General features: G+C 36.5%; 1 protein-coding gene across 1 annotated transcript; it reads left to right on the top strand.

Moving 5' to 3' along the window:
- Positions 1-17,608: 17,608 nt before the first annotated feature.
- On the top strand, positions 17,609-30,445 carry LOC142150808 (uncharacterized). The gene is made up of 10 exons (XM_075205993.1): positions 17,609-17,678; positions 17,766-18,022; positions 19,975-20,037; positions 21,083-21,139; positions 22,493-22,537; positions 25,119-25,184; positions 26,861-26,893; positions 29,282-29,332; positions 29,440-29,472; positions 30,392-30,445. The coding sequence occupies exons 1-10, from the start codon at positions 17,609-17,611 to the stop codon at positions 30,443-30,445; spliced, it is 729 nt and encodes a 242-aa protein (XP_075062094.1).
- The last annotated feature ends 41,644 nt before the right edge of the window (positions 30,446-72,089 follow it).

Raw genomic sequence — 72,089 nt, forward strand, 5'->3', positions numbered from 1 at the left:
ACCCCTAACCTGCAGTGAGGAGTGCTAGTGGCTCTGGAGGCTATAGGGAAGGACTGACAATCTTTGCAATGTTTGCAACCTTTTGGCAAGCATGACTCTTCCTAGACCTTCACACACTGCCTATTCATTGGTAGATTTGGATCTAGAGGGTATATGACCCTCTTTACCTTCCACTTCCTGCACACATTGACTTCTGGTACTTGGCTGACCTCACACTCACCCCTCTCCACGACTTCCCCCACAATCACATCTGGGTACCCAATCATCTCTGTTGGGCCAGTTTCCTCATTTATATGGGTGGGTCCTCTCAACACAAGAGATCCGAGTCAAAGTTCTGACTGTATTAATTCTCTCAGCCATCTTCACTTGTGCATTCTTCTAGGCAGTATTCCAGTGTTTGCACTTCTGGTCTGAAGGGCTTGCAGCTTCATGTACACATTTTGAGGTGCTTGGTACCAAATCCTAAATGTCCTAATTTGATGCACCTGACATTTTGCCTCAGCCAGAGGGAGTACTGCCACAGCAATAGACAGGCACTGATTTCTGTGAAATTTTTTTATAGTGAGGTTACCCACTCCCTTTACTCAATTGTTTCAATGTATCTTAAGAAATGGATCACACACAAAGTCCTGAAACCCATCCTGGGCCCACCAAACAGGTGAATCTCTCACAATGGTTTCACTCTTTTTTTTCCCTTCTTGGATCCCGAGGATTGGAAGTATTCTCTGCATCTGTAAAACTTTGGGGCTGTCTTTTTTTGTAACTTACTAAGAGGCAATATATGGTCCATACATATCTGCAATGGCTCTTTCTATGACCCCTCCCCTGCACTGAGGAGAGCAACCTAACCAGTATCTGCACACTGAGGTACCCTTTAGCTCAATACACAAAACCCTCTGGGGTCAAAGCAGTTGGGAATGGGGTACACAGAGATTGTCAGACAATGTATTCCCAAAGGTGTTGCCCCAGTGAAGTTGTTGCAGTGCCTGACAGTCCTATTGTATTTGAGTAATGACCCATGTTTAGGATGCAGAGGCCCACAACTTACATCACATTTTGTAGTCACTTTTATAATGGTGTAGGATGTAGGCGCCCTACACTTAATGTCTATGCAGCGCCACATGGCTCTCCCTAGTCTCCCAATCAAATCTTTGGTCTTTTTGTCACCCACAGGTCAGCAGTGCTCTGGTCAACTACTAGGCATCAGAGGTGTAAAAAATCAAAAATAAACAAATCTGCATATATTCATTCATGCACCAATAAGGTACAAAAGCAGAAAAAGAGAAAGGACAACCATCTCACCAGATCATCTGTGCAAAATAGAGTTGCTTCAACCAGAGTGATGGAAAAATCAAAATATGCGTTTAAAAAAGAAAACCCAAAAGACATTGTTTGTGAAAATTCATAGAATAATAAAGTTCACCATCTGGTGAATATAGTGCAATGCATAATCAGCCATGAGTACATTAACTTAGGCTACAAGTTTGGTTAACATTCTATCTCCTAATAAGTAATTGTCACCTTAGATATTTAATAAAAGGGTGCAACAATGTTAAATGAAGTTTATCAAGCTTAACCAAACAAAGTTTTAAGAAACAATACTGCCAATGCATATCTTATTTGTTTTTTAAAAGTATCTCACTTACAGTTTACTCTGTATCAAAGCAATATGATCGCATGAAGTATGAAGGTCAGTCACAAAGTAGGTGTGAGGTGAAAATCTAGAAACAATGACTAACAATGCATTAACAAAAGAAACTCTAACTATAGTAAATGTTGAATTAAGCTAATTCTGATTTTCAGCTTGAAACTTGCTCAAAACCCCAAGTATCACAAACTCATGCTTAGAGATAATCTGGCATAACAGGCGATAGCAACAAAACTTTTGTGTAACAACATCTGATGGAATTTTTTTTATCTGTCAATCTAAAAATGTATGGAAATAGTTTGGGGTGTACTCAGCACCAGGCTATAAACCCCTTATATATCAATTGGTATATTTATTACCCAATGTAACTTAGGGAGGTGCTCCAGTACTGTTTTAGAACATTTATACAAAAAAGAAGAAAGAAAGAATAGTACTAGAAGGAGCACTCTTTTAAACAGATAATTGGATTATATCGATTTTGTACGTTAAAATGAACAACCTGTATTAGTAAGTTTAAAATAAATAAGCGAAATATTAAAATACGAGATTTGGTATGAATTGACCTGATTATTACATCAGTTAAAAGGTAGAAAACTACCACACTGGCCTGATGCTATGTGTAATCCCTCTATTACTAATAGAGAGTGGTCGTGAAATATAATCACTGGGATTGATTATAGAAGGGGCTATGGTGAACCTATTTATTAAATCCACCAGGAGGCAGGCTAGAGTCCCCCTTCTGACTAGAGTTGGCTTGTCCACATATATCGTTGTCACCACTCTCTAATCGTTGTCCTTGTTATAGGAAATGAAATACTGGTAAACCTGATGACTTACTAATAAAGGTTGTTCATTTTAACGTACAAAATCGATATAATCCAATTATCTGTTTAAAAGAGTGCTCCTTCTAGTACTATTCTTTCTTTCTTCTTTTTTGTATAAATAATCTAAAAATGAATGTAACCTCTTATCAAGCAGCGATTTTTAATATTATTGTTCATCACTATTCCTTGCTAGTTTTAACTAACAACCCTGCAGCAAACAGTGAAGAGAAGCCAAGTCTAGCAAGTTCAATTACAGCAGCTTTGAGTAATAAGAATTGATAAGAATGGATGGGTGCTATGGTGTTCCCAGTGGAACCAGGTAGTTTTGGATACACTCGGCCTGATTCATTAGTGCACACATTAAGAAGTGCAACTTGTGCAACGTAATCTGCGCACATGAGCGCAAACATGCGGCCAAATTCATAAAGCAACGGATCTCAAGATACCTAGCAAGATGAACACGGTATCAATTCACTTACGTGATGTAAAAGTGATGTAGCATACACTCTATGTAATGTCAGCAATACCAACAGATCAGTTCCTTCTGTTGAGCTGCCTTGTGTTGAGATGTTTGGAGTTTACTATATATATATATATATATATATATATATATACACACACACACACACACACACACACACACACACACACACATCACCACATGGGGGCGGCACTCCTTGGTCTTCCAAAAAAACCTATACACAAAGTTGTTCTTATTTCAACATTTCAATCATGCTTAATGATTTTCCTCGGGGATAAAACATGATACAAACATTTACCTTAAATAAGCAGCTACACCTTGTGCACATCACCCAGCAACTCCCCCTGGAAAAGGGCTGACAACATCAGAATGCACCACACCCTCTGGTGGGCATCACATCTGAAATAATCACACTCCACCCACAGGCCTATTTGATAATTATAAAACCAATGCAAACACCCTCCACCAATAACAAAACCACAACCATGAGATGGAACTGCGAGGGCTGACATAAACACAATCAAAACAACATATTACATGCTGTACTTGACACTAGGATCCACATAATGCCTATTTCACATGCTTAAATCACAAGTCCAAAAAACAGTTGTATCCAGTGTTGGACTGGGGCATGAAGGGACCACTGGGGGACTGCAACGCTAGGGGCCCACAATAAGGGGTGTGGCCAGCCATCATAGAGGCGAGACCAGACACTAGAGGGGGAGTGTAGTATATAAAGAATGCAGTGTGTATATAAAGAGTACACAGTCTTGACCTGCCCCTTAGATTGGACAGAACAGTCACCAAAAATCGGGATTGTCTCACTAGACCAGGCTTGGCTAACCTGTGGTACTCCAAGTGTTGTGAAACTACAAGCCCCAGCATGCTTTGCCAATCTATAGCAGCTTATTGCTGGAAGGGTATGCTGGGACTTGTAGTTTCCCAACACCTGGAGTGCCACAGGTCAGCCAAGCCTGCACTAGAACATTTGACAGGCTGTCCTACCTGTTCTTGTCACTTTTACCCCCTGTGGCTGCTGGTTTCTTTAGTTGCAGCTTGTCTGGATCCTGGAATGTTTTGGACCTTACTTGGAAAAATAATGGGTACATTTAGAAAATTCCAACCAGCCCCGGCACTAAATCAATAGGACCCACAATTATAACTTAGGCCTTCCTCCAGCCCCAACATTAATGTAATATTCCCACTTAATAAACCTATCTTACTCCCTCCAGACAGGCCCTGAAATAAATTAACCGCATTTACGTATAATAAATATACCTATTTCCTGCAACGGTCACTGCCATTAAATAATTCATATTCACATTTAATAAATAGACCTCATGCTCCTCAAACTCAGCCCCACATTCAATTAATAGCCCCCAAATCACCTCATCTTAAATTAATAGTCACCACTATAAAATTAAATTGCCCACCCTCACCCTACAAACAAAATAGCACCCATTATTTAGCCACCATCTTCACACTCTGGCATGCTGCCTTGGCCACCCTTCAAACTCTGCCATGCTGCTCTGGTCCCCCTTCAAACTCTGCCATGGTGCTCTGGCCACCCTTCCCTCTCTGCCATGCTGCTATGGCCCCCCTTCACACTCTGCCATGCAGCTCTGGCCCCCTTTACATTCTGCCATGCTGTCTTTGCCCCTTTTCATTCTCTGCCATGCTTCCCCTTCACTTTGCACCATTTTCCCCTTTTACTCCGCCCCATGCTCCCTCTTCACTCTGCTGCCATGCTCCCCCTTCACTCTGCTACCATGCTCCCCCTTCACTCTGCTACCATGCTCCCCCTTCACTCTGCTCCCCTCTTTCTTCCGTTTGTTCACTTTCCTTTTCTATCGGCTTCTTTCCTCTCTTCTTTTTTCTCTTCTTCCCAACTCCTGTCTGAGGCGCTCCTCACTGAATGTTGGCCGTGATGACGTCATGCACGACATTCAGTGCGAATGAAGCAGAGTGGAGTCGGGGAGCGCTGCGGTCACGTGATTATTCTTTTTTTTCCCCTCTCCCCCCACCAACTAAGAGGGGTGCAATCAGGGTCGGGGCCTACCGGAGGATAGTTGGTCTTGGTTGTATCCATAAGCTTAAGGCGACAGTGTAGAGTGCCCTGCAAAAAAGGGAATCCAACATCATTAGAAGCCATCATCAATATCATCATCAACATTTATTTATATAGCACCAGCAAATTCCATAGCGCTTTACAATTGGGAAGCCATCACTGAGGATATGAAAATCCTACAACTAGATCCATATAGACACATATAAGTACAAAAATGCCACAAATATTTAGCATTACAATATCTATCAAGCTATACAAAGCTAAAGCACAAAAATATAGATATCAAGTAGGATACCAAGCAGGGCCGGACTGGGACTAAAAATCAGCCCTGACATTTCAAGCATACAGGCCCATCTCTGTTGATGAGCAGCACAAAACTGTGTGCCGCTGCGCAGCAGCGGCGCCACCGGGGGCATAGACACATTATGTTGGGGGCATGGTCAACGTGGGGCATTGATACATACATTATAATAAAACATTACATTTATCAGGCCCTCCCTATCATGCCACCCCCCACCCCAGAAACACATTACAACACCCCCAGCCCACTGCACTTATCTATGCTTCTGATGCTGCTGACATCCATCAGGGTGGGAACTTCCTGTAGAGTGAGCAGTGAAGCTCTTAGTCTCACAAGATTAATAAATCTCATGAGACTTAGAGCTCCTCGACTTGCTCTGCAGGCTGTGTCTTATCCAGGAACTGGGAGTAGCTATCCGCTCCCTCCTGCTAACCAGAGCTGGATTTAGGCTCAGGGGGCCCTAGGCACTTAAGACAGGGGGCTACTATGATGTAATATGGTTATTAGACACATTTTCAACAAATACACAGGCAATACTGTGAGCACTACTATTAGGTGCACACAGTTCTGCCTTCACAAGCAGTACAATGTGAAGCAGTACATACCTCCCAACTGTCCTTGTAGTCAGACCAAATCCTGACTAAGCGGGACATTCACCCACTAAATTCAGGACAGTTGGCAGAATGTCCTGGTCTCTCTTACCTGTCTTGTCATTGTCTCCACTTGTGGCTGCTGGTGTCTTTAGATCAGTTGCTGCTTGTCTGGATCCTGGAATGTTGGCGGCCCTATTTGGGGAAAAAAATGGTTACATGAAATTTAGAAAACTCCAACCAGAAGCGGTGTTAAATCAATATAACACCTATATTTTAAAATTAGGCCTTACTCCAGCCCCAACATTAAAATGATAGTATTCACATTTGATAAATACATCTATTTCCCTCCAACTAGCCCTGACATTAAAAAGTATATACATTTAATAAATAGACCTATTTCCCTACAACCAGCCCCAACATTAAATTAATAGTATTCCCATTTAATAAATAAACTGCTTTCCCTCCCTCCAAACAACCCCAGCAAGAAATTAAATAGCATTTATATTTAATAAAAATAACCATTTCCCACAACCCTCTCAGGCATTAAATAATTCATAATTTCATTTAATAAATATACCTAATTTTCCCCAAACAGCCCCACATTCACTTAATAGCACACATTATAGTCATATACTGTCCCCCACACACATTACAGTCATATACTGTCCCCCACACACATTACAGTCATATACTGTCCCCCACACATACATTACAGTCATATACTGTCCCCCACACATACATTACAGTCATATACTGTCCCCCCACACACATTATAGTCATATACTGTCCACCCACACACATTACAGTCATATACTGTCCACCCACACACATTGGCCATTTTTTATTTTTCCCCTCCTACAGCCATTGCCCCCATGCAGACATTTTCACCCCCAATACCCCCTGCAGACATTGTCACTCACCCCCCCAATCCCCCTGCAGACATTGTCACTCACCCCCCCAATCCCCCTGCAGACATTGTCCCTCACACCCCCCCTGCAGACAATGTCCCTCACACCCCCCTGCAGACATTGTCCCTCACACCCCCCCTGCCCCCTGCAGACATTGTCCCTCACACCCCCCCTGCAGACATTGTCCCTCACACCCCCCCTGCCCCCTGCAGACATTGTCCCTCACACCCCCCCTGCAGACATTGTCCCTCACACCATCCCCTGCCCCCTGCAGACATTGTTACTCACACCCCCCCTGCAGACATTGTCCCTCACACCCCCCCTGCCCCCTGCAGACATTGTCCCTCACACCCCCCCTGCAGACATTGTCTCCCACACCACCCCCTGCCCCCTGCAGACATTGTCCCTCACACCCCCCCTGCAGACATTTTAAATCACTTCTCCCGTACAGTCTCCCGTGCAGTTATTTTTACTCATCCCCCTCCCCTCCCTCCAGTACCTGTCACTATCCCCGGACACACCAACTCACCTCAACACCCCTGCGCGCTCAACAGACCGACGGCTTCTAGACGGCTGCGTGACGTCATGATGTCACATCGCGCGGCCGCGCGGAAGTTAAAAAAAAAAGTGGACTGGAAGCGCAGGGAGTGTGAAGCTGGCTGGTCCCGGAGGAGGGGCCAGCCATCAGCGACTGCACAGTCAGCGACTGCCCCCTTCAGAGGATCTTAGACCTGACATAGAGGGGTTTGTGCCCCCTTCGCATGGTAACGTATGTGCTGCCCGGTGGGGGATAAAAAAGTGCTGCCAGGAGGTGCTGCTGCTTGGGTGGATAGAGCGGCCCATCAAGCCATCGGCCCTTCTGGCATTTGCCAGAAGTGCCCGATGGCCAGTCCGCCCCTGATACCAAGTAAATAACAACTATTAAAAAATTGCAGCTAAAAAAATGTTGCTCCATTATTTCCAAAGACACAAAAAGGATAACAGATTCACACAAAAATTACCTCTATGGCAAAATTTCAAATAAAACAAGAATGTCCTAAATTCTCATTAAGGCCCAATGGAGCCACAATATTAAGATAATGTATCCATCTGGCTTCAAGTTGAAGCAGCCTTCCCTCTCTATCGCCTCCTCTCCTCAATTTAGGAACATGATCAATCAATTTATATTTAATGTGGCCAAAGGGTGAGTAAGTTCTTTAAAGTGACGAGCTACTGGTTGTTCAGCTTCTTTGCCACTTAGTGCCAACCTAATAGAGGATCGATGCTATGCCATCCTCTCTTTAAACATACAAATAGTATTTCCGACATATGTCAGTCCACATGGACAAATAATGATATAAATAACATATCTATTCGTACAAGATAGCACATGTTTGATTGAAATTCTCTTACCAGAATGAGGGTGTACAAAGTCAGGTCCTCTATCTATATATCTGCATGTGGTACATCAAGCACACCCATTGCTTCCCTGGGCTTTAAAAAGGAAGTGTTTGCACCTTTCAGCTACTTTTGTTGTAACATCATTGTGCACCAACCAGTCTTTCAAATTCTTGCTACGTTTATACCACGGCATAATGTTTGTACCTGCCAAAGCAGTGATGTTTATAACCTGACAATAAGCCAATATTGTTTGGCTATTTTGTTGGTTAAATTACTTACTGTGGTATAACGATGTATAAATGGAAATCTATTAGTTGTAGTTTGGCTTTTTTCAGGGCACAAAGTATTTTCTCTTTTAATGGACAGTTTTGGCCAATTGTAACTTACCCTCTGTTGATAAACTTGTGAATTAAATTGTCGATCTGTATATTCGCTTCAGATTCCAAATTGGTGATCCTTCTAAAGCAGAGAAATTGTGAGCATGGAAGGCCTTCTTTCATTGCTATCGGGTGGGGACTAGTGGCATGTAGATAGGTGTTCCAATCCTTTGGCTTACTATACACACAAGTGTTTAAAAATTGCCATTCCTTGAAATGAGCACATTCAGGTAATGTATGGCCTGTGAACTAAACAGTTGAAGGTAAACTTAATGTCCTTATCCATCTGGTTGATCTCAATTATCCTTTTTGTAAATTCTTCTATGGAGCCTCTCCACACCTGTAGAATATCATCAATATAGCGTGTGAAGAAAATCAGACAAGTGGAAAAGATCTCATTCTCCAAAAACAATTTTTTCTCCATTAGGAACATATAAGAGTTAGCAAATAAAGGGGCCACATTAGAACTCATAGTGCAACCTACTAACTGTAGGTAATAGGCCCAATGAAAAAAGAAAGAATTCCTTGTCAAAGTTTTCTCCAATAAGGGTAGAAAAAAACTTTATATCTGGACCTTTATATTGTATGTTGTCCCTTAACAAATGTTCTACCACTTGTAGACTTTCCTGATGGGGAATATTCGTGTATAGATTCACAACATCAATGGAACAGAATTCATATTGTTCTGGAAGATTATTAAAGGAACCCAACTTAAAAGGTCGGTGGTGTCTTTTAAAAAAAGTGGGATCTTTTTGCACAACTAGATAGAATAAGGTAGAAACCCAGGTATTTTGATATTGGATGATACAGTGAATTTCTAGCTGAGATAATTGGCCTTCCAGAAGGACACTCCAGGCTTTTATGCGCCTTCGGCAAGGTATAGAGCAATGGTGTAATGGGATATTTTTGTTGCAGTGCCAGATAGGTGTTCTCAGAAATAATCTGGCATTCTCTGGCTATAGATAGCATCTTGTCTAATTCAGTTTTAAATATATTAGTAGGATTATCCTTAAGTTTTTTTTAAAGACATTAACATCACCTATTTGTCTATAGATTTAATCCTTGTATGGACATAAATCCTGGAGAACAATTGCCCCGCCTTTATCAGCTGGGCGTATGACCAAATTTGGATCATTGCAGAGATTTTTAAGTTCTTTCATTTCGATTGTAGAAAGATTAGGGCTAATCTTCCTCATTTTTTGACCCCTTGACACACTTCTGTATCCAACATACGAGTATAACTCCTAAGTGAGGCATTCAAAGAGGGAGGTTCAAAAGAGGACGTAGGTTTAAATGAATGAGTATCCAAACTGGTTATCACAGCATTGGTTTTTGCAGAAAAAATTCTTTTAGTTTGAGACTACGAGTATGTTTACACAACTCCACTTTCCATTCAAAATCATCAAACTGTACTGTTGGAACAAAGCTCAGATCTTTATTTAGAACTTTACATTACTCTATTGTGAGAATTTTAGAGGACAAATTATGATACAGAAGCTTCCAGTGGTCCTCATCTTGTATGGACGTTTTCCACTTGCACTGACCTCCCCTCCTTGTCCTGAACCTTCTCCGTCTCCCTGCTGTGCGCGGGTCCTTACCCCTAAAGTGGGCTTCTGGGATATAGAAAATTTGTGCTTGTTCTATATTGCTATGTGAGTAACTCGGACCACTGGAAGCTTCTGTCTCATAAGAAGTGTCTGTAAAACGTCTATGGGTAACGGGTCGTGGCTTGCCCAATTGACTCCGCCCTCTCGCCCCATTTAAATTTGTTGCTCCAGATAGTCCCTGTTGACAGTTTTTCTTTTTTAAATCTGATGAGATCACATCTATATGTCTCAATATTACTGTTCAACTTATCCAGCCACTTATTACAGATATCATTACTCAAAAGAGAATTAGGGCTAGATTTACTAAACTGCGGGTTTTAAAAAGTGGAGATGTTGCCTATAACAACCAATCAAATTCTAGCTCTATTTGTTTAGTACATTTCACTAAATGACAGCTAGAGTCTGATTGGTTGCTATAGGCAACATCTCCACTTTTTCAAACCCGCAGTTTAGTAAATATACCCCTTAGATCTGGTTTCCAGGTCTACAATTTTCCTCCTCACTTCTGAAAGCTGCCTAGAGGATTCTTCCAACACTAGGAGAATTAAATCTAAGGAACATTTATTAAGAATTGCAACCCAACGGCAACAAAAATCAACATTATATATCCCAATAGTGGGAATATTCTTAATTCTAAATTCTCTAGGTATTTTACTTTCACAATGTTAGTTAGAAGGTGTGATACTGTGTAGCAAAAAGTCTATCTCCCATTTTTTCAATTTGAGTAATGAGTGATAAATTTCTTCAACTGAATCTGCATCAGCAGCCTCTTGTAAAGTACCCTTAAATAACAGATTCTCGGCATCAGACTCTGAAAAGTTTAATATGATTCCAATAGGTAATGTTAAATAAAAAAAAACGCTCCCCTCATTGCCACCAGGAGGTGCCGACATGCTGTAAAACAGTAAACAATTTGAGTAATGCCCAAAGGTATCCGCAAACAGTTTATAGGATATCTGAAAAGCTCTTTATAAAAAAGGTTGAAACACCGACTATGACAAAAGCAAGCAGTACGAAAACAAATGTGACACTTAAACTAATTGTCCAAAAACACCACTGGACCTGTGTATTACACATTAGCTTGCTGTTTAAATAGGGGGTGCCATACCAGAATGTTGAACCAAGTTAAACATTCAAAATAGTTATACAGCCAGATGGTCGGCAATCCATCCTTCAAATATCTCACTACCTGGGTGCCCTCCCTAAAAAGAAATGTTTTCAAAATGCATCACTACATGGGAGCGGCACTCCTTGGTCTTCCAAAAATGGACAATGCGGGCTGGAATCTGGGACAGGGGGGCAGCAATCCAGGACAGGGAAGGTTGGACTGGGCCGTTGCGCTGTTCAGGCCAAAATATGGTTGACTTCTTGAGCTGTAAAAAAAAAATTGGATTTACAAGTTTTAGGCATTTTTACAACACATACTGCTTCTAGGGGTATATTCCGTTTAGACATTTTCTATGTTTTGCAGAGTTCTGAAGTGTTACATAACTTGAAACTCTCTGCAAAGGGTCATATTATGTGAACACATTAGTAGCTAGAGAACTTTTTGCTTGAACATACAGATATATGTTTTGTGGGGTGCCTGAGGGGTGGGGCAGTTTATTGACATCAAACACAAATACTTATATTCTTCAACATCCTCTTCAACATGGTCCTCCTCCTCCTGGGCCTCCTCCAGGAATTTCACCCACTCCACATCCTGCTCCTCATCGCTGACCTACTCCCGGCCCTCCTCCCAGGCAGAACCTCCTTGCTCCTGGCTCCTGCAACGGTGCAGGCTTAGACTGTCTGTTGAAATAAATATGACATACAAGCCTTTTTAAAAATGTTATCTTTTTCACACTTATATAGAGATAGCCAGAAAATGTTAGGTGACATTGTGAATTATGTATTTCAACACACAGATAATTGAGTGTCTTTAAAAAAAAAATAATATATATGTATATTATATATATATATATATATATATATATATATATATATATATATATATATAAATATATATATATATATACACATATATACACATACACACACGCACCACTTACAGATGACCTTGGCCAATGTGGTTGTACTTGGGTTATGTGAATCAGAATTCGGAGAGTGGATACAGTTAATGAGAGAATAATTGATAGTTAACAGGTAAGACAAACATATTGCATTTAGTATTTGTGTAAGGCCTTGTAATTTGTCAAGTTAAGCCGATTACCAGTTTAAGCATTGCATACTCTAACACTTAAGCTATCAGCTCTAGTTAAACAATCCGATTACTACAGAACTCACTTCTTCTAAACTCAGCCCTGAGATCTTCCAACAGTTGTGGCTGCTGCCTCTGCAAGTCGCTCCAGCGACACTGGAATTGCACAACCGTCCGCGTCCTGTTGTACCTCAGCCTAATATGGCGGCTAACAGCTATATAATTCCTTAGAGTATCTTCTTTTGAGATGTACCGGACCCTAGGCCAGTACAAGTGATCCATGATTGGGGTTAGAATGCGGGGCTTCCAGTGTGCAAATGTCGCAGCTCTAATTTTGGCAAGAGAATGATTCTCCAACGTTCAACTCTGGGATTGGCTCTCAGAGCATGTATGGGCAAGCTCACATCATCTGCTTCAATAAAGAAAGGCAGTTCCAAATCTGGATGCTTAAGAATAGATAGAACAGAGGTTATGTACCGGGGCACTCAGGGATAGTTGGTTAGAATAGGTATAAATAAAATATAAATTTTTATTAATAATAATTTATATTTTATTTATACCTATTCTAACCAACTATCCTTGAGTGCCCCGGTACATAACCTCTGTTCTATCTCCTCTTTCTATGCAACTACTTTATTGTGGTTATATTTATTATAACAGCTATTACGGGATATTTGGTTACAGACCTAGTGCGGTTACACCCCCTTTGCTTAAGAATAGAAGCAGAAGCAAAGGCCTTTTTAAGAGTCTCAAATACTTTAACAGCTTCTAGCGCCCATACAGTTGGATGAGCTCCTTTTTAGTCAATCGACTAATAGGTTTTTACTATCACTGAAAAATTGCGAATGAATCTCCTGTAATAATTAGCAAACCCGGGAAATCCTTGAATGGCTTTAGGTTATTGGGAAGATTACACTCTCTGATGGCTATGACTTTGGTTGGATCCATCGTAAATCCATTGGCAGAAATGAAATATCCCAAAATGCCACAGTGGAGACTTCAAAGTTACATTTCTCTAACTTGCCAGATAGGTGATTCTCTCTGAGTTTCTGTAATACCAAATGGACTTGTTCATGGTGTTGAGACAAAGAGGTAGAGTACTGTATATCAAGATGTCATCCAGGTATACTATGACAAATTTACTCACATAATTGCGTAGTACACCATTGATCAAGTCCTGGAAAATGGCTGGTGCATTAGAAAAACCAAACGGAAAAACACAGTACTCATAATGTCCATAATGAGTATTAAACGCTGTCTTCCATTCATCGCCATTCCAACTGCCTATTAAATTATCCACGTAAATTGATCTTAGAAAAACAGAAGCACTTCTAAATTGGTCAAACTACTGGGATATGTGTTTTTTATGGTGATCCAATTCACACACTTGTAATCAATGCAAGGTCGTAAATCTCCATCTCTCTTTTTGACAAAGAAAAATTTGGCACCAAGGTATGGTTGAGAAGGTCTAATGAACCCTTTCTTCAGGTTCTTTGAAACTTAGACTTACATGGCTTTGGACTCTTCAATAGAAAGAGGATACAACCAAGTATTAGGGAATTTACAACTGGACTGAAGATCAATAGGGAAGTTATATCGGCGATGTGGTGGTAGCAAATCTACAGTTTGTTTGGAGAAAACATTGTTAAAATTTTGAAATTGCAGTAGTAGTGTAGGACCTGATTTGACCGAATTGGTAGCAATCTTAACAGGAAATGCTAAGCATGTCCCCTGACAGTTTTTCCCTCATGCCACCAGTTCTCCTGTGGACCAATTAAGGACAGGATTGTACTTAACAAGCCATGGGTACCCCCGAACCACAGGGTACATTAGTGAATGAATAAGATGGAATGAAATTGATTCTTTATGGAGTGATCTCACTGCCAGGGTAAGGGATCTAGTACTCTCTAGCATGCTTTCGCCCATTAGTAGGTGCCCACCCGAACCCCAAACAAGTACTGGAACTTCTAATTGTTGGGTAGGGACAGCAAACTTCTGAGCCAAAGATATATCTAGAACATTTCCAGCTGCTCCACTGTCCACGAAAGCTAAGAACAGCACATTGCTCTCTCATTGTTTCTCTCTCTAAGCGAGACTCTCTTTCTGTGCTTCCTCCCACCCCATGAGTTCCTGAATCAGGATGTTCAGTACAGCTGCAGCTGCACAACCTTCAGTTTTACTATATACAGACTAATATATATCATACATTTAAGGCAGCTGTTCCCAAAAATGTGCGCGTGGCTCCCTGGGGTGTCACAATGCTGTCACATAGGTGCCGCGGCCAGGACCAAGAAACATAAAAAACTTACCAATTTGGCAGCACCCTGGACCCAGCAACCTCTGCCATCCTCCCTCCTCCCTGTTCCCTCCTCAATGAATGACGTCATCATGCCCGACATTTTCAGTGAGGAGCCGTGCATACGGGAGCTGGAAAAAACAAGACAGAAGAAAAAGAAGAAAGTAGGTAAGTAAGTAAGCAAGCAAGTAAGGTTAGTAAAGGAATGGAGGGGAAATAGTTATAGGAAACAGCAATGGAGGGGAAAAGAAAGAAGGAGGACACAGTGTAATGGTGGAGGGGCAGTGTTAGTGTGAAGGGGCAAAGTGTGATGATTTTTGCACATATTGCTGTTTTACTTTCTTTGACTTTATGTCTTCTAATGATAGCTGTAAATTGTACTTTGACAGAAATATAATTGGAAAAAACTATAAAAATATATTTTCTTTTCCCTTGGATTTAGGTGTATTATTTTTGCAAACAACTTAATAAGTATTTCTGTCCTGACCTAAATATTTATTACGTTATTTTGACCCAATTACTTATAAAAGGGGACTTCTTCAATAATTATTTTGGATCGGTGCCTTGAAATAATTATGGAGACCCTAAGGGTGCCGTGAAAAAGTTTGGGAACCACTGATTTAAGGTATAATCATGAATAGCTGTATATAATTGGTTAATGTATGTATTGAACTGCTTATATGTTAAAGCACCTTATGGTACCTTACAACTATGTTACCATGGCAGGTGTTTTCCATTATGACATCAGACTATTGATTTAAGTAAAACTAGCCGTTAACACTTAATGTACCATAAAGTACAGTATTTCTTGTTTTCCCATCACATAAGGAAATCCAGCAATGCTGAGCCTCAAATTAAGCTGCAATGTTACTGCTGTCTAGCTGCTTTTAAAATGTATCAATATTAAAAAAAAGTTGTTAGTGGCCAATAGTGCTGAGGGCTCTGATCATGAGTTTCTCTTGTACAGGGTGACAAAGTGCAGTTTTGCCTAGCCACCTGCCTGATGGGTTTGGGACCTTATTTGGCCCCACTTGGTGCAGCTTAGAGTCGGATACTACATAAATAGCCCTCGCAATAACGTTGAGGGGACTTCCTGTCCTCATCTATTACTGGGATAATTAATATGAAATGGACCATGCTTTTGGGGAATTTTTTTTAATTTTGGAGCAGAATGGTACACTTAAGAGAAAAAGTCCCCAAATTAATACTGAGTGCCCTACCTGTCCTGGAGGTAGTGGGTGATGGGAAAGTATAATGGCCTCCAACCATAACCCACACTGGTGCTCAATGTGAGACAGTTCAGAATACAAGGCCTACCCACCTCCTCTACTGCTAGGTGAGATTGTGAATATGGATATGGAATTTAATGCCATCTATATTATTCTCTCCATCGCCAATGCTTCTGTTGAATGTATAGGCTTTGGAGACCTGTGGCTCTTTGGCTGTTATAGAACAAGTTATACAACATACTGGGACTTAGATTTATCTGACATTTGAAAAGATGCAAGTGACATAAGTCTAGCTTAAAGTAAATAATAAATAAATGAAGTATTCCAGTAATCAAACAATAATAATCAAAGTCTCCATCCACCCCATGTTCATCAGATATAGTCCACAGTGTATATAAATCAAAGCCCTTAATCTAATTTTGATATGCAAGTAGTTCAATTTAAAAACAAACAAACAGACCACATGGAAGCCTACTAGGCTGGCTGGAAATTGACTGGAAAAGCATCCAGTGAATATTTCCGTATAATATGGCAATGGACATATTAATTGCAGCTGGATTATTGGCAGCCCATATATTCTATTTGGACAACACAAATGCAAATATTGGGCAATTTGGGCATTATTAATGGAGATAATGGAGGTTAATATCAGTTTCTGTTGCTATAAATACCCGTTAGATATATGACACCGTCCAGAGCTTTGGTGTAAGTAGCCACAATAAATTTTATTCCCTAGCAACAAAATTAAATAAAATATAAACAAAAGATCTACCCTGTTTCGCTTCTAGCTAATACGCAGGACACCCCTCACTGAAGTGAAGGACCTAGTGTCTCACACACACATACAAAACAACAGCACCTAGTGGTCATAAATTGCATTGTCTCTCAGCAGGTATTTGCCCGCTCCCCAGATTGTGAGAGACTGAATGGACTGCCTAGCAGTCTTTTAACAGCACCTCAACAGTTGCAACTCCTGACTACCAGCAACTTGCTAGCTGTTTGGAAAACCCGAAATGAGCCTTTTAAATGGAGCCCGTCCTTCTCTCTCCATGCAAACCCCAGGGACATTTATATCAGCTGAAGACAATTTTTGTGTAGTTACTCCCAAACACAACAATTTCCCTGGTGTTGTAAAACATACAAGACTGAGGCCTGTGATATATATATATCTGCTTTTCATAACTTTATCAGTGCTTATGATTATATATATATATATATATATATATATATATATATATATATATATGCGCTTTAATAACTGTTAGAGCATTTATTTAAGCATAAGCCTTTATTTTTAACAGCAGAGAATTTGCCTCTGTATCCTGTTGCCTATTACAGCTGCATCAGTTGATTACTTATTATTGGTCTTGGCTTCTATAAGGATTAATTTTTAATTTTCATGGACTCACCTTCTCAAATCATATAGAAGGACATTGTGCATAACCTCTCTACAACATGTAACACATTCTTTTATCAATGACCTACATGGAAAGAAAAACAAGAAACTTTAAATGGCTGGTCAGGCTTTAATCCACAGAAATGTAAATGATAAAAAAAGATAACAATTTTTTTGCATTATCGTAGTGTTCTTGTCAACCTCACTACTGTATAAAATGCTGAACTTTGGAGAGATAATTTGCACAGCTATTATACTTGGTACTACTGTTCACGGCTTGCTACAAAGAACAACGTCATCATGAAAATCGCTATTGCCTTTCTCCTGGTGTCTCTAAACTGCTGCTTTACTTTACCTGTGGATAAAAAAGGTTGGTAAAATATAATTCTAGATTTTTTTACATAAAAATACTATATGACAAACAAATTGCATTTTAAATATATTTATATACTTTTAGATACACCATCTGCCCCTGTGCCAAAAGTGCCACAACCAGAACCGAAGCCTGAGCCAAAAATCCCAGAATCAGTGCCAAAACCCGTCCCAAAAGAACCACAGCCTGTGCCTAAAGTACCACAGCCAGTTCCTAAAGTACCACAGCCAGCTCCTAAAGTACCACAGCCAGTTCCTAAAGTACCACAGCCAGTTCCTAAAGTACCACAGCCTGCTCCAAAACCAGCTCCAAAAATCGAATGCCTTATCCAACTACTGAAGGTATGCATTTTGTATGGGTGTTGTGTGAATGAACGGCGCTGAATGTCGGCACAGTTTGGAACTACAAAATAACCCTGAGAACAATAATAGCGACAAGATGACAATATGGACCATATAGTAGGCACTCATTATGCCCGGCAGCTTTAATGATGTACACATGGAAATTGTGGCTGTCAAATATTTGCATAAAAAATTCACGTAATTTCTAATAGACACAGTGCAAATGGCGCTTTTAAAGCGGCAGTGGGTGGGCCTGCTGCCTGGATTACATTATACAGGAGGTGGGCCCGCCCATTGCACTGTGTCTATTAGAAATGACATGATTTCTTTATGTAGATATTTATAACAGTCACATTTTCCATGTACATCATTAAGGCTACCGGACATAATGAGTGCCTACTATATGGTAAGTCCATATTGTCATCTTGTTGCTATTATTGTTTTCTGGGCTATTTTGAAATTCTAAACTCTGTCAGCACCGATGACACCACTACCACTGTTTTGTACCTACTCAGGCCTGATGCTAATGTTGGCTGCAATCCTCACACTAAAGACAGCACACTATTCAGTTTCAGAGGAATAAAATAGAGGAAGCTCTACTAAAGACACCAGAAAAGCACTTTTCCATGAAATATGTACTGTTTGTGCATAGATAAATACAATGGGCCTGATTCACTAAGGAAAGTAAGACAAAAAATTGAGTAAGTTTCCTCCTGGACAAAACCATGTTACAATGCAACATAAGATAATACTGGCTGTTTTTCCGTGTAGCACACAAATTCTTGATAGCTTTATTTGTACAATGAAATTTAAAGTTGATCTAGAACATACCCTACCCCATCTACAAATCTGCCATCCCATTTTAAATTTACCTCCCCTCCAATACAACATGGTTTTGCTAAGATGCAAAGTCACTCATTTATTTTGCTTTACTTTCCTCAATGAATCAGGCCAAATCTCTAAGCCTTATAAAATATATGCAGAAGTAGACCAATTATTAAAAAAGTGTCAGCGCCTTTATATTAGGTATCATAATATTAATGTATTCATTTGTAACGAGTACTGAAAAGGTAAGAACAACCTCTTTTAAAATGCAAGTAAGTGCACTAAGTGATTACTTGGCAATATTATATATATATATATATATATATATATATATATGTATGTATATATATATATATATATATATATATATATATATACACACACACACACACACACACACACACACAAATAAATAAAGGACATAGTGGCTTTTATACTATGATTATACATGTTAAATTAAGTTCTTGTGACAAATGGGCTTATTTATGGAATTATTTATCATCTGATTACTAATCAAGCTGATCCAACTTTGCTGTATATGTGACTGATCTAATGATAGTTTATGGGACCAGGCTTAGGTCAGAACACAAAATACAGATCGCTATCAGCATCTGTCTCTTACTATATCTATTCATTCAGGTCAGTTGCCAGTGAGAAATAAGGAAATGGCCTTTTTACCTTTATATGCTTTGTTCCACTTGAATTCCAAGAAATCAGAGCTGTGCAGTTTGGCTCTATATGCCTATTGAAAATGTGCCAGTTGACAATCAAGACAAATTAATATCACTGTCAGTTTGTGGGCAACCAGCATCTTAAACTTCACTGGCAATCATATAAAGAAACAAGACTAAGAAAGCATGATTTCCTTTATGGAACAGGCTCTCAAAGTAACTGTTTCTAGCCACACTGTTGCCTATGTCTATTAAGGAATAGAACATGAAACATCTACAGTATTTTAAAATAAGTTTCTTTTGCCATTGGAAATGTATACAATCTAGATATGTAATAATTACTTTGTGAACCTTTGCAGTATTTGGAAAATGCATACTAGTAAAATGATTGTATAAAAGAAACGTTGGAGTAATTTACAAAGTGTAAACTGAGCATGCACATTTTGTTCCTTACAGAAAGATGCTCCAGCTCTGCTGCAGAACTTAGGAAATCTCCTATGTAATTACAGAGTTGCCCAGGTAAGGATTTACGTTTAAAATTCCTGTGAATAGATTAATGTTACATTACAGTTAATATTTATTATACTATCATTTAGGTGTATAATGAACCAGATTAAAATTGAAAGTAAAGTAATATATTAAATTAAGCGTGAAAGCTTCTTTATTAGATAGAGAGCAGGAAGGCTAATTGTCGATTTTCTATTTAATGAACTTTATTTCTGGCCTTGCTCCTTTTAAGAATTGTAATCATATAGTAACCATTCATTTTATGAATAGAATTCACACAAGCGTATTATTTTGCATATTATTCTACAATATCCATGTCTAGTTACTTATATTACTTTATTTAAATATATATCCTTCACAAGATTAATTAGCGCAGAAGCTATGATTCATTATATATTTATATATCTGCATATAGTTTTACTAGTGATGGGAAATTTAAATATGGCATACCAGTCAAGGCAAATTCAGTACTGAACTCAACTTTTCCATAGCACATACTTTATAAACAGCCCATATTCAGTTTACAAAGGGCTTTGCAATACTATTCCAAGTAGAAATTAATCAATCCTCAAATATACATACATTAATAGTAAATAAACTCAAAACATGGTTTGAATGAACACTATGCTGTTAGTAAGTAAAATGAGCAGATTAGATGGATGATTGTTTTTTTCAGAAACGTTCTAATTTTTCTAAGTTTGCTTCCTCAAAAGTGGATGCAATATAATATGAAAATAGTCATGCCTTTTTTTTTTTTGCTTTGCTAGCAACATAAATGTTCCCATTATGAACTACTACTGCGGCGGAACTACCATTGGTGCAGCAGATGCGGTGCACCGGGGTCCATGGAGATAATGGGATCTGCTGCACGGCAGATGCAGAGGGTCGGAACTAACGAGCTGTGGGCCCCATTTCCCTCCTTTTCTTCTTCCCGCTTCCCTGCACTGGGGCCCACAGCTCGCTAGTTCCTCCTCTGAACTACTAAACAATATCAGAATGAATGTTTAGTACTCACAGTAATAGCAAGTTTAAAGCTTTATATTTTTTTTACTTTCAGAAAGAACAGAATGCTGCTTACTTCATTTCCTTCCTGGAACAAGTGGAAAATGTTCTGGTAAGATTATACTAATTACAAAATGAAATAATCATACTATTCAAGCAAAGTTTAATTTCAGGGAGAGGACTCTGTTGTGGACTAAGACCTGGCCATGGGCATGTTGTTCCCTCTAGCTCTACCTACACCAAAATGTTTACATATGCCCTGAATCACTGTCAGAACCAATGACCAATCACACTCTTCTGTTTTCTTGCCCCTTTCACATCCATTATACTTCTCGCCTGCACTCCTGCTTGCTGGTGTCTGAAATGTACAAGAGGCTGCAGATAGACTGCCTTTAAATGGGATCACTACTTACTTGCCAACTCTCCCGGTATGTCTGGGAGACTCCCAAAATTTGGATCGGTCTCACGGACTCCCGTTGCATTAGATACATTTAGGTGATCACAGAAGAAACATATTCTTCTATATGTTTAGCAACTGAAACTCATAATGTGAAAAGCAGAATGTATAACTACCTCTACAGCACAAAAGTAACATACTTGAATCAGAAGGACTGGCATAAATTTTGCTGTTTGTACTAACTTGCATAAAAACCTCTATAAACATGTTTCACAGAAGAAGCAATAAAAGGTAGTGTATTAAACATGGCTAAAATTTATTAGGAAGTCTACTAAGTGCAATATTTAAAAATAGTGGATCAATGTTGTACTGTCTTGATATATTGCCAATTCTGCTGCCATTGAATTTACTGGTCTTCATTTTTCAAAAATATTTAATAGAAAGAGTATTTGGGCCTACAGTCTCCCAGATAAGGTTCTTTTCCATAAAGGGAACAGGGGCAACTGCAGGCAGCAAAGTTAACTTATATTTTCCCAATGGTAATGTAATTCTAAGCTGTTTTATGAAATGTGACATTTTCCCTTTTCTGAATATGGAGTATAGTGGTTCTTTTATGGCAGTTCATCTGTGCACTAGGGTTTACCAACTTTTCTGTAGGCTAGTCATACCTTATCAAAATAAATTCCAATTGCATCAAATTTGATCACGTATGCAGGAAAAATGAGGAAGCAAGTGATAACTTGATTATTCTTTGATTTCTCCCTTCCCTATCCCATTTAAATTTAAACTTAAAATTAACCACTATGGAACTGAACACTTTCTTTATGGCAATTGATTGGTTAATTACATAGTTAAAGAGGCAATTGAAATACAATGCTAATGTGAAGTTGTTTACATATGACAAAAGCTTATGTTTGCCTCCTCGATACAAGAAAAGCAATTTAAAGTGTACAGTAGACTTACATTTGAACTATTGCTATTGTATTTTTTAAAATCTTAATCGTATCCAATCTGTATTTTGTTGTTTTAAAGTTATGATTTTTTTCATACTTTTTATTTTCATACTAGAAACAAGTTGGCTGCTCCTTGAACAACCTTTTGGGCACAAAAGTGGTAAGAGAATATTTTCTCCATGTGTTGTTAATATTTACACACAGATTAGTAGGCTGAGAAGGCTGCCAAAATGTGTTACAGAATTTTCGCAACATTATCCGTATTTGTATTATCTGTAATTGTATTAATCCTAAAGATAAGGACAATTAAAAGCTGTTAGCTAACTTGTAATGTATACATCTAAATGACATGGGGTGATGAAATGAGTGTTTGTAAGATATTTACCAAGAGAGACATGAAGTCATGAGGATTGTTCAATTAATTTCATCCGCAACACAGTGGATGTTTATTTTGTGCTTGTATATGTTACTAACCAAATTAGAGGTTTGCTGAAATACATTTTTCATTTACTCAAAGAAATTGATATTTACCTTATGAATTTCCAAATATGGCATTTGAAGTTTCAGTGGCCTTTTTAAAGAACTATCTAGGTGTTAATAGAGACAATGAAAATATGATTGAACTAGTGAAGGAAAAAGATTTAAGTAATATATGGTCATATCCAACTGTTGTGGCTGCTGCTATTGAGGAATTCTGAATTCAGTATAAAGTCAGCTACAAATACACTTACACTGTATTCACTTTACTGGTAAGAAGATTATATCAATGGAAATGATATACTTTATATATGGGTGGTTATGCTTTGAGATTACTCTTATTTATTTTCTTATATAGACATCCTACAACTTTTGCTAAATACTTTATTTTTTGTTTTTCTTCTGTGCTTTTAGGGCACATATTTACATAATGAAACATAATTTATTTTGTTGCCTTTGAATATGACACAAGGTTGTTCTCATTTGTATCAAAATGCAGAGGAAATAGAACAGCTATGTTACATCTACTGGTAGTAAAATAAACAAAGCTGCCTAAAACTACTAACTTTGAAGTCTTGATGGCAGCTAAAACCCTATTCCTTAGGAATGGATGGAACATGTGTCACTTTGTTTAAATAGCACATACTTTTCATTGAGATAAGAGGCTTTTAGCAGTCCTTTCTCCTTTCTTGGTGAAATAGCAGCCACATGCTGTAAGTCAAATCTCTGTGATTTTATTGTAAAGTTTCACAACCAGCCCATAAATCATGTAATATAAGATGTAACATATCTATGCTCACTGAGTAAATAAATGCAATATGTGAAGTTGTGTAAGATCATATATGAATGTTAGAAGGAATAAGATCACAATAATGGACTATATAGATTAATTAACTAATTGAAAGCTGTTTGATTCCAATGTGAACAATATTTGTATAAGTACACTGAGATAAGTTTATATTGAGTCTCAGCTATGAAACACTATGGACCTCATTTAGAGTCGGACGCAAAGTCCGTTTTAGGCGCATCTAACTAAAAACCACTACCACGCATGTGCAGAAAGCTCCAAATCCGCCTGCAACTTGGACGCAATTAACACTTGCGACAGCTTGCGACTCACTACGAGAAAATGGGAGGAACGCGGAATTGTGAAGGCGTGACCATGTAAATACATCCTAGTCGCAGTGAGGCGCAGACGCAACACACGTCAAAACAGGGCTAAAGCTGTGCGGCAGGAATTAGGTGGCGCAAGCGTTAGCTAGCTGCAGGAACTGCTCACAGCTTGATAGAGTATTACGAGTGGGACGCAACTGGGGTTTGCTTGCAACTCCTAATACCCTACCAAGCTGCGGCACACTCCCACTTCTATACTCCTTACACAGACTTTGCGTTCGACTCTAAATGAGGTCCTATATGTGAGTTTACCTTTGGCTAGGTATGATTAGTTAGAATCAGTTCATGCTATTTAATGGTTCAAGCTAAAACGTAATGTTAATGCATTGCATCATGTGTGAACCAGCACTAAGATAGAGAATAGGAATCATTGACGCATATGCACAGACAGAAGGCCAGTGTACACAGTTTTAATAAAACACATGAAGGATCAAAAATGTTAAAAAGTTGTACACGCAGTAGTTTTGATCTTTTATGCCTTTTCTTTAAATGTTATTTCTGCAGAGTTTAATATATGGTTAAATACTGTTTGTATACACAGGGTAAGAAAAATGAGTTTATTATCTAGATTTGGTCTATTTATTTAAAAATGTGTTGCTCAAAAATTAAATTTCATTGAGTATGTCATTAGAGGTCAAACCAACAGTTTCCAAATTGAGAACAAAATGTTATTTTTGAACCATAAATTCTATATTAAAAAATCAAATATAACAATTGTAACAAAAGTACAACCTACATTAATTTTATACTCTTATATTATCTCTCAGTTTGAACCGCTAACAAAAATTGTGGCTCAATTGGTCAAAATTATAACTACTTGCAAAAAAATGTGGAATTATCATCTTTATGATTAATAAATTAAAACAATAATTAAATGTGTCTCAATAACACAAAATGAAATAAATTCGAATAGCAAGGAACATTTTATCATTGTGAACATAGTGATTTCATCATAAGTGACAATATTTACTTTTAAAAAGGGAATTTATATACTATATTTATATATTAAATATTTAAATGAATATGTTACATACTGTTTTGTTTTGTTATAAATAAATTGTGCTATGAATTCTGTTAATGTTTTTCTTCAGGTAATTAATGCTCAAAATGCTGAAAATTTGGCTAATAAAGTTGCCGTTATCTTGTTTCAATTTCTGGTAAGAAATACTATGATTATCATTTAATGTGTCAACATCTTCTTTACTTATGAAACCGTCATGCACTAACTTAGACTTTTCGAGAGTGGATTGACTTGTGTTTAGTTTCCTTAGGCATTACATCTATTTTGTCAAATTTCACTTATTTGTCTCTGACAATGCATCATTCCTGAGCAACATACACTTTCTTAAATACAGATGATCAGGTCCAGACCTAGGTATAGAAACAAAGTATAACTGCAGATGGCCATGGTGACAATTATGTAGTATATCTAATGACTGATTTTCTGTTCAATTTTGCAGTTTAATCTCAATGTGTGCTTTGATAGATGAAATAAGTCTGAATTGCAAGTGTCAATAATCTTTTGAAATTAGCCACCAGGGAGAGATAGGCATCTCTGAGGTGTATGAGGCACCAATAGTTGTAAACAATCTAGCCAAGCAGAACGAGTAGAGGTGAGAACTCATGGTCCTGTGAACATTCCTGATCTCAGGACATCCCTAGCTCACTTTGAATGCACTGTGACATTTGGGAGATCAATCTGTCCTTATTGAGAGCTAAACTCCAAAGGTGGGGGGTGAGAGCTATGTGGAAAAGGTTTAAAATCTTCTGCCTTAGAAAATAACATGTGCATTTTCATGATGGGGTCTATCAAGGCTGAAATGTCTCATTTTTATCAATTGTGTTCCCTTACACACCAAGTCTTACCTAGTAAGTTTTATTTCCTATTTTATTTTTGAAACTTATTCGTGCAATTTATTGTATGTCTTGTCATTAACTTTTTTTTGTAACTAAGCCTTGGAAACATTTTTCGGATTAAAATACATTTAATCTAGCATTTTCTCTGTGATTGTTTGTGAACTTATGAAGCACAGGGAGGCTCATGCTACATGTGTATGTGATATAAGTGTGAAACATTAATAAGTGGTTTTGGGGAATGTAAGAACACCATAATAAATCCTTCATGGTGGCATAAAAGGTGCATTGCTAAGTGACTAAGGTGACGCCAGTCACTGGCAGCTGTCCATATTCCTGTATCTGGGACAGGCTGGGCGTTTGTGACAGCCATTTTTTAAAAAGTCCTAAACATAGTTAGAACCACTGCATTCAATGACCCCCAGATTTATGTTCCAGCCTAGGGGTAATGTTGATGAAATCATGGTTAACTGATGCATTGTATGGCACTATTGTCTTTTACTGGAAACATCTTACTGTGTGCCTGTACTTATCACACTGCATATAAATGTTTTTAATACATCATTTTATTGCATAACATGAAACACATTTTTTTTTAATTACAAGTTTATTTATTTACATTTTTCTTACACCTGATTCTTTCCACTTGCCAGTACACAAGTTGACTGTTTTCTAATGGGTCTACTAATGTATTCACCTTGCTTATGTCCCTCTTAATCCTTTCAGTGCTAGATGCAGTAAAACATTTATTAGAAACTACCCTCATAGTGCTTTGCATCTTACTTAATTCAATGTGTTAAAGCAAAGTTTGAACCAGATCTTCTATAGAAAGAAAAGACAAATTCTTCATTTAATTTCTTAGTTATTCGTTTAGATAGTAAGCTATAATTATCATTAGTAAAATAGTGTTTATTTTCTTTATCATAGTTTTCCTCACCTCAACAGAACTTTTAATCTATGTCCATTTTTTTTACTATAGGAAGACATTATTGCAAGAGTTATGAAGATATTGGTAAGAGCAAATCTTTTAAATGTGCAATCCATTCTCCTTCTAACTATGCCAATGGTTACTGATGCTGAAGTAAATGTTTTTTTGCCATTTAACAATCTTAGTTTTAAAATGTAATCTAAGCATGGGGAAAGCATTTTTATTTGTATTCTGCATATACTAAATGGTTTTTAATAACATATCCGTCAATAAAACATCTAGAAAACAAACAATGCAACATTTTCCGCGGGTATAGGAGGCATATGCCTTTTTAAGAGCATATGTAAATATTTAAGCATTGACATATTTGCACGTGTATTAAACATGCTTATTTGGAATTCAGTAGTTGTATCTTACCCTCACATTATTTTTTTTTCTTTATCAAAAGTACATATTACATTTTTTAATCCTGTAGCGTTTTGTTGATTTCCCTAAAACTACATAGTTAAATCTAGTTCTCTAGCTTAATAATTATCCCCTTCATTATAATGTAGCTGACTCCTCAAAACATGGACTGTTGGATTTTTTTTTTTAAATCCAGTATTTTTATTGAAATTTTTTAAGATATAAACATACTAAACAACAAAAAGAAAAGAAAAACAATTGCATACATATCGGAATTTAATGACGGAATTTACAAGATTACATTAATTTGGATTTTAAGTTGGATTTTTTTTAAACGTATCTGTTTTTTTTTAGAATGTTAGACGTGGGAAAAGACTCTCGATCTGCAATTCACCTTTCCTTTTCTCTAAACCATCATATCATCTCTTTTAGCATCTCTCCACCCCTCTAACCTCCTCTAAACCTACTCTCACAGGCACAACCTGGATGCCATTGCTCCTATTACTTTCTCCTCCTCCCTAGTCTCAATTCTCTCCCCGAACACCATCCTTTCTTGCCCCGATCAGGCTGATTTACTTTACAATCACACCCTTACCACTGTCTTTGTCACCCAGTTGTCACTATCAGGCTTTATTGGTCACCGTCTCAACTATGGCTTTCCACATTTACCTGCTCTATTAAACAAGGGTCCCGAACCGCATAAGGGCTCTGGAGGAAGTTATGCTCTCACAATGATTTCCTTAACTTCAAGTTGCTATTCTCACCTCTTATAGTTCTGCCCTATCACTCTCTAAACAGTCCTATTTCAAGGCTCTCATTTTCTCCCAAACCCAAAACCTTGTCACCTCTTTGTATCCATTGTACCGGTAATACGCAAATTATTAAAAATTATATAAAGTGAGAAGAAAGAAAAAGCGTTAGAAAAAAATTAGACCCAGTGGATGGGCTGGTCCTTTATGATCAAAAGCTCATGTAATCTTAAATAGTGGTCTTGTCTGTGATGATAGTTGATTACCAATGGTATGGGGTCAAGTCATAGCGTATAATAATCTCTATTATGATCATAATGAGAAAAATAGTCCTTGTGATAGGCACTTATAGGCAATTATAACTTGGTGCGGAACCATATATTTTTTGTTTAATTTTTTTGTTTCACGTCTTTGTATCCTTCAAATTCCTCCACTCCCCTCCCTCCTATTCCTCACTCTCTGCTCTCAACTTTGCTACCCAGTGCACCTCCAAAATTGAGTACATACATCATGACATCTGCTCTCATCATTCTCATCTTGCCCCACTGTCAAGCCCATCCATACGCACTTTGTCTCCCCTCCCCATTCCCTCTGGGAATGGTATCTCCACACTCCTCCCCACTGCCACCCCCCTTTGTTAGCCCACCCTCTTTCTCCTCTTTCACTCCTGTACCTGTGGATGGGGTCTGTGCCATTCTATCCTCCTCACCCCCTACGTCTGCCCCTTTGATCTGATCCCCTTCATCTATTATGCTCCATCTTTCTCGAGGCCTGCTACCACCTTGACCACCTCCTTAAGCTACCCCTCATTGCCGGTACCTTTCCATCCTCCTAAAATCATGGTTTTGTCTTCCCCATACTGAAAAAAACCCTCCATTGACCCTGCCTCTCTCTATTTACTGCCCTGGAAACTTGATTCTATTTTCTATAAGGAAACACAAACATACTTAATTAAGATTTTTCTTTAAAGTTTGATATGTCAAATACTTATTCTTGTCAAACAGGTGCCTATTGCTCTTTATGATTTAAGCATTTATAACATATATAATTCTATAGCAATATTAAGTATATACTAAAACGGTAATGTTACTATTTGCTGTTATTATGTAAATGTGTTACAATCTTTTTTATCTTTAATATTTAGGAAGAACTTCCAATCATTGGTGACTTTATTGTGAGTTATGGTTTTAAATACATATTTTTTCACAAAGTCAGTATTTAATACACACATATATAGTTTTATATGACTAGTTTAATCATTAACTGAACTCATTAAGTAAACTCATCTTGAGTGAATATTTTCAATATGCTTTTCTAGAATGATGTCCCTCTTACTGAAGACGTCAGAGATCTTACCTGTGGTTTGTTGGTAAGAAAAATAAAGTTTTACTAGCATTAGCTACATTTCAATTAAAAAGGATTCACATATTCCATTACTTTCAATATTCTAATACTTTTTTCTCTTCAACAATACAGGAAAGTGTTCTTGGCAAAATAGCTAGAATTCTGGTAAGGTTATTTCTCTAATGGCATATAACGCATACAGCTAATGTAATCGACTGTGTAATACTAACACTGCCTTTTCTTCTACTGCACTGACCTTGCTCCCTACATGTTCTTTCAGACCATCATTTATACATTTTAAAACATTTAATGAATATAAATCCCTTACTGAGCAGATACTTAGAGGGATCAAAGGATTTTCATACTGAGCATGTTGGGCTCATAGTTTTATTGATTACATTTGTTAAATGACAAATTTAGACATCCCATGCAATGATAAGCAAATATATAATCCACTGTACATGTTTCCATTCTTTAAATTTTGGTTCATGGATATTTATATGCCAATTTTAAAGCTACACAATATTTTAATTCCTGATAATAGTGGGAGTTATTTTGCCAGCTCTATTGAATTGATATCTGGTGAATGTGGAGGCCATTGGAATACACTGAACTCATTCTCATGTTTGTGTAACAAGCTTAAGATGACAAGTGCTTTGTGCTTAGATCACATTGCTTCCCCATGTTGGTGTTTGGTCTGAACAGGAATCGATCCTCTTGAACAATGTCTGCATGCTTTTATGCATTGGCTTGCAGCCACATGATTGGTTAATTAGATATTTGCATTGATGTGCAGGTGTACCTAATATATATATATATATATATATATATATATATATATATACATATATATACATACATACATGTATATGTATGTATATATATATATATATATATATATATATATATATATATATACACATACATACATACATCTATAACACAAATATAAACTAAGTGGGTATCAACAATTGCATTGTGCGAGAATGAAATGTATTGTGTTTTTGTGTGCTTTACTCCAATCTATAATATGACAAAACGATTCAGTATCTTTACTAATTGTGTTTTTGTTTACCTTTTGCAGAGCATTGTGGCTGATGTTACTGGAGGACTCACAAAGATCATTGATGGGCTGTAGAGATACACTAAGCAAATGCAAGCCTAACATTAACTGTAAGTAACAATGTATAGATTATGATACATAGACTGCCCTTACCATGAAGTGTATTACCAAAAATGTATTGAACCATTACTTTACAATTGTTTCTAAACAAATGTGTTAGAAATATATATAGAACAAGAGTAGAAAGTCATTTCCAAAATGTATTACATTTTGTTTTGCCTTTATGACTGTCATGTTGTATTAATTTCTCAAAATTAAATATTAATACACAATAAATGTAGTTAAAAAAATGAAACTATTTATAAAACAAACAAAAAATATTTGAAATCAATGCCCATATTTAAAAGGTTATTATCTATGAAATACTAATATGATGTGAAGTTGCATTCATTGTTTACTATGGATTATATAAATTGTACCTCACTTTTTGTGTTTTGTGAATATTTAACATTTTTACCATTGAGAATAATAAGGCCTAATATGGCAGTTACCACCAAGTTATAAAATGTATTAGCAATTATGTAACTACTTTTTGTTATGTCATCACAGGAAACAGTGATACAATAAATGAATGAACACACACCTTTGATTATAATTACATAGGCTGCTTGTCCTCAGACACATTCTGAGAACATGGGTTCTATAGAGACAAATATTGATTTGTGGCAAGGTGCATGGCCCGAGGCCTAAGGCGGTATAATTTTAGAGTCTATAGACTCTTGTTTTCTTACAGCTTGCCAGCATAAAAATAAATAATTTAAATAACTGGTAGAATTAATTTATTAAATGTATTCACATGGGTTATGTAAGGTGGTGAGATGAGGTGATGAATATTGTTTAGCGAGGAGCATAACAAACATATATTAAATGTATATCTGGGTCTGTAAAGTGGTTAAATCTCTGTACCTGTGACACATTCAGCATTGAGTTTTAGTGCACAAAAAACAAATACAATATTTCCATGTCTCCTATATATACTAATGGGAAAATACAGACATAGACATACTAAATGTTCCATTTATGTTTAATAAAAATGGCAACTGTGGTAAAATTGTGTGTATAAAAACAATGTTCATACATTTTATATTAATTATAGTCTCTTATTTTTCAGGCAGCACTACAGTGGATAGTAATTCCTTTATTGCAAAACCTTTATTCCAATCTGTATTCTTCTCCTTTTTCACAATGTATTATCTCCTGTTTATGAATATTACATAAAGTTTATGCATCTATGGGAATGACTGTTGTGTTTTCTTCTCAGTCTAAAATAAATACATTTCTTGGCAAATATTTGTCTTTAATACTAGAAAAAAAAATCAGAATTTCAATGTGTGTAAGTTATGTATTTATGAGCTATTATTTTGTGATCAAAATGGTCCATAGATTGAATATTTTGTTTAATTTGGAATTTTATATAAATTAATTGAGGGCTTCTTAAGGTAGTTATCCAGTACAACATCACAACAATAAGAGAAAAATATAGAAATTTAATAAGAAAAGTTCATTGCTTTGCTTCACTAGGATTAAAAATGAATTTATTTATCCTTCACTAATGCCCCTATAATTTTTCCTAAATATGTTCTTCCTCAACTAATCATCAAGCTCTTTTCCTTATTATCCAACTTCTTTCCTTCCTTTTTTATATTCTATAATAACTATAATATACCCACCAGTAGTAATTAGAAACAGTTTATACATCTATAAAATGTATACAATTTGCACTATGACTGTGTTAATATTAAAAAAACTCTGAACCATAAAAATGAAATTCAACTATTTCAGCTACTTCCACTACCATTGTGTGTGGATCAACCAATGCCCACAGTGCATTTATGCAAAAAATGCCTGTTAACGTCAGTCACTTGTTGTCTGCTTGAGCAGCACCTCCTAACATAAAAACCTGCTACAATCAGGTGAAAGCCTGCATTGTAAATTAACTTAGTCAAGTAAATAAACACTCAAGTGATTTGAAGAGTATTATTCTGCACAATAAAATACAGCATTTGATATTTATTATTGTTAAAAAGTTGGGCTTTTTTGCTCTTCAATATGAGCAGTTGTAGAATTTAGTTATTGTGTATAATATGGGGATAAAAACATTTCTTTTAAAAAAATGCAATGCTACATAGTAACATAGTAGAACTAGATTTTGTTTTGTAAAGTTTCATCAGGGTTTGTGTACAACTTCATTGCATATTTTGCTGTCTATTAAATGCTCCATTTAGCACTCATGGTAAATCTGTAATTTATCCCTGTCCCAAATAAAGAGTGATATTTGCCCTGGTTACCTTTTCTACTTTGTTGGGTCTTTTGACTTTACCATGGCACCAATTTACGTACCACGTTGTTAATGATGCTTTGATGGTTTTTCAAAAAAAGGATTTAATTTTAATTTACTCTACAGTACACTAACATCTTAAAGAAAATGAATTAAACGGTACAAAATCGTATCCTTCCACAGACTCCAGAAGTCTAATCTTTGCCCTAGACAATCATAAAAGTACAACCATGGAAGTAAAATATATTGTTCAGTGTTTCACTGGCCTTTATAAAGCGATGCGTAACTTGTTAATGCGAAATAAATAAAAGTTAATCATAATAAATATACTAACATTTTTAGATGTCAAACAAAAGTTTATTTGATCCCAAACACTTGTGAACCTCCCTTAATAAAATATGTAATAAATATATGACAAAAATCAATATTTAAGTCTATAATTCTGCAAGTGTTGTACACATTTTTTTAAAAAATTTGTGTTTGTACCTGCTTCCCTGGATAATAAAAAATAATGATTAAATTAATCCTCGTATTTAATTCATTAGTATCTATCCATTTATTTTCAAACAGATCTTCTAGAACGTAATGCTTGTGACTTTACACAGAATATAGGACAGTGTTATCAACTCAGTTTTAATAAATACATGCATGGCAGATCCACTTTGAGTGCATTCCTGAGACTGGAGAGATGGGACAGGGGAGGGAAGGGAAGGGTCAGTCTAATGTAGGCTAAGTGCAGTAAGTGCAGGTTTGCGTAATTGTGAATCACTTTCCTATACTAAAAACTGAAGAGTGCCACTATATTAAGGGTGATGACTCCTTAAAAATAAATATCCAATTGATAACAAACAAAGCAGCACATTATTTCTGTTAAAATCAATCATAGTAAACTGTGTCAAACAGCTCATAACAGTATATCATTATGCATGGTTATTTATATTTAATGTAAAATTTGTTTTCATTTACAAAATAAAGCAATTGCACAAATATGTAAATTTGGAAAATCACAAGATGCATGCAGCTGTGCACCAGTAGCATCTGGATTAGGTTTATGTCATGTATACATCACATACACTTACATACATTGTTTAAGTCTTTGCTTTGATGGAGAAAAGCGCAAACGCTTTTAACTTGGAATACAATTTGAAAAACCACTCAAATACAGTAGGTATAACTTTCATTCTGCTGTGCAAATTAACAAAAAATATAAAACACCTTCTAAAATACACCCACGAAATCATATAATATGTTTATGATCAATGAATAAAGTGCCTATCAGCTTCATAGGTGAATCCACAATCAGTCAATCAGAAGAGGTTAGCTAGCGCTGGCTCATCATCAGCGTGTATTCGCACCTGACCTCAGGCACCTGCAATTGTTACAGCTACTGACAGGTGTGTATGTGTCTCTGTGCAGGTCTATACATGTTCTCAATTGCCAAAAATGCTCTTACTGCACTCAGCCAACATTAGAGTACCCCTTCCCTCCCATGTCCCGCCTCTCCAGTCACAAGCACATGCAAGTGTCAGATGAGAGCAATTCTGCATATGCACATATTCATGCAGCTTGCTTTGTGGGCATGTGCAATACACATTTGCAGATTTTACTCTACACAAATAGGCTTATATTCAGTCAGCATCAGGCCCATAGTATGCAGGTGGCAGGAAAAAGTCGGAAGTCAGAGGGTATGCAGGGCGAGTATTAATGTCAATGTCAGATTTAATTTAAAATGTAAAAATGTGTTTTATGCTAAGAAATTTAAATAATTGGCATAATGTTAATTGTCATTTTTACCAGTCATTTCAATAAAATAACACACCCACAAATAACTCTCTGTGTGCCTGGTGCTACCAAAGATTAGGTTATTCCCCAAAATTCTCCAAAAATATGCATAAGAAAAACTGACATGATGCCAACAATTAACAAATATAATTGATAAAGTCAGTTGTCAAAATCAGGTACAAGCATGAAATTTGTTGACGTTGATATCTGACAATGATGGTTGGTGGTCAAATGTATGGTGGAAAAATACTAGTATTCAATTTTGTAAGTTACCGGAATGACCCGTTATATAAAAGATAATTCAACAAGTATAACAAAATATATATATATTTATTTTGTAGCCATCAAAAATAGTTAGAATAAATATATATTATGTGCCTTGAATATGGATTCTGCCTAGTGTAAAAAAAACAGGAGCTTATATTCATTGGAAGCTATTTGTTTACATACATATTACATATAAGTACAATGCAACATAAACTTCATTGTGAGTTGCATATTTTGTTCTAAAGAACATTTAGGACCCAAAACATTGTTGTGTACATTTACTCATAATATACATCTAGAATGTGTACTCGGACACAAGCTTGTCTTTGTGAATCAAGGTTGGCATTACAGCAAGTTGGTTAAAAGTAGAGATGCTCACTGACCCGCGTGTTTTGGTTTTGTTTTTGGTTTGGATCTGGATTACCATCGTGTTTTGGTTTTGGTTTTGCCAAACCGCCATTGCGTGTTTTGGTTTTGGTTTTGTTTGGGTTTGTTTTGCTATTTTGTTGAAAAATCAATGTTTTGGGGCATAAAGTAACCAAATTTAGTGCTCCGCCTGTTTCTTGGATAAGTAAGGTAATTCTAAAGAAGGAAGAAAACAGTTTAATCCCTGGTAGGCTGTCCGTAATTCTGCACACAAACCTGATTGTCTTCTTCTCCATCTTAGCCTATTGGCAATGCAGCCATCGTCTTTGGGTGTATATTACACCCTACACTTATAGTTAAATATCTAAATAAATGGACAAAGGCAGTTTGGTTTCTGTCTCTATAGCCCCCCCTCCACTTGTAGTTGAATAGAAAAGAAGCAGCCTGCATAGACTGAATAATATAAAAAAATAAATGGACCAAGGTAGTTTGGTGGCTGTCTATGACCCCCCCCCCCCCGCCCTCCACTTGTAGTTGAATAGAAAAGAAGCAGCCTGCATAGACTGTAGAATTAGAATATAAAAATAAATGGACAAAAACAGTTTGGTATCTGTCTGCATCAGCCCCCCCCCCCCCCCATCCACTTGTAGTAAAATAGAAAAGAAGCAGCCTGCATAGACTGTAGAATTAGAATATAAAAAGAAATGGACAAAGGCAGTTTGGTATCTGTCTGCATCAGATCCTCTCTCAACTAGAAGTAAAATAGAAAACTATTCAGCCGTTATATAATCTAGAATATAAACAGATATTGAGAAAGGCAATTTGGCATCTGTCTGCATCATAATCATCAACATCATCATTAGCGCCCTCGTCGCCTACACAAATCTCCCCCTCATCCTCTTCTAATTCCAAAGTGGCATCCTCAATTTGTGTATCGCCGGCTACACCCGGGCTGTTCAGGCACACATCAGCAGAACTGCTGAAAGGGCCCTTCTTTATGGGTACATTATCAGAATGTTCACTATTAGACATATCACTGTTGGATGGACTCTCCACAGGGATTGGCCTTACTGTTTTCTTGCAGCTCGGCTTTCACACGTGACAGTAGTTGTGCACCACTTTTGGAATTCAAATTACTTGGTCTGGCAAATTCTATAGACAAATATGCTTGTCTTCCTCTTCATCAATGACTCTTAGCAATTGAGCACTCGTCTTTGGATGTATATTACAACCAAACCTTATAAGTGTAAATTAGGAAAAATACAGTTTAATCCCTGATAGGCCCTCCACCATCCTTTGCATGTTAATAGTAGGATTGGTTGGAGTTATGGTCAAGGTCAATCATTTTTTTGACAAATCCTTCAAACCAGCCCAGATGTCAAACTGTTGTGGTCTGCCACCTGCGTCATCCCTGCTTGTGTTTTGAAAGTGCAAATTGGTACCAGAACCTCACATGCCAGAACTGCTGCCACTGGTGCCACACTGCTGCCTCTGGTGTAGGACTTACACAATCAACCGCATCATCATCAGCGCCCTCGTCGGCTAGCCAAATCTCACCCTCATCCTCTTCTAATTCCAAAGTGTCATCCTCACTTGGTGTATCACCGGCTACACTCGGGCTCTTCAGGCACACATCAGCAGAACTGCTGAAAGGGCCCTTCTTTATGGGTACATTATCAGAATGCTCACGATTAGACATACCACTGTTGGATGGACTCTCCACAGGGATTGTTGTCATTTCTGATTCAGAGCATACATTATCCTCTAATGCCTTACTGTTTTCTTGCAGCTCGGCTTTGACGCGTAACAGTAGTTGTGCACCACTTTCAGACTCCAAATTACTTGGTCTTGCTTGGTCACGAGTGACCGTACAAGAAGAAGGCTCGGTAACATTTTTGGATCTGCCACTAATAGAGAAAGGCGAAGGCCTCATTCTTTCTTTGCCACTGCGTGTGTAGAATGGCATGTTGGCAATTTTCTTTTCATCGGCACTTAACTTTTCCTCAGTTACACTTCTTTTTCGCTTCAACACAGTAAATTTTCATCATCATCATCAACATTTATTTATATAGCGCCAGCAAATTCCGTAGCGCTTTACAATTGGGAATTTTTTTTTTGGGTGTGTGTTTTTTTTCCCAGATTTAAAAAGACTATGTACTTTTACATCGCCTTTCCCAGATGACGTACTGGGAACACTCCCATCAGGACTGGTGACAGAACCTGGTTGCTGATTCTGCTCATATGTGGACTGCTTTGAATCCATTTTAATGACCCCAAGTCACTTGTAGTGAAAAATATTGTATTAGATAGATATTGCTGACAAAGATGACTTTTTTTGACAGCCAGAAAAATTAGTGTAAAACACTGGGGAATATTGGACACCCCAAATCACTTGTAGTGAAAAATATTGTATTACATAGATATTGCTGACAAAGATGACTTTTTTTGACAGCCAGAAAAATTAGTGTAAAACACTGGGGAATATTGGACACCCCAAAAGCACTTGGAGTGCCCAAAAAAAGAAAAAAAAACCTCCTCTAATAATTGCAAATGGTATTAATATTACAATTGTAGAGATTGGGATAGAAACAGTTATGTGTACACTAATGGCTCTGTCCCTGCACTAATATAGCCTGTGACCTAACCCTGCTCTCTCCCTCTGTCAAATGGTGATGGATTGCTGTGGAGGCTGGTATTTATGCTTTTCAAATCTCACGAGAACCGATCTCAGAAATACGAATACGTCACAATGACGTTTTGCCTCAATTTCGATTCCGAATGGGCGGGAGAGTACCGAGCCTGCTCGGCTCAGTACTCGGATAGGCTAAATTCAGATGGATTCAGATCTCAGGGAACCGAGTCCGACCATCTCTAGTTAAAAGACATGCAATACTGATACTTTTAAAAATATATTTTTAAATTCTTCAATAAGGAATGCAAGAGTAAACATATATGTATTAACCCTTTCAAGTGTAAGCGCAAGTCATAAGCGCAATCATTTGTTTAATATTGCTTTGACTGTAAGGCTTTATTATGACATATGTTGATGTACTCAAATGGACAATGTACATTCTAACAATATTATAAAACAGATGTACTGCACCGATTACAATTATATACCAGTGATCAGCTGTTTCATACTCTTTTGCAAGGCTAATACTGTAAATCTTTAATGAATAGTCTAGAACAGATTTATAAGATTTTATCTATAAAGACCCTTTCACTTTTTCACAATGGTTTCAAACTGCTTCATTGAACTTTAGATAGACTATAAAATTTGAGTGAGATTTGAGTTAAACATAATTTAAACATATTTGATGATTTTCAAGCTGATTCAAACATGTTCAAGCTTGTTCAAATTTAATTACGAAATTATGTACTATTATTAATGTTGTTGATAAACAGTGAATTTCATAGTTGAACACTGTAAGCTCACTGTTTGAGCTCAAACAGACAACATTTTATAGTATGTTACTGTATCGAGGAACCACGAATGTGAACAAAGAGTACAAACTTTAAACTATGAAAGGCTTGTGTGGTCGATGGCGGATGCAACAGTTGAAGCAGAGCAAACCGGCTGATTGTACTGCAAACAAGTTTGAGACCCTTGAAGGGGCCAAATTTGATTGAATTTCAAACCAGTTTGAAATATTTGAGCATCTTTTTTTAAGTGATCAGTAGATTAAGTGCCTCATTTAGAGTCGGGCGCAAAGTCCATTTTAGGCGCATCGTGCACATTTCCGCTGATGGGGCATGCGCAGTAAGCAACAGTTCCCTGCAGTTCCATCTATTTTTCAGACGTAAGTGTACACTGCGACAGCTTGCGTCTCAGTATGAGGGAAAGGGTGGAACTCTGAGTTATGTAGGCATGAACGTGAATAATTCAGATACTATGGGCATCTACCCGCAAAAACTACCCTAGTCGGATCAAGACGCAGGCGGAACAAGTTAAAAAAGACTGAAAAAGTGCGGCAGGAATTAGGTGGCGCAAGTAGTTAGCTAGCTGTGAGATCTGGTCGCAGCTTGGTAGGGTATTACGAGTGGGACGCAACTGGGGTTAATAATAACATAATCATATAATAAACATGTCCAAAATGAAAATTGAACCTTTAAAGGGTAGCCAAAAATCCACCAGCATTACCTTATAGAATCAAAAAGATAAAATAAAAAAGTAGTACAATCATTGTTAGCCCCTGAATGCCATTATCCATTCACTGTTAACTCTTTGCATGTCACAGTTTAGCCAACTCCTCCATATCTATGTGTATGCAAATTTGAACAAACAGGGACTAAATTGACTTGCAGTCAAAATAAGCATTTAAAAGTTGATAATAGCAGAGAATAATTATGAATGTACTTCTACATGTAATGAAGTTCTTACTTCCTATTTTTAAATATATTCAAAAGGATATTTATAATGATTTATATGAAAATATTCTGCAAAAAGAAACTCCTATTTTGTGACAAACAAAATGAAACATTTACACAGTACTAGAAAATGTTTTCATTCTAAAAATATAGTTAAAATAATAGGAAGATGCTATTATGTAATATATAGTTTCATATTTAAATGACATTTAGTGTTTTTACACACATAAAAAAAACATTAAATAAATACATTTCAAATATGCTGCAGTAAGATAACCAACATCAAGTGTATTATAACTAATACATCCTTGAGAAAGCAAAGATTTGCAGATCAATATCAACATAATGGATTCTCCCAACATCTTAACAGCTTTGTTAATTGCAGGACCTGTCTTTATCAAAAGTAAAACACAAGAAAGAGTGTAATACAATACTTGACGTGTTGGCATGATAACAATGCTGATGCCCTTGGTGCCTTAGTTATAAATATAGTGAATGTGCTTTGACTTTACAGATCTTTCAAATAAATCTGGAGTGTGAGACTATTCCATCACTAAAATGAAAATAGCTGTTGTATTTTTACTTGCAGCTCTCTGCAACTCTTTTGGTGAGGAGAATAATTTGATATTTTCTTTTATTAATAAATTATTTAGCATATTTAAAGTAATATTAGCACTGGCTATTACACTTTTTTATTTCATTTAAATGTAACTATTAATTATCTGATATAATGTTATAGCTGCCAAAATAGGCAAAGACAGCTATCCTTAGGAATTGATAAGATGAAATGAAGCTTTAGGTATTTTGGACATAAATGTTATGAAAGTTGACAGTAGTTTTCAAAATATGAAGAAACTATGGAAGCAATAACCAGTCTAAAATATATGATTATATATTAGGGTAGGTTTCTTACAAAAATCTAGGAATTTGTGGGTGGTAGCATTAAAATGTTTGGGAGTAGACACAAAGAAACAAAATTTTATTATTCTGCATTTTGCTGCAACATTTTGCACATTTATCCAAGGGAATCTGGCTTTAAGTGTCCCCCAAATACAAAAGATGACAGGAAAAATTAATCACTGTCATCAAATCCCAGACTACAAATTTTGCAAATTGCAAATTTGCAAATACATTGCAAAATGTCTTTCCACAGAATAGCAAATCAAAAATATAACAAAAATTATGTCAATAGAATTTCACACCCCTGCAAAATGTTCGGCTGAGCTGCAAAATGTTCACAAATTAGCTCATTTTTGTTTCTGAGCTATAGATGTCATTTTAAAAATACAAATGTGTCTAACTTTTTTTGTGATTGAATCTAATGTAGTATTTCTTTCTATATTTTACACAGATGCTGCATCAGTCTCACAACTAAACTGCCTTCAACAGCTATTTAAGGTACCACTAGTATAGAATATTTAATTTTTGCTTAATGGATAAATCACATATGATCTTAAAGTGGTTACTATGTTAATAAGCAATAATGCTCCAATACTGTGAAATATAAATGTAAAAGAAGCCACCCAGAGTTTATAACATGTATAAAAACATCTGTAGTATTATGTGGCACGTCTCTGACTTATTATATTTCACAGTACGACGCATTGTACCATATATTGTTGTAATCAAATGTTTAATGTCTGCGCTTATTATTTTTTAGAATGATGCCCCTCTTCTTCTGCAAAGTTTGGCTACTCTACTTTGTGATTACAAAGTAGCAAAGGTAACAAGATAAAATACAGATTTAATTTCATGACAAAGCAATGAAATTAACAATGAAAATCTGCATAATTAATAAGTGTTGCTTATTTCTCTTAAGTGAACAGTGAATTAATGAATTAGTTAATTAATACATGATTCATTTATATGTATATATATATATATATATATATATATATATATATATATATATATATTAATATCAGAACACTCACATCAACAGTATCACATAGTTCATGGAGAAATTGTTAATAACCTGAATCATTTAGTATTAGTAAGTGATTAGTAATATTATAATTATTCTTATCAATGCTTAATGATATATCCACTTCTAACATTAAAAATGTTCAAGAACCAACTATCAACATATTATTTGAAATAATTTATTATATATACATATTATATATTTCTGGTTTTATTTTGATAGTTTTAAACAAAATTTGATACATCTGTAGCCCATATAATGTATGTTATTTAGCAATATTAGATATCTAATTTTGAGCTTGCACTATGCTTCTAACAGTTCTTAGCTGTATGAGAACTGTTTTGAATGTGTTTGGAGAAAATGGATATATATAAGAAAATTGGGTCTAGAATAGAGGGTTCAATCAAATTAAAGGAAAATGTCAGTGATAGAAAGAAAAAAAACAAATGATATAGTAGACAGACACAAACTTTATTTTTACCTATTAATTTAATCATTGAACTTTATTAACTTTACTGTATTTGCCTTTTTCCCCTATTCCAGGCACAGCAGAATGCTGTCCTATTTGAAGCTTTCCTTCAAAAAGTGAATACACTTCTGGTATGTCAGTAACTTATGTGTCATTTTACTGTCTGAAATGATTATATTCTATGCATATATTCTATGCCAGGAGTGGAAAACCTGTATGTTTCTGGCCTATCCTGGACTACAACTCCCACTATGCACCAAAGGTTTGCATCTTTTGTATGATGACAGCACATGTAATGAGAAAACAGTATTATAGTACATATTACATCAATAATTCAACAAGCTATCCAAACAACATTGAAAATAAAGTCACCTATTGGGTATAAAATAGCTAAAAACTTAATTATTTATTATGGGTGAGGATTCTTCAGCATGTTGGACATTTTTGAAAAAACAAACTTGCTTCTAGACTTAGTATGAAGTTTGGAAGAGACAGTTTTATAAGTTTTGGGAGGATGTGAGTTAGGGAAACTATTTTTACTAGCAGAGGGAGTTCTGATACCTCTGTACATTTAGATTTGAGTATCTGCTGCTGGTAAATTAAGGGACACAAAGTTAGTCATCAGACATTGATTGTGGTAATGTTGTTCTGCTCTCTAGAATGTCTGAGGACATTTCGTTTAAGTTTTTTAAATATATCAATGTTGAGTCTATAATTGTAAAACCTACAATAAAGAAGAGGAACATCACTCTCTACTAAAGGAAGGAACTTTTCTGTGTAATAGACAAAACAATGCTGCATCTTTAATAATGTTGTAATAAGCCACAATAGGTACAACTTGGGAAGACAAAAAAGCATGTACACCATTAATTGATTCTCTTAGTGGACATATGTATGCTGATTTATAGTTGGATTTATTGTTTTTGTTCCATTTACTTACTTACTAGTAGTGGTACACTATATACAGCAACAATGTATTGCTAACCATATGTTTCACAAATTATTCTGGAAGATTTAATGACATTTATCAGAGACTACTCAAAGACAAAAAGAAAATAACTATAAAATGTAACAAAACATGATGGTCCATAAAATTGTCTATACAAACCATAAGGAACATAAGTATCCCACATTGCAAACAAATGCACAGAGTTGAGCCAGCGTAGGAAGGACTGCACAAATAATAGGCCACCATAAAGTTATGTACTACAAAACCTTTGTTCTGTACTGGAGACATAAGCTGCTATAAAGAGGGTTTACTTTTATAAAGAAAAACAAGAAAGCAGTACTTCTATTGCCACCACTTGTGGTTCACTTCAAGCCTCTCTTTCCAGCGAACCTAGCAATTAAATAATTGTAAAACGCATACTTGCCCCATTAATCCAGTTCCGGCCTCTCCTTGCAACTGGTGTCACCAGCACAGGGCATCTGTTACTGCTTAATCCAAGAAATCAAAAAAATGTGCCTAAGGAGGAATAGCTAACAATAGAAAAGACTGTTGGTAAAGATTACATTATTGGACAATTCCTATGGCATATTGTACATCATGGTTGAAACCAGCAGTGGTTTCAATATGTGTTCTATTGCTAAACAGGGATATCATCATCATCAGCCATTTATATAGCGCCACTAATTCTGCAGCGCTGTACTCACTCACATCAGTCCCCATTGGAGCTTACAGTCTTAATTCTCTAACATACACACAGAGAGGGAGACCAGGGTGAATTAGATAGCAGGCCATTAACCTACTAGTATGTTTTTTGTGGAGTGTGGGAGGAAACCGAAGCACCCGGAGGAAACCCACGCAAACACAGGGAGAACATACAAACTCCACACAGATAAGGCCATGATAGAGAAATGAACTCATGACCCCAGTGCTGTGAGGCAGCAGTGCTAACCACTAAGCCACTGTGCTTAATGGTTAGCACATTGTATTTCTTTGTAAATGAATACCAATCCTGTTTTTCTGTCTCTTTGTTAATATTCACAAACTGATTTCTTTTTAACTTTTTTAGGAAAAAGTTGGATGCACCATTGATAACATTCTCGGCACACAAGTGGTAACATTATTATTTTAACATATAATTATTTAAGACTTTTAGGCTTTATAAAAGTAGTACTTTATCATCCTAGGTAGTATAAGTTACAAAAAAGTACATATGTCAACAAAATCTATGTATTTTAATTAAATTATTGTCAAATGTTATTTAACACACAAAAAAAATATTAAAATGTTAATATTTAATCAGGCCCCTAGAAATGCCCCTGAAATTGTGAGGAACTAATATCATATCTCCCCAACTTAGAAATAATTGATAACAATCATTGAAGTAATTTCACTGCACTACTTATAGAATGTCTGCATGTTTTATTTCCCCTTTCAGTACAAAAACAGGCTTTACACTAGAACAGCCCTATGTTTTTCATTTTTCTTACATTTTTCCTTTCTGCCATCATATTCGACTGGATGCATTATATGATTTGGTTAATACAAAGCGCAGTGACTGCAGTTAAACAATTGATTAAAACAACCTTTGCATGGAAAAGGCAATTTAAGAAACTCAGGTAGAGGTCTCAATAATTTTAAATGAGTAAAGTAAATACTTCAACTAATGAAAATATACTGTATATGAGATCACTTGGAAATGTATCTATTTCACGCTTGGTTTGAACTGCCTTACAGACCGTTACCCTTCAAAATGCTGAAAAGATTGGAGATGACGTTGCAAATATCTTGTTTAGCTTTTTGGTAAGAAAACAGATAACTTAGTGATTTATTTTATCCATGTTTAATATTATTTCCTGGAAAACAGAAAAATTAGATATTGCTTAAAACCCTCATGCTAAGGCATACAAAATAAGCATACCTGTCTTTAGAATTCTAAAGAGGCAGATAGAGTCAAATTTTGCAATGAGTCCAACATTTTATTTTTAACATATTATGAAATAAGAATGTCAACTATAAAATCCCACTATCAGGTGTCTTGCAAAAATCTAAAGAAAGGTATGCTATATATATTAAGCCTGATTTAGTGTTTTTTTCCCCAATTGTGATATTAAATGGTGACCAAAGTATTTTTGTCCTGCTGTAATATATCTACGTTGTAGATATACATATATAAATATGCAGAGAGAAAGATAAAGCAGTCTAGCAATTTAAAATAATAATAAGTGATTATACTGCAATGCTATTATTCGTATTCTAATCTTTTTTTTATATTTAACTTGATACCATCTTTTTAAATATGTTAAACTGTGGTAAAAACAACTGTTAGAAATAAAAAAAACTTTGACTCTCATTAGTGACATATGGTAATTAAAGAACAACTTTAAATGAATAAAAGTTTTGAATAATTTCATAACATAGGAAAAAGGTAAAATAAAAATGTAATTAATGATATCTTTATTGTACTTAGGATGGCATTATTGCCAAAGTGATGAAAATTCTGGTAAGTAGAATATATTCACATGATTAAACCTTAATTGTAATCTGTAAATCCATTTTAACATCTCCAGTACCTACGGAATCAGAAATTTTATAACTGAAATGTGTAACAAGTATGAAATATTTTGTGCATATTCTGTATTTTATACTTATAGGGCCTGGGTCATTAAGTAAGTAAGGCAAAAAAAGTAAATGTTACAAGACAAGGGGTGCAAATTAGTTTATTATTGTGTGCCTAAGATAAATACTGGCTGTTTTTTCATCTAGCACACAGATACTTGATAGCTTTATTTTTACACTGAAATTTTAAGTTGATATAAGTCATGCCCTATTCCAACTATACATCTGTTCCCACATTTTAAATTTATCACCCGCTCCAATGCAACATGGTTTTGCCCAGGTGCAAAGTTACTCCTTTTGTATGTTTTGCTCTCCTTAATGACTCAGACCCATATATAAAATATAAGTGTATTATGAACACTAATTTTATCCTTTGTTGTTCAGTGGATGGAATACCCTGAATCAATTTAGAAAATAAAATAGTCACAATTTGTTGTAATCATTATCAGGAAATTAAGAAAATGAAGTTAAAAATTGGAGTTCCCTATCATAAAGCACTTTTTTAAACTTCATGACAATATGTTGTTGTTTAAGCTGGTTATGAAAAGTGTTACAATAACATAAAAAAATTCATGCTGTATGACAATCACCCATTTTCCCTCAATAGTGTTATTTACACAATAATTGTAATTAGCAATCACACCAATGAAAAACAACCACTTAAGCTGCTTACATGTGCAGATCCAGATCTTGTTTTCAACCAAATTGACCAGATGTTGCAGAGGTTTGTTGACCAGCCAAACAATTAAAATACATATTTTCAATGGAAAAGTCAGTTTATCTAATTAATATAGTTCCTGGCCCTCAGCCGATCAATAAAAATAAGTTTAAAGGCTTTCTGTACTATTCTACTGGCATAACTGTGCCAGGCCACATGATTTGGTGCTGAATAGAGACAAGAGCCACTTTTTCCAACCACTGGCTCTAAGGAGGGTATTCAATTGTTAGCGAGACTGCTAAAATACTCACGTTCTAAAAATATTACCGTTAATACTATAATTACTCGCTGGATTTAGTGAGCTGCGAGCTGAAATCCAGCGAGTAAATTACCGTATTAACGGTAATATTTTTAGAGCGCGAGTGTTTTAGCGATCTCGCTAACAATTGAATACCCCCCTAAATGTTGGGTACTACTGCTCATATTTTCTGGCTTTTTAGACAAAAAATGTTACTGTAATTTTGTTGAAAGACAGTTAATATTTATAATATTTACCAGTTTAAATAATTTCATGGGTTGACAACCGTGACCAGGAAGATTCCGGGTGCAGGAAGGGTAATCTCTGATCCAGTCATTTCTATAGGTACTATCCTATAGGTAAAGGCAATCATTATATCTTATGATGACCATATAGGCAATCATTGGTGACAGGATAATCCAGTTAAATATTCTTTGAATCCACCCCTTATAGTATTCGGTATGTCCATTCATAACCTCCATGAACTTCCTTGTTTGTCCATATTGGCTGCAAGTCCAGTTATTCAGTGATTGGGATGAACAACTGGAATATATAGTGTGTGACCACTGTTAAGAATGTTGACCCCCTAATGACGGAAATCGTTACCAATATGTGTGTTCTAGAATCTTGGATTTGAACATTTTACTGTACTGCAGACATTTTAGCAGAAGTGTTCCAACACTTTTTGCAGCCTTCACACTATTATATTACACTGTAAACAGTATTAAACATTACATTGGTGGTCTAATCATGCAATTTATATTAAATAATAATTATAATTATTATTATATCAGATTCTTTTTTGCTCATTATCTGAAAGATTATGAATATAAGCAATGTAATGCTAATATTTCTCCATATTTAGGATGACATTCCTTTCTTGGGTGACATATTGGTAAGTTAAAAACTCATATCTGCTCAGGAAAACAAAAACAGCAATAAAAAAAACATTGCTAGATCAATAAAATAGAGACAAAACAATTGTCAATGTCTATCAATATATACAAGCATTATTTAAATGAGAAAGAGAGAGAAATGATAGAGAGGAGAGAGAGAGAGAGAGAATCACACTAAGCTTATATTGAAGAGCATTACAGAACATTTGTTAGGAAAATAAATAACCTACACTAAAAAAAATATTGTCCAATTTCTTGGGGATTAAATATAAAGGAGTATTCATTGCAAACAGAAAGGCTTCCACTAGCTAAAGCATGACTGTGGGATGTGCTGTAAAAACAAGTTTGATGAGGAGGAGGGGGGAGGGCATTTGGGCTTGTTACAGGGAGGGTCATGAGGCTTTTTGCTTCTGTTATTTATATCATGTTTCTAATGATAGTAATGTAAATAAAACATCTGTGGCTCTTTTATCAAAAGCCAGGCAGTCTCAAGTCTTCATTTCAAGACAGAGATTGGTGGTTTTTGACTAGTGACAATACATATTTAATAAGATAGGTATGGTCACTGTAAATCATTTACTCACTGTTACTTGTTGTAATCTAATAGAATGATAAACCTCTGACTGACGACATCAGGGCTGTTTCATGTGGAGTACTGGTAAGATAAATGGTCTACTGTAATATAATTTTCCAATTTTAAGTAATTATATTATTTTTGTACTAATCAGTCTTTGACGAGTTAATTCAGCATAAAGTGAATATTGTGCTGCTTGCTTCAGAAAACATATTGCCTACAGTACAGGTCATATTGTACCTAATGTAGTCTTCTATAGTGATTCGCCAGCCCACAATCATTTCAGGGAATTGACATAATCAAACCAGAAAGAGCTGGATAGTGCTGAATTGTCAATCTCCATTATTTGATACAATACTTATATACTATTTTATAATTGCCCTGTATATACAACATCCAAAGACATGTTTTTCCTTAAACATACAAATCTCAAATTTCAAAGTCCCATCCCAGTTTATTATAATATATTGGTATCTTGATTAAAATATATATTAGCAACATATAAAACAATTAGAACATACAATGTATTATACTATAGACTGATACCTGTTTTCAAAATATTGTATTATTTTGAATCACACTTAAATAGATGTATTAAGTATGAATCTGATAATCCTTTAGTGTCTCCACATTCACGGTTTATTCTACAAATTACAATAGTTATATTGTATACATAAATTACTTTTTTGTCACTGTCCAAGAATATGCTTTCCAGTCACTAAACATGTATCTGCATTTAAATATATGCATTTTCCCAATAAAAAAGTATAGGATCATGTAGTAGTTACTTTCATGGTATCATAAAAAATGTTGTCATTATTATCCTCAGTTTTGTGTGTATCCTTAACCACTAATGTCATATATTCCCTGGGAAACATTTGTACAACATATCTTGCTCCATTTCCCACGCAGAGAAAATGTAATTGTGTAATTAAAATCTTTTCTATACCTGAAAAAAAATGTTCACTAATCTTAGGTCATTTGAGCTACACCAAAAACACGGCAATACTTTATAGTGGTTTATATTCACATTGGGCTTGTTCTCACTATTTATAGGTAGATGTCATATCAGACCTGGACAAAGTTCTGGTAAGAAAAATGCATGTAGTATTTATTATTGCAGTTGTTCTTTACTTTCCTGTTATGAATATGTAATATCATATTCAGGGGTAGAAGTCACTATCGTCAATTTAATATATTGATCAATGTTAATAGTTGCTATTTTTCATAATTTTCCACCAATATCTGCACTTCAATATACTTTATTGTTGTGTATGCAGTGGAATATTTTGTGACCCTTTGTACTAACAGATTATGCTATTTGTTTTTATAATACTCGCATTAGGTGCCTCCGAAATGGCCATGAGACATCTTGAGTGGATTTTTTTGACAGAAGTAATGCTGATTTTTACTCACGCCCCATAGAGGTGCGAGCAAAACTAGGAGTTACTGTTTACTGCAGTAACAATAAGAAAGCACCTCAGTGATGTTCTTAGGAACATCAGACAATTGAATCTGCCCCTATATGTGGGAAACCTTTGTTCCTGAGCTATTAGGAACATTTATTAAAACTGGTACATTGTAAAAAACAACTATTGTAACAAATCAGACTCTAACTTTCATTTTTCTTTTACAGTTTTTACAATTTAAGCAAATATCAGATTGGTTCTAATAGTTTAGAGACACTTTTTCCTGTGAGGAAGTGAATGTCCCAAATATTTTCAGCTATATGGCAAATACTTCCTTATCTTAATTTAAGTTAAAATTAACAAGTTGCAGTTGATTAATTTATTAAATGTCCTAATATTATGTGTTTCAGAAATTTATTTCAAAAATCGCAGTAAATCTTGCACAGAAAGAATAAATACCATGTTTTGTCAGAGTGAAAACATATCCTGTAAGTAAATTTATATAAACAATAATTTAATTAAATCCTCAATACTGTGACAAATATAACATTTAGGGGTATATTTACTAAACTGCCGGTTTGAAAAAGTGGAGTTATTGCCTAGAGCAACCAATCAGATTCTAGCTATCATTTATTTAGTGCATTCTACAAAATGACAGCTAGAATCTAGTTTGTTGCTATAGGCAACATCTCCACTTATTCAAACTCGCAGTTTAGCAAATATACGCCTTAGTTTATTGGCTAAATTTACTAACAGGCAAAATGTCCACATGGTGTCATTGTAGCAAAATGTGAAGTAAACCCTATTTAAAGTGATTTTTTTTTTTATTTCATTACATTTCTTTATATTTTAAAAAACTAAACAAAGTCAAAAATATGAATTAAATTCTACATTTATTTTGCTAATCTAATGAAAAATTATGCAGTGTCTCCTTTTGATTTAAACTTTCTATTGTTGCAGAAAGAAACCTGATGGCTTGTCATGGAACTGTTGTACATCCATGTAGCTGCAGTTAATTACATATGCCATTCATTTTCATCTATTTTTGTTACTCAGACAATAAATTAAAACCCAGCAAATATGGTGTTGTCTCCTTCTTTAGTAAATTACTTATATGAGAAAGTAAGATGATATGGTTAGTGACATCAACAATATGAATTAATATACCTGACTAAACCAATGACATGTAACACCAAAGTGTGCCTTAAGGTGGAAATTGTGACTCACTGAATAATTATTGCAGATGCCACATTGCTAATTAAAATAACACATAAAAATATACACACAAGATGCATAAAGGAGAATGGAAATTAAAAGTACCCTGAGGAAATTCCTGGTTGTCACCAATGAAATGCAGTCACATGTTATTGTAAAGATCAGGATCTCAGCACTAGCCATTAAATTGAGTATATTCTACAAAATGGCAGCTAAAATTCAATTGATTGCTATAGGCAACTTCTCCATATTTTCAAAACTGCAATTTAGTAATTATACACCTAGGGCCTCATTCATTAAGGATCTTAAATTAAGAAATATCTTATTTGAGTCTCCTGGACAAAACCATGTTACAATTCAAGGGGTGAAAATTAGTTTTCTGTTTTGCACATAAGTTAAATACTGACTGTTTTTTCATGTAGCACACTTATGTGCAAAACAGAAAACTAATTTTCACCCCTTGAATTGTAACATGGTTTTGTCCAGGAGACTTAAATAAGATCTTTCTTAATTTAAGATCCTTAATGAATCAGGCCCCTGGACTCTATGACTCCTGGATCCTCAATGGAATCAAATGTAAGATCTATCTCTCTGAAAATTGACATTTTGTTTCTTTAAACAATATTCAATAAATATATCCTTTATTGAATCCAAACTGTTATCACTTCTTGTAGGTTAGAAACTTTGTCTTCTTGCTTCCCTCTCAACGTACCTTTTTATAATATTCTCACTAGCAATTTATCAGTTTTCGAAAGGAGACTTAGATTGAGAATCTAATCTTGGCCCTCCTTCTGAGGAGGGTTATTTGGAGCTGATAAGAGGCAGATGTGCCCCAGCTTCCATTTCACCGCAAAAGAGGAGACAGCATACAAAATATATTTTTGCTGATACCTTACTCCTGACAAACTCAATAACATGCATATCGATTCTCATCCAGCCTGAAGTAATTGTGGCCACAGGGATGGTTTTACCATATATGGTAGTCATGCCTGAAAATTTCTCTCTTTGAGGATGAAGTACATAATCCCACACTGTTTGCCTCCCCTGTGCACACGCTTTAGTGGTTACCAGCCCAAGGACATTGTTTTAAATTTGAGGGTAGGAGGAAATGCTGTTCTAAAAATGATATATGTACATGTTAAGTCAGACATATGGCATACACTTACACCCTACTTGCACTAATGTTTTCATCCATTTGTTTTATGTGCATCAAACGCATTTGCTATTAGGCAACAATAATCTTCTAAAATCTCTCTAATACAGCAGAAACAAATCCCTGTCTCCTGTGCGGAGAAAAATGTGAACACACACACACAAAAGCAAATATATGCCAAAGTGAGGAAGAAAGCACCAAACGGTCATTGGTGTTATTACAAACAGCCGATCACAAGTGGTTCGCTTGTGCCAGAGACTGTCATGATTATCATCACCCGCTTTTTGTACTTGTTCCCCACCAACTCCTGGACCTGGCTGGTGCTTTTCTAGAGATGGGCATTTAAAAAGCAACATGCCTCCACCCTTGAATGAACAAGGGTTGTTAAGTCCCTGTCCCTTATAACAAAATAGTTTTTTTTTTAAAAAGACACAAATGTAATTTTAAAATACACTTTAATTGAATAAAAGATAAAGAATGTCTATTCTTTTTTCTTGATCCATCATAGTCCAAAGAGGAAAACTGGAAATTCACCATATTAAATTAAATTAAATGATTCATTTACTCACTATGATCGACAGTCTCGAAATGACTATCGTTTTTCCATGCAAACTGCTTGGCTAGTTGTGATTGGCTAGCTGAAGTCCTGGTCAGCTAAGCAAAAGCACTGAAAGGGAGAAAATGATTATGGTTGGCTACGAGATGCAGCGGAGCCCCGGGGACTTGTGACTCACGATTATGGTTATTTCATATTGGTGGTAGTGTGCAGATGGGTTGTTTGTCTATGGAAATTTACTGTCAATTTGGAGTGGGTCTCTCAGATGCCAAAAGAGACAGGCTGATCTGTGGAATGCACAGTGACCGTATTCAAAATATATTATTATGAACTAGAGTTAACATGAGACCATGCAATGTCTATTACAATCTCAATGGAGATAGCAGCAAAGTATGCCTTAGAATTACAACATATACAAGGCATGAATGTATGACACGCAAAATGTCTTTTAAACAGAAAATGTCTTGTTTTTTACATGGGGAGACCTCACATGACCCAGCCACTGTTGGTTTAAAGATAAATAGTGCAGGAAATTTTGCAAGAAAAGCAAATATTGAACGCGTATGCCGGTCAGGAAGAATATACAATGAGGTAAACAGCTAACTCTATGCAAACTAAAGAAACCTTCACAGGTATACAAGGTGATAGAAAATTAGTCAGATTCAATTGACAGTCAGGAAATAGAGAAAAAAGTATCCTGTCTTAATTTGCACAGTATAACAGCAGACTGCCAAGTAATGTGGGTCACCCCTGAAGTGACGGGTATTACGTTAAAAACAGAACTGGACACAGGCAACTGATACATCAAGAAACGCAAAGAAAATGCAATTTTGCATTCTTCTACGCACACGCATATTCAAGTAGAAGCAGAACTGAAGAAATGTTTCCATTTGAATACTGGTACTGCCTAAGGTTGCCTAATGGAAGCGCCGGGCATGCATGATGGAGCGGAAGGAACCTATGATTGGGCCAAAGACAAAGGGATTCCATTGACCCACATCATGATTAGAGACATTGTCCAAAATGTGAATCAACAGCTAAATCACAAAAAAGCTTTGACTGGAGATTTGGGGCCTATTGCCAGAGGAAAACAAGCTGGTCAAGTATGGCAGATGGACTTTATAGGGCCATTACCTACAGGAAAAGGCAAAGTACAATATTGCTGTACAGCAGTAGAAACTCCTGAGTACTGGTGGTGTTACCCACTGCAATCAAGATGCCACTGTAAAGATATTGGAGGACATTGGCACACTTTATGGCACACCTTCTAAAATTCAAAAAGACAATGGATACCATTTCACTGGTGCCAGAATCAGACAGTGGGCCAAATACAAACATGTATATTGGGTGTACGACATTCCCTATTAACCTCAAACAACAGGGTTAAAAGAAAGGATGAATGCATTGTTAAATGAACAATTTAGGATGAGAACTCCCATGCATACATTGAGGGGCAGGGATAGAGTCTATAAGGATGCTGTGTACAATATAAATGAATGTGTGATTGGTGAATGAACTCCCTTCCTGCATTTGCACAGCCACTTGCACCTAGGGCCCCACATGCAATCACATTATGTGCCAAACACTAACTTAAAACAGTTAAATATAGTTTTCCAGTGTTCATTAGAGAAAGTGTGACATTGTTTGAAAGACAAATTTTTGAGCCAGTGGTAGTTCAAGCAGAACTACTAAGAGTACCTAATAGCGTTTTAAAGTGTAAACATGGAGAAGCCATGTATTTTTTTTCCCCGACAGCAGTATCAGGGGTCATTGTACCTGGGCAGATAGACTGCAAACAAGATGAATTAGGATAATACTTTCCAAAGTTCTATTTCCATGATTACTGTGTATTAGAAAAAGGAGATAAGGTGGGAATAGTATACACAATCACGCAACAGGATTATGAGATGACATGCTACGTTTTTCTTTAAAACAATATTTGTTGCATTGTTGATGCTAGTGCTACATTTTGTTGATGCTAAATCTACAAAATGTAGACGTTCAAGAATTTAATATGCAATGTCACCAGCTATATAGTTAAAAGGTCCTTTTTTTTTTGTCTTATGTATGTCCTGTTTTACCTACTGTACAGTGCTGCAGAGCACTGTGGAGCCTTACAAATCTATAATAATAATAATAATAATAATAATACCAGGTGGAAAAGATTGGATATTGCCTCTTACCACCCAGGCAGAAGGCAAAAAAGGGAAAGTAGTGCCCGCAATGCTAGGACAAACATATTATTTGTTGATTAATTGTGAATTTAACCCTATTTATCTTCCTGCTTCTAGGTTGCATCCCAAAGAAGAATAGAACACAGAACATTAAACTTGACAGTGCTTTGTTTGGACCAAGACCTGACTAGAAACTATGGGCTCTATTATACTTACCTGTCGTAATTAGTTCAATATTTTTAATTGTTGAATTGACATCATAATTAATTTCAAGAATGATACTTTGATAAGAAGAACAAGAGAATTGAGACAATTGGATTTAGAGTGGTAAATCCATTAACCAGCATGCATCATCGGCTGATGGAAGATATCAATTTAACTGATTGTTGGATCTGCACACATTCACCAATATCTGCAGAAACTTTTCTTTACATAGCTACACCTGTAAATTGGGATAAATCATCACTATCATTATCTCAGTATGAAAACGGGAAAATTCCAACACACTTGACATCAAAAAGTTTTAATAATACCAAAGTGTCATTATATGTAGTTGGTTGGGCAGCTCCTCTGTGATGGAAAGCAAATAGGGTAGTAATGGCTGATTATCCAGTACAGCATCTTCAGCCAATAAGTGCATACGAGTATATGTTACTGATAAGGGGTTAGGTACTGTAGTGGACCATGTGAATTGTACATTTTATCAGATTAGTAACAACTCTGTTATTTACTTGATGCATATTACCACACAACCAAATTGGCAACAGTTGCTTAATCAAACTGACATAGATGATAATGGTCCATGGTATGGAGGGAATGTAACAGTAGAATGAGGAAGTGCTGAATCTGGGTGGTGCCCATCTAGGAATGTTTCAATGTTATTATGGTATGCACAAGATAAAGTAAATGGTGAACAACATAAGCTACCCAAAGAATTTTACTATGTGTGTGGCTATCGGGCATGCAAATGCTTACCTATAGCAGGTACAGGTACTTCTACTCTAGCTCGACTAGTCCACTGCTACTTGGGTACAAGACTCCAATGACCTAAAAACTGTGCCACACCATATGATGCAGAATAAAAGCTATTGATAGACAATGCAGTCATGAATTAATATATTAACCTTGGTATAGTAAAATGTGATACTCTTTGTCAATATATGGGGGTTCTGTGTAAAATATGCATCAATTAAAAGCTTTTGCTAAGTTATTTGATGTTACTGGTGAGATGTTGGGCATCACACAGTTTCTAAGTGACACTCTGCAATTTCATGCTAAAGTGTTAAACCAGCATAGTTTGATATTGAACTAGTTGACAGCAGGACAAGGGGGTTTAATGTCAAATAGTAGGCACTGCTTTCTGTAATTATATCCTTGATAATTTTACTGATTTAATTGCAAGACATGTACTCAAAGTTAAACATTTAAAATAAGAGAAATTTAATCAACCTTAACAAGGCATAGATGGTGCTATTATTATTATTATTATTATTATTATTATTATTATTATTATTATTATTATCATCAACCTTTATTTATAAGGCACCACAAGGTTATCGTAGCGCAGCACATATTACAAACAATAGACCTTATAGAGTAAATAGCACAGAACAATAAACTACTGTACTAAGACCTACTAAGACTCCAACGGCTCCAAACAAGACCAGTATAAGTGTGGCTGGAGCGGAAGTAATAAGTATTGAGACAGGAGGGAAGAGGACCCTGCTTGTAAGAGCTTGCATACTAAAGGGAGTGCAAACAGACAGCAGGCACACGAGGGAGTCAGTGGAGGGAATCAGGCGCACAAGGGACCCATAAAGGGACAGGGGAAGAGTGGGGTGAGATGAACAAGCATGGAGCGGGTTTGGTGGCTGGCTGGTAGCAGATGAGTTTTAAGTGCCCGTTTGAAGGTGCACAGTCTAGGGGACAGTCGGATAGAGTGATGGAGGTTGTTCCAGTGGAGGACACCAGCCTGAGAGAAATCTTCAATTCTGGCATGGGATGAGATGATCAGAGTGGAAAAGAGGCGACGGTCATTGGCTGATCACAGGGAACAGGTGGGAGTGTGAATAGAGAGGAGATTAGGGATATAAGGGGCAGTGGAGTGGGAGAGGGCCTGGTAGGTGAGGGTGATGAGTTTGAAATGGATACAGTAGGGCAAAGGGAGCCAGTGTAAAGGGAGGCAGAGGAAGAGCGCCATGAAAGAAAGATAAGTCTTGCAGCCGTGTTGAGTATAGAATAAAGGGGGCCAAAGTGGGAGCAAGGGAGGCCGTTGAATGAAAAGGTTACAATAATAAAGATGGGAAATGATGAGTGCATGAATAATTGATTTGGTGGAATCCTGAGAGTGGAAGGGCTGGATGCGGGTGATGTTACGTAGTTGGAAGCAACAAGATTGGGCAAGATATTGACTGTGGGGAGCAAAATAGAGGTAGTAGTCGAGATTCAGGCAGCGGAGTTGGGGAACAGAAGAGATGGTGGTGTTGTTAACAGTGATAGAGAGATTAAGGTGGGATGAAGATTTAGTTGGAGGAGAAGTAGAAGGAGAAGGATTTCAGTTATGGCAATGTTGGTTTTAAGAAAGCATGAGGACATCCAAGCGGAGATGGTGGAAAGATAATTAGATACATGAAAGGAGGGGGGGTCAGGAGAAGATATGTAAATTTGAATGTCACCAGCTTAAAGGTGATACTGAAGACCGAAAGAAGAGATAAGATCACCCACGGAGCTAATGTACAGTGAAAAGAGTAGAGGGCCAAAAACAGAGCCCTGGTGTACTCCTATTGGGAGGTCAGAGGTAGAAGAGGATGAGTCAGGTTTGGAAACAGAGCAGTTGGCGAGGCCTGAGGTGAACCATGCAAGGACAGAGTCAGAGAAGCAGAGAAAAAGAAGGATCTGCAACAGAAGGGGGTTGTCCATAGTGGTGAAAGCAGTGGAAAGGTCCAATAGAATTAGCAGGGAGAAGTGACACCTTGATTTAACAGAGAGGTGGTCATTAGTAACTTTGGCCAGGGCAGTTTCAGTGGAGTGAAGGAGGCGCAAACCAGATTGGAGAAGGTCAAGGAGTGAATTGTCTGAGAGGTGCCTGGTGAAGTGGTTGTAGACAACCCACTCAAGTAGTTTAGAGCCAATGGGGAGAAGTGAAATGGGGCTGTAGTTAGAGAGTGAGGTGGAGCCAGAATTGGGATTTCCCAGAATGGGGAACATAAGAGCATGTTTAAAAGAGGAGGTAACAATGCCAGTGGAGAGTGAAAGATTAAAGAGGTGTGCAAGGTAGGAGCAGGCAGTGGGGGAGAGGGAGCAAAGAAGGTGAGAAGGGATAGGATCCAGGTGGCAGGTAGAGGGGTGAGAGGAAAGAATGAGGGAGTGGAATTCTTTGCCCGAGGTGGAGCGGAAGGAGAGCCCTAAAGTGTATTGATGGAGGAAGGTTCATTAATGATGGTGTCAGGAGGAGGGGGAGATATCGAGTCTGATGGCCTCAATTTTGGAGGACAAAAAGGAGGAAAATTTTGTGGCAATTCGGGAGAGCAGGATGGGAGGAGGTGGGGGAGGAGAGAATTGAACGTGGTGAAGAGGCAGCGGAGATTAGAGGACTGAGAAGAAATGATGGACTTGAAGAAGGACTGTTTAGCAAGGAAGAGGGCATAGCTATAGAAAGAGAGGATAAATTTGAAGTGAAGGAAGTCAGTCAGGGAACAAAATTTCCTTCAGAGGCATTCAGCAGCATAAAAGCACTTTTGAAGAAAGCGGGTAAACGTGGAGTGCCAAAGTTGGGGAATAGAGCGGCAAAGGTGGACAGGGGAGTCGAGAGTGACAGATCCAAGGGCAGTGGTGAGAGAGTGGTTGTAGAGAGCAATATCCTGGTTGGGGTAGACCAGGGTCGGAAGAGGGAGGAGGATAGTTTCAAGAGAGGAGGAGAAAGAAGTAGGATCAAGAATATCTGGATTGCGTCTACTAAGGGTGGATTTGGGAAAGGGGGAGAGCAGGAGAAGAGGACAGAGTAAAGTAGAGGAGATGGTTGTCTGAGAGTGGGGAGGGAGAATTAGAGAAGTCCGAGAGAGCATATTGGTGGGAGAAGACTAGGTCAAGCGAGTGACTAAGACAGTGAGTGGGGGATGAGGTCCACTGAGTGAGACCAAAGGAATAAGAGAGGGTGAGAAGTTTGATGGAGGCAGTGTCACCAGGGTTGTTAATAGGGATGTTAAAATTACCAAGTATGATTATTGGAAGGTCAAAGGAGAGATAGTGGGGAAACCAAGCTGCAAAGTTGTCTAAAAAAAAGGGAAGTGGGGCCAGGGCTACGATATATGACAGAGACATGAAGATGGATGGGGGAGAAGATAGAGTGGACTTCAAAGGAGGAGAAAGACAGGGATGGCACAGTGGGTATGACTCAAAGTAAACAGTTGGGGGAAAGGAGGATGACCACTCCACCTCCTGGATGGTCATCTGGTTTGGTGGAGTCAGTGAAAGAGAGGCCCAATGAGTGAGAGCAGCAGGAGAAGCAATGTCAGAAGAAAAGAAACAAGTTTCAGTGATCGCAAGGAGGTTAAGTGAGTTAGAGATAAAAAGGTTATGGATAGAGGACAGCTTACTGCGGATGGATATGGAATTCCAGAGGGCATAAGAGAAAGGGGGAGGAGGAAGTGGAGAGATATGGATGAGACTGACGGGGTTGCTGGATCATGGGCATGGGTAATGGTTGGGGTGGGGAATGGGGCAGGGGGTAAGGATAGGTATAGGACTGAAGCGAGGAGACATGGTGAGAGACCGGGAGAAGAGGGTAGATGGAGAGGGGTCTGGATCTGCCCTTCTAATCGTAGGCTGTCGGAAGTGTCATTTGCATTCGAACTTGAATTTCAGGCACTTGCGCTCACTGGAATATAGCCCGTTTATGAGCATGCACAGAGGAATTTCACTCAAAATACAGCATGCAATGGGACTTATGTTCCTTAATGAATCAGGCAAAGGGTCATTCAGTTATTACTGTAAGATAATATTACAAGCTATTTGTGGAAATTCAATCATGAAATACCTCTGTATTAATGAAGACATATACTGGAGGAAAAGTTACCTCTATAGAAAATTAAGGTTGATCTATGATACAATACAAAGAGAAAATATAAAATGGCAGACTGACATTATTTAGCAGTGAATGCTTAGGAAAAATTCATATTGGCTGACAGTCTATTAAAACATTGAAGGCAGCACATCAAAAATATCTTTTCTATTCAGAGATTAAATTGTTAACTGGTGTACAACCGATATTTGATGCAGAGCTGAAGAAACTAAAAAAAAAAATCAGGAATTTTGTCACCTTTAGAATGGAGTGAGAATGTCACGCCCATAGTTCCAGTATTGAAGAAAAGTAAAGTGGAAGGTGTTTGCATATGTAGAGACTTTAAAATAACACTTAAGCCAGTGCTGCACACAGTATAATGTCTGCTACCAAACACTGAGGATATATTTGCAGCTCTGTCAGAAGGAAACATTGTTAGAAAAATAGATTTGGCACAAGCATATTTACAAATGAAAGACATGTCAAAGAAATATATTACAATCCACAGACACAAAGTTTTGTTTCAATACAAACCAGAAATTTGACAAAGTCACAAATCAAGTGTTAACAAGCAGTACTTGGCAGGTACTCAATGCTACCTCAATGATATCATAATTACAGGAAAAGCTGATGAAGATCATTTAGAAAATTTAAAAGTGTACTCACTAGACTACATGAATATTAGCTGACGGCCAATCAATATAAATGTGAATTTTATAAGGAAGACATTTTTTTACTGTGTTTTAATTATCAAAAATGGTTTGCCCAAGTTTGAAGAGGAAACTGAAGCAGTGCTGCAAGCATCACAACTACAATCTATAGCTCAGTTGAGATCTTATCCTGTTCTAGTGAATTATTATCACAAATTTCGATCTCAAATATTAAAAGTATTACACCGATTTAATGCTTTCTCACAGAAGGGAGAACCATAGAAATAGTTTACATATTGTGAAATGTCGTTTCAAGAGACCAAGAACGTGATCACATCAGACAAGGTTCTCTTTGACCCAACACTACCTAGAATTTTGGCATATGAGAGAATGGGGGCAGTGTTATCACATATTCTGCTGAATGGCAGTGAGAGACCATTTGCATTTGCATTGAGATCTTTAATCTGAATGTAATTATGCACAAATTGAAGCTTTATGTCTTGTATGAGGAGTAAAGAAATTCCATCAACATCCTCATGCACAGAAGTTCATATTGTACACAGACCACCAAACTCTTGTGTCTACGTTCAATCCTCAGAACAGAGTTCCTGCAATGACAACTGGCAATTTGCAAAGAGACTCCTTACTCTTGGGATCTCACACTTATGACATTGAATTTAAAGGGACAAGACTTCATAGCAATGCTGATGGATTGTCACAATCCCCATTACAATAAGCTGATGAGTTTGTCCAAAGGGATCAAGAAGATATGTATCACTCTATATAGGTAGAACAGCTTCCAATTACTAAAGCTTCTGTCAAGTGACAAACCAGAAATATTCCAGTATTATTTAAAGTGTATGATATTACAGTTTAAATTTGGCAAGAACATGATAATCTCTTGTATGCTGGATTCTCAGAAAGGAGAGATCAACTGTCTGTAAGTCAAGGAATGTTTTCCAGAGTAGTAGTGTTTACCAAGCAGCATACAAAAATATTGGAAAAATTGCATGAAGTTAATCATAAAACAGTGAAAATGAAGACCTTAGCCAGGAGTTGTTAGCCTGGACTTGATGGTCAGATTGAATCAATACCTAAAGACTGAAGGATGTTAAAAGACTCAAAACACACCTCCACCAGCTTCATTCCACCCTTGGGAATGGCCTCCTCTCCATGGCAATGAGTTCATATTGATTTTGCTGGGCCATTCATTGATCACATGTTGCCATGTCTGCGGATGCACATTCTAAGTGACCTGAAGCCCACAAGATGAAGTCTATTTCATCTCTGTGAAATCTATTGCTGTTTATATTTTCTGAAATGGGTTAGTGATAATGATAACGGAAGTCTGTTTGTTTCAGAATAATTCCAGTTCAAACATTCAAAAAAGCTATCAAGGCTATGAACCACAAGCAAATTACTCTACAACACAAAACTGACAATTTCATATTTGTTTATCGAAATGCTGAACATACTACTACAGGGCAAGTTCAATAATTATTCCTTAGCGGGAACCTACGATCTTTTTGGACTTATCTTCAACTGTATTTGAGTCCCAGAGTCTATGAAGAAAGTACAACTTACAGAGTACTGTGTAATTCCCAAACAACTAGTGGGTAACAGATTACTTAATATTGTTTCTGACTACTTAACTTGCTCCACCATCAAGTTTTATTATTAATGATGTACACATGGCTTCCCTGATATCACAGATAATGAATAAATGTTGATGCTCGATTTCTTACTGTAAATCACTCAGTCTCATTTAGGAGAAGCTGACCACCAGCAGTGGAGATTACAATATTATTGCCTACCATAAAACCAGAGTATCCGGAGTAACCATAAGTTAACATGGGGAAAACATACAAACTCCATGCAAATAGCACACAGATAGGAATTGAGCCCAGAGCCCCAGTACTGCAAGGCAACAATGCTAACTTATGTGGCACTAAGCCAACCATATATTATACAAATACATAGGGAAAAATCTAAAAATATAGAACCCTAAAAATGTCCTTCACTTAATTGTGCATAATATAGGGGACTTGAACATTTTTTGCCTAAATGTTTCTTTTTCGTCCTTAAACACTTTAGTTAGTAAACAAAATGAAAGTGTGCCTTAGCTTTTAAGGACAGGGTCAGATCACAGACAAAGAAATCTTGCTACCTAATTTAAAAATGAATACTTATCAAAAGGTAGTGGAAATGGTGATACGTGTACAATTCAAGTATAATTAATGTATTAGTAAAACAAATAGCAAGATTTCTAAAGACAGATATACCTAATCAACTTCACATTTCATAATATAAACACACAACCATTTGAAGGCAAAGATTTGTAGATCAAAATTAGGATAAAACAGTAAACTGTAACATTAAAAACATTAAAGGCTAGTCTTTATCATAAGTACAACACTTAATATAATGTAAATAAAAACCCTGGTGTTCTTTTCCAACAGGACCTTGGTATCACTGGCACAATCAACTATTGTGACCTTTGTGCTTTTGTACCATATAAATAGAGTGACTTTATTTTAACATCACTAAACTCTGTAATTCCATTTGATTCAAGCTTGAGACTGGTCCATCCTCAAAATGAAAATTGCCGTTTTCTTCTTAGTAGCTGCTTTATGCAGTTCCTATGCAAGTAAGTACATCATTTCATAAGGAAACTTAGATTTGATGGGGTGAAATATTGTATTAACAAATATACTTAATTGTTTAAATTAACATGAATCTTTGCTATAAAGCAAATTGCCTCATATACCATAATAGTAGATTACACCATAAGCATATGTTTGTAAAGAGTAATTAGATTCTAATATAATATAATTCCCTTAGATTGTACGCTCCTCTGACCAGGGCTATCTCTCCTTCTGTTTCCACCACTTCTAACTCTGCTCTCTAGCTACTTAACCCTCCTCCTCGAGGGTCCTCCACCCCACGTCCACTCTCGCTCCCTCCTCCCCCCTGGGGGTCTTCCGCGCCCTCCTTCTTGGGCCCGTCGTTTGCGGATCCTCCCTCCCCCTTCCCCGCCCTCTCTAGCTGTGCATTGAGCTTACTGAGTTGCTGTGCTTACTGTTTACTGTACTGTGCTGTCTCCCATTGTATTGTAATTTGTTTGTCTCTGTACGGCACTGTGGATGCCTTGTGGCGCCTTATAAATAAAAATTAATAATAATAATAATAATAATAATAATATTGTGTGCTACATCCAGTTTGAATCTCTAAATGCTTCATTCTAATATTTCTACAGACTTTTAATACAAACGGTGTAGAGTGCTCTGCAGACAAGGACCTATAATATACAGGATGATTTACAGTGGAGCAGAAATACATTATTGCTGTAATATGTCATGTTCTAGATACACCTGCTCTGTAAATTGTATCTACTTGTAGGTCATAATGAGTACTGCTACAGAAACATTAAAACATTGCCAGCAGGTAGACCAGCTGCAGCATTTAAGCCATTCTTTTGCCTTCATTGGGTTAATATTATCATCTACTCACGTTTTTCATTACTAAAATTATTACTGAATTAGTCTAGAAAGATGAAGGGATTCAATATCCACTAAACTCCACATCACAATCCATTATATATCATAATCACTCACTGCTTTATTGCAACTTTTTGCTCCAATAATTTAGCACAAACTGCTGCTTGGTAGAGATGCAAAAAGACATCTTTATTATAACCTAAGAAATGATGCAAATAGGCAATTTAAGCACTTTTATAATTCAGAGGTAATGTAAGCTAATGGAAGCATCAGAAGACACATTTTGCAAAGCTTCAGAATACTAAGCTATGTAAGCAATATGTATTGTTTTTTACAAGATTGTTTAATCCTTCTATGCATTTTATACTCATGATACCACTCTTTTGAAATACAGATACTGCGGCAGTTTCACAACCAAATTGCCTTCAACAGCTACTCCAGGTATTGTTTGTGTAAATTGAGTTTCATAATCTTAATGTAGGTTGCCAGAAGACTTGTACTGTACATTTGGTATTCCTGTCCTGACGTAGTTATTAGTAAAATTAACATAATGGCAGATGAGTAATAAAGATGAGTGAATATATTTTCTATATATGGATGAATTTGGTGGGAAAATGTTAAGATGGTTGATGTCAGCTTCTGTGCATTGATATGGGCTTAATTATAAATTATATTTGTATTTTGTGAGTTACTTAATGCAATAGGACCCAGATTAAGCCAACACATCCTAATTTTATTAAAAATGCTAGGTGCCTAAACATCCTGTGCACACTTGCCCACTTTTAAAAGTCATGTGACAAGTGCTTGATTGAGCATGGTGATGTCATTGCGTCACCATGGCCCTGCCCCCTGCTATGACATGCAAGACTTAATGGCATTGTATAGCGGGAGGGGGGCTGATGTCATTAAGCCCTGCCGCAACAAGGACCCAGGAGAATGCCTACTCTGTTGGGAGTATTTTTACTTATTATTTTTGTTTCTAAAGTTATAAAGTATTGAGAACAATTAAAGGATTACTGGGGTATTTCTAACTATCTAAATCATTTTAAGAGATAACAGATTATCAGCTACAAATATATAAATAGCATAACATGTTAAATATGATACTAACAAATTTTGATCATTAGTAGTAGTCAATTAGTAGTCAATTTGACAAATACTTAATAGTATGTAGATAATAAGTTTCCTTAAGTTTAACTCATAAATACTCACTATATACAATTTTTTTTTTATCAGGATGATGCCCCAACTCTACTCCAAAGTGTGGCTACTCTCTTGTGTGAATACAAATTTGCTAAGGTAAAAGGAAAGCATGTAAACAAAACTGTTCAATTCTATTTTTGACCTATAGTATAGAATACAGTTACTAAGAACACTTACAGCTGTAATGTTCATGCAGGCATTTGTATTATTGCACCTGGAATTCAGAATATATTACTGACATTCTTTTCTGTTATTGAAAGGCAGTACCTAGCTCCCTTTTTCAAAACTGACACTGTTTTATGTCAGATGTAATATTTATTTTGCTGTGCTTAAATACCTCTATTAATTCCAAAAATTGTCTTTTTACCTTAACATGATATCCTTCTTGTTTTGTTAAGTATGCATTTTCATTTTCCAACCACAACTACAGTAAGCTGTATCGCTATATTAAGTTGGAAGTTATTTATTGCCCACAATAAATGCCGGTCTGTGGCTTATTTTTTCCAGCAGTCGCTGCACCTAATTTTACACTACAGTGTGAATATAGGAACATGTCCCCATTCTGCATTTTCACGGTCTGGTTAGCATAAGGTTGTCACATGTTGCTAAAGTTTGGTCTGTGACAAAGATGCATGTCTGCAAAAGTAGAAACCTCCTAATGTTATAATTGGATCAATCAGTTTTTATTATAATTTATGACTGCATTATGTACCTCTCTCTCAATCCATAATTACTGAATAGTATCTGGAGCTGGAATCGAATAAGACTCAGTTCTGTTATTAATATAATCCTCTGCACTGTTTTCACACTGACTAATCTCCCCCTTCCTCATTGCTGTTACCTCTTAGTCTTATACAATGTTTCCTAACTCCGGTATTCAAGCTTCCCCCCAACAGTCCAGGGGGTAAATGTATCAAGGTTTGATTTTTTCAGCATTTTAAAATTGTGCTCGGGTGGGGGAACCCAACGCTTTTTTTTTGTTAACCTTTATCTATTTTTAAACCTTTGAAAGCTGCCGGGACCTCCGGCTGTATAGTCAGACAGTGTAACAGTGATGTGTTTACTAATCACGCTGCTAGCAAGCAGTGTGTTGTATCTGGTGATTTGTAAAGCAAACTCAGGATAGTTAGCTTAATCACAGCTTCATACATTTGAGACTTGTAGAGCTAGAGTGGCAAACAGCCGGGACTTTGATCCCTATCGATTTTGGAAATAGGGAATTTGACAGAAACATATCTCTGTCAACTTTACATGAAATCTCAGCTGCATACATCAGTGAGTTTCAACTCTCCCGAGAAAATCGCTGGATTTGCAAAATCGCACATTGATACATTTATTCCCAGGTTTTAAGGATATTCATGCTTGAATACAGGTAATTTTATTAGTAATAATAGTTTTGATATAACCACCTGTGCACAAGCATGACTGCACACCACTAGACTGAATATTAGAAAGCATTCTATGATTAACCCAACAGGAGTATAAAATAAAAGTATACCTAACTATAGATGTACATTATGTTCATAGACTTTGGAAATATTCCAGAAGAAGAAAATAACACATACAGTCAATAAAGAAAAACAACTTTTACATTTACAGGAAGAGGAAAAGCAATTTTAAGAAATGTCAAAATACATAAATGGAATAGATGCAGTCATAAAACTGGAATGCCTCCAAATATATATCTCAACTGCCAAAATTAAGTCTCATTTTTGAATTTGTATATAAAGAAGGGCACATTTATACAGATATCCAACATTTCATTTGAGAATTTCATATTACAACCACTTCCAGCATGCTTCACTCATTATATTGAGCTTTGCTTTATTCATCCCACAATTGACAGTTTTAGCACACTATTCATTACACATCTTAGTAAAAGCAGGCACAATCACAAAAAATAGGTGCATATCAACTTGAGATCCTCAGGCTCGGTTTTCTGAAAACCGAGCCCACCCGAGCTTAGAGAATCCGAGTAGGATCGCGAGCTGGTTCGTTACTTTCGCGCATCCTCGGATCTGAATCGAGGCAAAACGTCGGCGTTGCCTTGTCGGATCTCGCACGTTTTGGTTTCCATAAATACCTCCCTCCACAGGAGATCCAGCGCCATTGCCCACACAGAAACAGGAGTAGCAGTGTTCTTGACACTCTCCAGTGCCATTGCTCAGTACCATTGCTCATACAGAAACAGGAGGGGTAGCAGTGTTCGTGTCACTTGACAAAAAATTACTCGAAATGATTGGAAATTAATGTTATTGAGGTTAATAATAATGTAGGGATAAAAAAGAGCCAAATTATGTGATTTTAGCAAAAAATATAGGGATTTTAGAAAAAAATCAGGATCCAAAACCAAAACACGCGAGGGCGGTTTTGCCAAAACCAAAACCAAAAGTTAATCTAGATCCAAAACCAAGGCCAAAACACGGGGGTCAGTGAACATCTCTAATATCAACACAATGAGGTTTTGAATTTTTTAGCAATTGGCTTGTAAAGAAAAATAATTATTAATATCTGTGTTAAAATGTTTATTTTACTTACTGCCATATCTTTATGATTTTGTTAGGCAAATAATAACGCAGCCCTGTTTCAAGCTTTCCTGCAAAAAGTGAATGCACTTCTGGTAAGACCACTTGCTGTACTTATCTGTTAGCTATGGTACTTCTCTTGTGGTACATTATTTCCTATAATGATTGACAAGAAACTATCCTGGCCTTGCTAACAATTTAAGAGAGTTATTTAGATGCTACTATGAAGTTTTTGTCTGTTGTATAAGGCATAGGAGTGAGTACTTTAACCAGCCACACAAATCTTGCCAATTGGTCCAAGCACTGAGCGACAGATACGATGTTCGCATGGTCACACATGTTGGTGAGGTATTTGTTTGGTGTAATTGGGGTCTCCTAATGCAATATATGAAGATGACTGCAACATGCAGGAGGATAGCAGTCGCCTTGTACCCAGATTTACCAAAATGTCTAATAATGATCTGATCAATTTTGATTGGACAATCATTGAGCATTGTGGTCATTTTGGTGCCATGCTTCAATATCAGGCCACTTGTTTGATATCACTGCTCTTATCTCATCATTTGTCCAAGATTAATAGAGGGTCAATTTGATATTAATGTCCAGTGTCAAGAAGAGCTCTAATTCCCATGATCATAATACTATAACATACTACATACTATATCAAAATAACTATTCCATTTGTCCCATCTCTCCTGTTCATCTTTTGAAGTACATACTATCCAGATTTGCAAACCCTTCTTTCTACTGTGATCCGGGATTGCCCCAACAATTCCTTGAAACATTTATCTGTCTAGTTGCCTAATTTCTTATCTAATGATCTCCTTACCATCATCTTGAATGGCACTTAACCTCATGTATCAAACTCCTATTTGTCTATACAATGAAATGCCTGCGAGCAGATCCCTCTTACCTATTTGTCTGCCCGTTAATACACAGCCTTGTTTAATTTAGGTATTGTTCCCATTGTAAAGTGATGCAGAGCAAATGTTAATAATAATATACAATCATTTCTTAAACAATAGGATATGACATACACACAAAAGCGCTTCAGCATTATGCTGCCTCCAGACGTGCAATCCTTAGTGGCGCTACACTTTTACAATACATAACAAAATCTTACACATCAACAAATGCTCACAATATATAATCATTAGAGACAATAGAAACAAACACAATGGGATATACAACTGGAACAATGAGGTCTCATCTAAATGAGGTCTTGAACAATTTTATTATCTGTTGGTTGTATCCAATTTCCACTGCTCTGTAAAAAAAAAAGAAGAAATATAATATAGTGCAATATGCCTTTTAGTACAATGGAGATACCCATTGTGTGTCACTAACTATATTTTATATACAGGTGACTGCATGTAGAATAAAGTGATAGTCTTACACTTTGTGTGCAATCTTATGACCCGACTGATCTGAAAGGTTTCTGTAGACTGATAATCTTTGCAAACAATCACAGTTTCATTGAAACATGTTTTTTTTTTATTTATTTTTTTGCAGGAAAAAGTGGGCTGCACCATTGATAATATTCTTGGTACAAATGTGGTAAGGAATCTATTTAAATTATAGTGGAGTTAACAGGTTATGAACTTATTAATAACATATATTTGTGTAAAAGTACTTACTTTACATAAGGGTAGATTTACTAAAAATCGTGTTAGGTATTGGTTTAAAACCGCCACACATCGCTGCTGGTTTAGCACTTCAAACCGCCACGTTTACTATAGGGGTATTTGAGGCTGGGATGTTAAATGCCTGGTGGTATGTGGCAGATTGAAAACAACTAAAACGTACACTAAATCGCCAATTTAGTCAAAACTGCCATCAAAACCACCATCCACACCGCTAGATAAAAAAGTTTTTAAATCAAACAAAAAATTGGGTATAAAGGCGCAAATGGGAAAGGGGTGTTGGTAGGGGCTTGACTAGTAATATCTGCAAGTATTTTTAATTACTGGTAGAATAAACCTATTTATTTTATAAAGTGGAGGTTAATGGAAACATCCATTTGCTGGTGATGTGGCACATGGATACCGCACTGCGCACATTGCCAGCAATTACGGTAAGAATCGCCACTCATTTTTTCCCTTAGCAACCAATCACATTCTAGCTATCATTTTCTAGAGTGTACTAGATAAGTGATAACTAGAATCTGGTTTCTGTAGAGTCGTAGACTTTACAAGATTGACTGAATATACTGATAGTCTTTCTGCTGTGTCTGAATAATGAGACTGCTCTTTGGAATGTCCTTTTCTGTTTACAACACTTTTTAGAAATCATCTGCAATTGAGGGTGTATCACAGAAAAGAAAAGCACAACAGTTTGAAAGTGATCTGCATCCTTTTTTCTACAGGGAATTATTGCCTCTTCTCTGTTAATATTATAGAATATACATGACCAGTAAGGGCAAAAACCAAAGACCTGAAAATAAATCCATGTGAATAGCCAAATGCTTAGATGAATTGAAATATCTGAATAATGCTCCTGGTATATACATCTAACATAGCTTCTATTTTTTATCTTGCAGGTAGTTACACTTAACAGTGCTGAGCCTATTGCAGACCAAGTTGCACAAGTCTTGTTTCAATTTGTGGTGAGAAAATCTTTCATGTTATAAAGTGTTGCGTTTGTAGAATTTTTGGGTTTATGTTCACTTTTTGAGAAACCATGACCCGAATGCTAACTTCTGGAGCAAACCTAAACAAACAAATAAACCGATATGGTACACACAAGAAACCAAACAAATTTTATATTTTCCAGTTGCCCTTATACATAATAATGAAGCTGAAATACATTACACATATACAGAGCAAGAAAGAGAAATGACTAATTAATAAAAATAAATTGTGACCACACCATCATATCCAAAAGTCCCAAATAATAACCAGCAAACCACAAGGTCTATAGGGTGCTACCCCGCCAAAGTAATAAATAAACTTTGCATTAGTTTATCATTCAAGCTCATACATATAAAATTGCCATAACTAAAAAACAGAAAATGGTCTCAATCATCATAAGGGGAGAAACATGTTTAAATGGCAGACTACACAATTGCATCGGCCTTAACAGAAGAAGGACCATCATATATCATAAAAATATTCTAATCCTCAGCATGATCATAATATTTCATAATATTGATGTCATACATATTATGCTAGTAAAAAAAACAGTCTATGTACACATCTAAAGTTGCATGTGTGTGTGATATATATATATATATATATATATATATATATATATATACATTTCTCCATGACAGACATCAATGATTTAACGTTCTTGGAAGACGGCGGAAAAGGTGCAGGGTTTTTATATATCAAAGCAACAACAGACAACTGTAGGGTGCACATAATACAGCATGGCTCCAAATGTTGCAGGAGATTCCCCTTGGCCTGTGGGAGGGGATTAGCGGGTTAGTGGGCAAGTGGTAAACAGCGTTGTTTTAAGTAACCCTTGTGTTGATACACACACATGGTGCAAGCCCATCCACCCATTCATTATTGATTGTATTGTAGGTTGTATGTTGTGGTAAGCAAACAATACTACAGGTCATCTATAATTGCATTGAATTGTAATTATATTAAATAAGGCATCTATATTGTATTGAAATTGTATTAAATTGGATAAATAGTTTGCAAATAGTTAAGTGAGTTATGGCAACTGTATTGCCTGCACCCTTGTTTACCGCCATACATGAAGTGTAAATTTTTTTTTATGGATAAAGAAGTCACATCAGGTTTCATACAACTTTATGCTTTTATACAGTCACAAAAATCCCTGGTAGCTACCAATAACTATTTAATTTAAAGTAGAGGTGCATTATCCTATATATAATACTAGCTGAAGTACCCAGCGTTGCCCGTGTTTAAATCTTAAAGTTATTAAGTTATCATTGAGTTGGAGGCTTAGATCAGACTCCCCAGGTCAAAGTTCTGCCCAACATACACCAATGGCAGGTCTGACTGGGTCCCTAACCTGACTAAAACCTTGCCAGGATCCAACTGGATCACCTTGTGTTGGTTTCATCCCAGTCGGTGCAGAGGTGTCAGAATACATAACCAGACAGACAAACCAAATCCATCCAATGGAAGACCCAAAACAGGCAACCTGGGTCAAAGTTCTGGCCAGTGTGCACCAACGGGGGCTCCAACCGGAACCTCAACCCTCAGAGTTTGTCTTCTGGCATCCAATGTTACCAGTTTTTGAAGATTTCATCCAAATCCATCCAGTGGAAGGCTCAAAACAGGTTCCCCAGGTCAAAACTCTGCAACCTCCAACAGGAGGTCTGATGGGACCCTTACCCTTCTAAAAAGTGGCCAAGATTTAACTGTACCACCCCACATTGGCTTCACCCCAATCAATGCAGGGGTGTCGAAGATATTCGCATACATACAAACAAACAAACAAACTTCTTCATACATAGATAGATAGATAGATAGATAGATAGATAGATAGATAGATAGATAGATAGATATAGCAAATGCATTGTAAAATTTTCATGTAATTAATTGTTTCTTTTTTTATTTTAGAATGGCATCATTGCTAAAGTGGTTAAAATTCTGGTAAGCAGAATATTACTATATGTACTCTATTTATTACACTTGTATTTATCGCAATGGTCGAAGTGGACTGGTATATGGTGGTGGGAAATACCGCCACTTCTCCTACTACTTTGATTGGGAAACTATTAAATTCCATTCACTTATATTTTTCATACCACCACTTCTAAATTTCCACTTCAATCACTGCACATATATAAAA

This window comes from Mixophyes fleayi, chromosome 4, assembly GCF_038048845.1.
Source record: "Mixophyes fleayi isolate aMixFle1 chromosome 4, aMixFle1.hap1, whole genome shotgun sequence".
In the NCBI taxonomy this organism is placed as follows: domain Eukaryota; kingdom Metazoa; phylum Chordata; class Amphibia; order Anura; family Limnodynastidae; genus Mixophyes; species Mixophyes fleayi.

Bases quoted from the DNA above. Each gene is read 5' to 3' on its own strand.
- LOC142150808 (XM_075205993.1), top strand. From the start codon at position 17,609: ATGAAAATCGCTATTGCCTTTCTCCTGGTGTCTCTAAACTGCTGCTTT. The intron at 21,140-22,492 runs GTAAGATTATAC...TTTTCATACTAG, and splicing joins AACAAGTGGAAAATGTTCTG to AAACAAGTTGGCTGCTCCTT. The intron at 22,538-25,118 runs GTAAGAGAATAT...GTTTTTCTTCAG, and splicing joins ACCTTTTGGGCACAAAAGTG to GTAATTAATGCTCAAAATGC.